The sequence below is a fragment of the Muntiacus reevesi genome, chromosome 14, assembly GCF_963930625.1.
Source record: "Muntiacus reevesi chromosome 14, mMunRee1.1, whole genome shotgun sequence".
Taxonomy (NCBI): domain Eukaryota; kingdom Metazoa; phylum Chordata; class Mammalia; order Artiodactyla; family Cervidae; genus Muntiacus; species Muntiacus reevesi.
Window position 1 is genome coordinate 58,026,006 of NC_089262.1, and position 52,758 is coordinate 58,078,763.

General features: G+C 42.4%; 1 protein-coding gene and 1 non-coding gene across 4 annotated transcripts; one reads left to right on the forward strand and one right to left on the reverse strand.

The window, feature by feature from the left end:
* Nucleotides 1-2,302: 2,302 nt before the first annotated feature.
* On the forward strand, nucleotides 2,303-52,440 carry OCLN (occludin). 3 transcript variants are annotated; one of them, XM_065905490.1, is made up of 9 exons: nucleotides 2,303-2,440; nucleotides 11,478-11,594; nucleotides 14,837-15,512; nucleotides 19,013-19,174; nucleotides 37,058-37,203; nucleotides 43,717-43,932; nucleotides 45,574-45,745; nucleotides 48,156-48,197; nucleotides 49,644-52,440. In XM_065905490.1, exons 2-9 carry the CDS (start codon nucleotides 11,545-11,547, stop codon nucleotides 49,743-49,745), a joined length of 1,566 nt encoding a protein of 521 aa, XP_065761562.1. In that variant the 5' UTR covers nucleotides 2,303-2,440; nucleotides 11,478-11,544; the 3' UTR covers nucleotides 49,746-52,440. The 3 variants fall into 3 exon arrangements, with proteins under 3 accessions (XP_065761562.1, XP_065761563.1, XP_065761564.1); XM_065905491.1 differs by lacking the exon at nucleotides 2,303-2,440 and adding an exon at nucleotides 2,554-2,648; XM_065905492.1 differs by lacking the exon at nucleotides 2,303-2,440 and adding an exon at nucleotides 2,603-2,691.
* LOC136146775 (U6 spliceosomal RNA) lies at nucleotides 32,568-32,674 on the reverse strand. Its single transcript, XR_010659063.1, has one exon. It is a non-coding gene; the product is annotated as a U6 spliceosomal RNA (small nuclear RNA).
* Nucleotides 52,441-52,758: the final 318 nt, after the last annotated feature.

Sequence of the window (52,758 nt, forward strand, 5' to 3'; positions counted from 1 at the left end):
AAATTTACCTAAATTGAACAAAAATTTTACACAATATTCCAATAGAAATTTAGTTTAGTATTAAGTTAAGCCACATTAAGTTGCTTTTGTAGTTTAAAATGATCAACTATTACCAGTTTCATACAGCTGCAGTTAAAAAAAAAATCGTGCTATTCCATATGCCTGAATGCAGAAGCAACTAGAGTGTAATCTACCTGAAGACAGCGATTTGGGAGTTTTGTTTACTATTGTTAGCATGGGAAGCACTTAGAAAATAGGTGTTGAATGAATGAATTAGGAAAGCAAGCAAAACATAGTAACTAATCTTCTATCCTAACATGTCTTTGGGTTTAGGTTTAAAATGGGAATAAGAAAAATAACAGGTATCTTAAGTTAGTCTCTTGAAATGATAAAAAGTTTAAATAGTTAATTTACATGTGAAATGAAGACATGTTCACATGAAAACTTGAAGGTTTATAGCAGTATTATTTAAAATAATCAAAAAGTGGAAATAACTGAAATATCCATCAACTGATGAAGGTTTAAATAAAATGTGGTACATCCATGCAATGGAAAATTTATTGAGTCATAAAAAGGAATGATATACCGGTAGGAACTACAACAGGAATAAAACTTGAAAACATTATGCTGAGTGAAAGAATTCAGATAGAAAAGGTCACATATTATACTAACAGTTCATATAAAATGTCCAGAATGGGCAAATCAAGAGAGACAGAAAGTATCAATAGATCAGTGGATGCCAGGGTTTAGAGACAAGAGGAAATGAAAAGTGATAGACTCAGGTTTCTTTTTGGGTGATGAAAATGTTCTGGAACCAGTGGTGATAATTGTACAACATTACAAATATACTGAATCCACCGAATTGTCTATATGCGTTAAAATTTAAGGGTGAATTTTACAGTATGTAAAATGCATTTTAATTTTTTAAAAGTGGGGGGAAAATCTCTTAAGTTCTTCTCTTCAGAACATGTCAAAAGTACACTATAAAATAATCGACATGTGTTTATAAATGTAAGAGTATTAGGAAATGTTCCCTTGTTTAATTATAAACCAAGTGGAATGTTCGAGATTTCAGTAATCTGACAGGGAACCTTAAGAGGATTAACCTGACTTCCCGTGTTAACAATACTAATTTAAACTGCATCATTCAAAAACTACCTAGTCACACAGTAGTAATTGTACCAATGACTTCCACAAAAAACACCAATTAGATTAATTACTCATTAAGGCTGTCATTTTTTAATACCTTATATTTATATAACCCTTTTACTTCCTTAAGATTTACTGCCTTAAGATTTAATATATGGGAGAGTCACATCTCTAACCATTTAATTAGAGGCAGGGAAGTGGGTGGAATCGGACTGAAATTTATTAGCAATGCTGACATTCCAGGTTGGAACACAAAGTGAAGCAGGACTTAAGAAACCTAAATTCTAGCCTTCTATACGAACTCAAATAGCAAGAACTGAAACTGCCCCATTCAGCAGTGCATTAAAAAAAGAGTGAAATACAACATATAGGTAAGTGTACACGTCGTTAAGTGTAGACTCTGAGTTTTCCTAAATTAAACACTCCTTTGGGAACAGCCCCCGGAAGAAATGGAACAGAGACACAGAACTAGGGCTTTTTTTCTTTTAAACCCTTAAACCTAAGAGAATATTCAAATCGTTTAAAACCCCTGAAGAGCAGACTCTCAGTCCTGCCATGGTTAAACGTAGGGAGGAAGGGCAGAGGAGCCTGAAATGGTAATAATGTAAATCGTAGCATACCCTTATTTTGATGGCGAATTTACCATCAGCAGTATCTACAATACTTCCAACCACACTGCACCACTCTTGAGTGATGGTCTTTTTCGGGATCCAGAGATTTAGAAGCAGTTCCTAGATTTACGCAGAACTTGTGAAAATCTCCCACATCTAGCTGCTTCTTCCCAACAAAAGTTTAATCAAATCTCTGAAGCAGGAAACTTTTGTGTCAGGTCGTGTCTTTCCTGCCGAAGTGCTGAGCACCCTGGAACACTTCAGGAGGAACAGTCTCTCCAGATTCCACCCTCCAAACATTCCGCAGCCGTACCCGAAGAGCTCCGAGAGCTCTCCGGGGTGGTCCGGGACCCCCACACCAGCCGGGAGCCCGAGCCCCCAGCCCCCGCCACCCTCTGCTATCCGTCCCCGCCCACTCGGACCGAAACGCCGCGCTGTTCCTTTAAGGCCAGACGCCGCAAGGGTGTGCGGAGAAGGGCCGGTTCTTCCCGCCTCCTTCGGCACCGCTCCCTTCCCCCTCCCGTCGGAGTTTCAGGTGAATGGGTCACGGAGGGTGGAGGCCGCCATACCACTCCTCCTCCCTGGCGTCCGCCTCCCCCTTTCTGCTTCTTCAGGCGGAGGCGGCGGGACTCGGGGGAGAGCTAGCCGGAACGCCGAGGAGCCCGCGCGGGGAGCCGCAGGTGGGGCTCGCGGGCGCCGGGCCGCGGACTTTCCGCCCCGGGCCGGGAGTTGGTGCGCATGCCCGGGGGGCAGGGGGGCAGGGGGACGGGGGGGCAGGGGGGCAGGGGGGCGGGGGGAGGAGGGGGAGCGGAGGAGGAGGAGGCTCAGTCCCCGGCGGAGTCCCGGCTGCGCGCTGCCTCTCTGCGAGGCGGCAGGTGCGCCCTCCAGGTAAGCGCGCGCTTGGGCTCCCGCCGGCTTGCTTTGCTGAGAGGTGAGAGCTGGGCGCGGCGCCGGGGGCCCCAAGGCCCCTCCGTGCACTGTAAAGTAGGGGAGGCGCGGGGAGAGGACGCCCCGCGGTGGTTTCGGTGGCGGTTTCGCTGCAGGCTTGGGACTCGCGGCAGCCGGAGAGGCGCGGGACGGCGAAGAGAGCCGCGCCCGGTCAACTCGGAGCCTGCCTCCTGGGTCGAGGGGCTGCTTGGAGCCGCCCATCTGTTCCTTCCGCTGAAACGACTCAAGCCACCACTAGTGTTTGGCGGCGTGGGCAACTTTTCGCTTCCTGAGGGGCCGGCGGGAGATTGGTGACCAGCGAGAATCCTGCGATTCTCTAGGCTGCAGTTTGGGTTTTTTTTGGGGGGGGGGGCGCTGAGGAGGGAGCCTGAGCTTGAGGGCTGAAACTAGGGGTGCCGCTTGCTGGCCCGGGCGGGGCGGCTCGGACTCCGGGAGGAATCTGTTGTTATCCGCCCCCATTTCACCCCTCTGGGTATCCCAGGTGGAGAAGGGGTGGCCGGGTTTAATCCGTGCAATATTCCTGGAGTCCTGGGGTGGGCCGATCGGCTGTTTTCAACCCCCTTGGTGGGAGTTGTAGGAGCCCGCGTCGATTTAAGCTGCTGGGGCGGGGACTTAATTTCGAATGAAGCTGTACTTCCAGGAAAGCCACTCAAGCTTGGGGTTCCCACCCTTGACCTAAAGGCCGCCGCCAGGTGGGCGGACCAGCCTCGGGCCGTGCCTGCTCACCCAGCTAGGGCGCGTCTGCCCCGGCTGCTCCTGGACACCGGCACGTGCTCCTAGCCCGAGCGCCGGACCCCGGGTCTTGCGACCCCAGGCAGGGCCGGCCCCGCGCGCCGCCGCCACGTTGCCTCCGTTGGAGCAATTGTGCCGGGCAGGTGGGATGAGGGCTCAAGATGCCCCTTGCAGTTGGGAGAGCAGCCCCGAGCCCCTCGTCTCGTGTCCCAAGTGAAGCGATGGAGTCGGGGGAGAGGGGCGGCATCTTGGAGCTGGCCGGGCAAACTGCCCGCCTGGGAAATAACCTGGGACGGGGAGGAGGCAGTCTTCCAGGTTAGTGTGTGGCCCTCACGCATAACAGGTGTATTATTGAGATCCCGGGAAAAGAGAAACCCTTCCCCGTTAAGGGACTGGTCCCTTTTTTGTGATTGAAAACTAGTTCTTCCCAGACGGAGGTCGGTTTCTCAAACTTTTTATGTATTCCCTAGTGTAGCACCGTTTCTTTTGCACTGTACACATTTAATATTTTCTCTCCCTGGTGTTTTAAAATAGGCATTTTAAAAGGTGGCGCCACAGTAATTGCTCTCCGCAGACAAAGCAGCAGCACTGTTGTTTTTTGTCGTTTTTCATTTATTTGGTTACTCGGCTCCTCTTTTGTTAGAGTGTGGAGGCGAGGAGAGGGAGATTTCCACAACTTCTAAGAAATTTAGGAAAGTGATGAGCATCGCCTCCTGTGTGTAAGGCACTGTGAAAGCCTTTTGTACTTTATGCCGTTTAATCATCCCAGCATCTCTAAAAGCTAGGTCTTGTTAGAACTCCATTTTAAAAGTGAGTAAACACCAGGGAAAGTAAATATATATATTTATTTATTTGGCTGCACTGGTCCTTAGTTGTGGCAAGCATCTAGTTCCCTGCCCAGGGATGGAACCCAGGAAGGGTTAGCCCCTGGACCACCAGGTCCATACCGTCTGGGACGGTATGTTATTAAAGGGACAGTTCTTGATACTCCAGTGGAGAACCAGATTTGGGGAGTTTTTCTGGAATTCTCTACTTTTGACTAGTCCCTATGGCCTCATATAAGTGTTCCCCATCTTGCTTGATGTAAAACCTGTTTTCTTCTAAAGATAATGCTGTAATTTCTTATCTTTGAAAATGATGGAAGATTGCTTTCAACTGCGTAAAGTAACTGATCCTATGTCCTTCACCTTCCCAAGGAGGGACCTCCCAGAAGAAAGTTTTCTTTAGCTGCATTTCAAGGCTTGTGATTAGAATATTTATTGGACTTTTTCATCCACATTACTATTTATAGAACTAATGGAGTAAAAAGACCAGGGTCACACCTTTTAAAAAAATTTGCCCCCAGGGTTGCAGCTGTTCTGTAACTTAGTGCTTTCCAATCTTGAATGTGGTGTGAATCACATTGAGGATCTTATGAAAATACAGGTTCTGATTTATAGGTCAAAAGTGGAGCCTGGAATTTTACCTTTCCAACAAGTCCCCGGGTGATGTCTGTACAGTTTTTTCTCCCTTTCCCTCACGCTGTAAGCACTTAGCTGCTTTTGTGGAACTTAAGGATTGTATTTGAAGGATTATATTTCCTGGGTGTTAGGTACATGAGGAACTTCAGGCATTCACTGCTGGATTGAAATCCCAGCTCTAATATGGGCTATTGTTTTCTAAATCAAATATTGATTGCACATCTCTGTACCAGGGACTAGATCTAGGGATCAGGAATAAGAGTGAAGATCAAGACAGACATTTAAGTTTTGGGGAAGGTGGTATTCCTTTTGGACTGGAGAAGATTGTAGTTTTTAAAAAAGAAAAAAAAATAATTAAAGGGGAAATTTGCTCTGAAAATAAATTGGTGGATGGGGTGAGATATGGGAGGACATCTCTGAGGAGATGAAATTTGAGGCAAGAGCTGATACAGGAAACCCTCAAGATCAAGGCCCTCCTTGAGTTGACACCTTTATTCTAGGTAGTGATTTTCAAAATGTATTGTGTGGTTAAAAAATCATCTAGAGAGCTTATTTAAAATGTGGTTTCTGACACAGAGCTAGTCTGTTTCAAAATCTAACTCAAAATTTTAGATCCTTTACTAACGATATGCCTATAACCTAAATAGACTCATTTAATATCAACTTAATTTTTTTATTTTATTTTTTTTTTAATAATATCAACTTTAAAAACACCTTAAATGCAGATTCATGAAAGGGATGTGATCAAAAAGGAACAGACTGCCCTTAAATACAATGTTTATTTATTTTTACTTATTGACAGTTTGCTTTAAAGAGTAATTTTGAAGCACAGCATTTTCAGGTCTTTTTATCTTAGCTCAGTAATCTACTAAGATTATTTTGGCCAGTAAACATTTTATTTTATTTTTTTATTCCGATCTCTTTATTTCATAGACAAGGAAACTAAAGCCCAGGGGGATACATTTTCCAGGTCACACAGAAGTCTTCACAGTTGTGTTTTCCTTCCAAACTTTATCTTCTAAAAGTTGAGGGTTCTACTGGCAGGTATCCTTTTGAAGGCTGGGTCTCATGAACTGAAACAACAGAGATACTTAATAGATCACGCGCATGGCCAGTAAACATTTTAAAAGAGAGAACTTTTTACTTTATTTTTTCTTACCATCAACTGGCTTTAAGTTTAACATACTCAGTAAGGGTCAACTCCAAATTGGCCCTGACTCCGTCCAATTCAACTGTTTGCCAGAGCCTGTGGCTTTCCACTTCTCATTTTACTTTTTCCTTCGCTCAGCATACACTTATTGTCCAGATGCTGTTAATGTTGCTGTGCTGGGCATTGGGCAACATCCTTGGACCTCTTTTTCCTATTGTCATGGCCTTAGAACTTAGTCACAGGCTGCCTTGAAAGAGCCCTTAGAAGTCTTGCAGTCCAGGGTCCTGCCTCTCTGCTCTCCAAATACCAAACAAGCTTTGCATAAACAGCATGAGGTCAAATTGTTATTTGTTGTTTTGGGAGGGTGTGTGGAGAAACTTCCTAACATTGAAATGAAAGCTGACCCTCTGGAGTTTTTTTTTTTTTTTCCTTCTTAAGGAACTCTTTCTAGGGCTACAAAGACAGCTCTTCAGCTCTTTGAAGGCTACCGTAGTGGACCTAATGTTGAGTGCTCCAGGCCAAACATTTCCTGTTTTTTCAGTCATTTGTCCTAAAACGTGGTTTTTCTAGATCTTTAACAATCCTAGTATACCTCCTGAAGAGCTACCCAGTTGGAACAAGATGTTCAAATTTCAAGGTTCTACAGGGGTTTGTTTCTTTTTAATAACTGTATCATTCCTAGATCTAAGCACTAACTGTAAATAATGCCTGAGATTGGAATAACTTGTTAGCTTTGTTGAAATTCTGATCAAGGAAATGCACTTGTTTCCTGCAGGGAGTCTTAGTTGCTGTATGTGGGTTGAAGTTCCCTGACCAGAGATCTGACCCCAGCCAGCTGTCTGCTTTGGGCATACAGAGTCCTAACCACTAGACTGCTAGGGGAAAAAAGTGAAAGTGGATCAGTCGTGTGCAACTCTTTGTGACCCCATGGGCATTGCAGGCGAATTCTTTACCGTCTGAGCCACCAGGAGAGCCCAGACTGCCAGGGAAGACCCAAGGAAACGCACTTTTAAAAATGAACAGTTACTAAGCCAGATTTCCCTTATCTAGTACTCATACTATTTTTTTAAATTGAGTTTTATATTTTTAAAATGATTCATTCCTGCCACCAATATTTGAAAATGAATACAGTACACATAAGTGCCTAAACACTGGAATTTCTCACTTTCAGAATAATCATCTTGCTGAAAATGCTTTTTGCTCATCTTCTTTAATACATTATCTTACCTACTACCCCATCTTCTTTAATACATTATCTTACCTACTAACCCATCCCAAAGAGGATCATCTCCCTCTTTGACTCAGGGAGTTAGCGATGTTCACATAAGAGAAGACGGATTTGTCCTCTCAGGTTGTGAACCTTTTGAAACCACTTGGTTTGTTTTAGTCCATTATTCCAGCCTTACGGAGACCGTGGTCAGTGTTGATGTACTTGTAGCCAATGAGTTACTTATCCTTTCCAGTGTCTTGTCAACTGCAAATTTGGATACACTTGTCCATGTTGTCTGGGGTCATGACTAGATACCTCCCTGCAGATGGACGCAAGTGGTGCATTCATTCCTCCTAATTAGGCTCCATTACTCAGCCCACTAGGAATCTGCCCACCCACCTTCTGTACCAGGGGATGTGTCCAAGAGTCTCAGGATTCTCTCTGCATTCCCCTCATCTACCAATCTGGTAACCTTCTCAAAAAAGGAAATGAGGTTAATGTGCCATGACTTCTTCTTAATGAACTTTCTGAAAGTATTCACTTCACAATTTGAAATCTCCATTCTTAGGGGAGACTAGACAGCTATGCTCTGAATCCAGGCAATGGTTTGGATAGCAAATTTGTCTGGATTTTTGGTGAAGCTTAAAACTGCATCCTGAGTCTGCATTTGGAATTTTCAAAAGCTACCGTTGAGCCTGGAATTTTTGGCATAAACTTGACTGAGGGGCACCTAGCTATAGAAGAGGTAAGACTCCTCTGAGGTCAGTGTGCTAGTGTTTGATGCTCAGCTTCAGAAACAGGGTGCCATATTTAATAGTGTTTAAATTCAGTTTTCCTTAGTTCTTTTTCTAAGCATCAATTAGGAAGACAGTAAATCTGGACTTTTTCTCTTTCATAGCACTGTCATATTTTGGCCTAAATTGTTGTCTGTGTGTGTGTGTTTGGGTGTTAGTTACAGAGCCGTATACACATGGTTTGTGTATTTTTCTCTATGTTATACGTCAACAAAGCAGTGTTTAGAAATAAAAGAATGTGAAGAAGTTGTCTTCTCTCACTGTATTTGGAAAATTATGTTAATCATGTTGGTGTTACTAACATTTAATATACTTCATCTTTGAGGTTTTACCGAAGTATATTTGGGCAATATTTTATTGAGAAATTTGTGATTGACTGTTCTTAAGGGTGTGGAGGATATTTGCTGTTGATTTTAAAGACCAAGTTTAAAGAGTTTGAACTGATTTACTATTCTTAATGTAATATATGATTACACAACCCTTTTGTTTGAAAAAGAGAAAATATTAAAGACTTTCCTCACGTAATAGATCTTGCTCATGTCCTTCCTCCCGTCCGCCCCCAGGCCTCTCATTCTTTCTTGCTAAGTCTTCCCTGTGATCTCCACACTGCACTTCATTGGGCAACCCTAAATAATGCCTGCTGCAGATGCTGTTTTCTTGGTGCGTTACCTTTGGGAGAACTTGGCCTCATCTTAACTTCCACAGGCGGCTGTGGTGCTGTGGAGGTACTTAATAAACACTTGTTGATTAGGTGAAATTGCCTCTCAGATGTTCAGGGATTTTTGCTTTGAGGGATTTTAGAACAAAATTGTTCTACTTTTCTCTTAGTGAACAGGACTCTTTCATACAGTGTGTGTTTGATGTTTTTTCTTTGTTGAAAATTATATTCCATTTTGAAGACTAGGAAAAGGAGATAGGGGGAAAATGTCCACAATCCTAGCATTCTTAGATGCTTTTGTAACCCTTTTAAATGACAGAAGAAGCATACTTTTAAACCAGACTATGCTTTAGTTTGAGCATTCTTTGGGATTGCCTTTCTTTGGGATTGGAATGAAAACTGGCCTTTTCTAGTCCTGTGGCCCTTGCTGAGTTTTCCAAATTTGCTGGCATACTAAGTGCAGCACTTTCACAGCATCATCTTTCAGGATTTGAAATAGCTCAGCTGGAATTCCGTCACCTACACTAGCTTTGTTTGTAGTGATGCTTTCTAAGATTCACTTCACTTCACCTTCCAGGATGTCTGGCTCTAGGTGAGTGATCATCTGGGTGATAATCTCGTGATTATCTGGGTCATAAAGATCTTTTTTGTATTGTTCTTCTGTGTATTCTTGGCCACCTCTTCTTAGTATCTTCTGCTTCTGTTAGGTCCATACCATTTCTGTCCTTTATCAAACCCATCTTTGCATGAAATGTTCCCTTGGTATCTCTAATTTTCTTGGAGAGATCTCTGGTCTTTCCCATTCTGTTGTTTTCCTCTATTTCTTTGCATTGATCTCTGAGGAAGGCTTTCTTATCTCTCCTTGCTATTCTTTGGAACTCTGTATTCAAATGGGAATATCTTTCCTTTTCCCCTTTGCTTTCCGCTTCTTTTCTTTTCACAGCTATTTGTAAGGCCTCTTCAGATAGCCATTTTGCTTTTTTGCATTTCCTTTCCATGGGGATGGTCTTAATCCATCCCCCTGTAATGCTCAAAATTCTCCAAGCCAGGCTTCAGCAATACGTGAACCGTGAACTTCCAGATGTTCAAGCTGGCTTTAGAAAAGGCAGAGGAACCAGAGATCAAATTGCCAACATCTGTTGGATCATAGAAAAAGCAAGAGAGTTCCAAAAAAACATCTATTTCCGCTTTATTGACTGTGCCAAAGCCTTTGACTGTGTGGATCACAATACTCTGTGGAAAATCCTGAAAGACATGGGAATACCAGACCACCTGACCTGCCTCTTGAGAAACCCATATGCAGCTCAGGAAGCAACAGTTAAAATTGAACATGGAACAACAGACTGGTTCCAAATAGGAAAAGGAGTATGTCAAGGCTGTATATTGTCACCCTGCTTATTTAACTTCTATGCAGAGTACATCTTGAGAAACGCTGGGGTGGAAGAAGCACAAGCTGGAATCAAGGTTGCCAGGAGAAATATCAATAACCTCAGATATGCAGATGACACCACCCTTGTGGCAGAAAGTGAAGAGGAACTAAAAAGCCTCTTGATGAAAGTGAAAGAGGAGAGTGAAAAAGTTGACTTAAAGCTCAACATTCAGAAAACTAAGATCATGGCATCTGGTCCCATCACTTCATGGCAAATAGATGGGGAAACAGTGGAAACAGTGTCAGCCTTTATTTTTTGGGGGCTCCAAAATCACCACAGATGGTGATTGCAGCCATGAAATTAAAAGATGCTTACTCCTTGGAAGGAAAGTTATGACCAACCTAGGCAGCATATTAAAAAGCAGAGACATTACTTTGCCAACAAAGATCCATCTAGTCAAGGCTGTGGTTATTCCAGTTGTCATGTATGGATGTGAGAGTTGGACTGTGAAGAAAGCTGAGCTCCGAAGAATTGATGCTTTTGAACTATGGTGTTGGAGAAGACTCTTGAGAGTCCCTTGGACTGCAAGGAGATCCAACCAGTCCATCATAAAGGAGATCAGTCCTGGGTGTTCATTGAAAGGACTGATGCTGAAGCTGAAACTCCAATACTTTGGCCACCTCCTGGGAAGAGTTGACTCATTGGAAAAGACCCTGATGCTGGGAGGGATTGGAGGCAGGAGGAGAAGGGGACGACAGAGAATGAGATGTCTGGATGGCATCACTGACTCGATGGACATGAGTTTGAGTAATCTCCGGAAGTTGGTGATGGACAGGGAGGCCTGACGTGCTGCGGTTCATGGGGTCGCAAAGAGTCGGACATGACTGAGCTGAACTAAACTGATGTTTTAGTTAACATTGAAGGGCTAGAATATGCTAGACACAACTGTATTTGTATTTTCATATGCATTCTCATTTTCTATGAACTTTGAAAAGTATTGAGATGGAATAAATGACTTTTAAGAAATTTATACATCTTTATGTGTGTTCTTCAATGACTATTTTTAAAAATACCATTTTTACCTATTACTGTCAACAGTTTTGTGAAACTTTCATTGCTGCAACTTATAATCAAGTTTAAAGTATATTCGTATGCCAGTGATGTGCAGAGCATAATGTTAGGTGCTCCGAGGACTACCAGGCCAAATGATTCCTACCCTCAATGATTTCTTATGCTCAAAGAATTAATGGGCTAATGTGCAAAAATGACAATGGGAAGGACAAGAGAAATAACCATGGAGTGAGACGTCATTTGAGATTGCTATCATTAGTTTTCTTAGTGATGCAAGGAAATCGAGTGCAGTAGTAATGTCATTACCCTACTTCTATTGCTTAGATTGGCCTATCTCAGGAGGTTCCCGGCAGTGCTCATCCTGAAGATCAAGTGACCACCGACACCAGCCATGTCATCCAGGCCTTTTGAAAGTCCACCTCCTTATAGACCTGATGAATTGTAAGTAAATATGTAATGCTTTTTTTTTTTTTTTTTTAGGCCTTGCTTGTGAGATTTTATTAATCGTTTCCCAACCAGGAATTGAACTCGGGCCCTTGGCAGGAAGTGAGAGCGCAGTCCTAATTGCTGAACAGCCAGGGAGTTCCTCCTTTTTCTTTTTTAAAAGTCTATTACATGTTAAAAAAAAAAAAAAAAAGTGTGTCGTTGAAACTTTCATCTGTTATGTGTTTGCTTTAAAAATAAAATGACGTGCATTTGTAAAATCAAATTGAACCAAAGGGTATGCAGTGAAGCGTGAGCTCCCCTCTTACCTTCAGCTTCCAAGATGACAGTTTTTTTCTGCAGTGGGAGCTGTTGTCACTTGTTTTCTCATTGTTGCTACACTGTAGTCTGAGCTTATATTTGTGTGTATGTTTGTTTTTAAAAAATGGTGTGAAGCTTCCATAGTAATGCCTTCCTTATTTTTGTCTTTGCTGGGTCTTCACTGCTGAGAGGGCTTTTCTCCAGCGGCCGCATGCAGGGGCTGCTCTCTAGTTGGGGCGAGCAGGCTCCTCACTGTGGTGGTTGCTCTTGCTGCGGAGCGTGAGCTCTAGGGTGTGTGGGTTTCAGTGGTTGTGGCTCCCAGGCTCCAGAGCACAGGCTCAGTAGCTGTGCATAGGCTTAGTTGCCACTTGCTGTGTGGGATCTTCCCAGATCAGCAATTTTACCCATGTCTCCTGCATTGGCAGGTGAATTCTTGACCACTGAACCACCAGGGAAGTCCTTCAGTGCCTTATTTAGGTGACTGTTGGCAATAGTTCTTCAAAGAGCATGTTTATTGAGAGATAATTCACCCACTATACAGTTCACCCATTTAGAATGGGCAGTTCATTGATTTTAGTGTATCCCTTCACCACTGTCAGTTTTAGCATGTTTTCGTCATCCCCTTCCCAAAGAAACCCCTCTGTCCAGTAGCACTCTCTGGTTCCCCCCGGTACTAGGCAACCACCAAGTCCACTTTGTTTCTGGATATGTCCATTCTGGACATTTCATATAGATGGCATCTTACAATGTTTGGTCTTTTGTGACGGAAATCTTTCACTTGGTATGTTTTCCATGTCATCATAATCTTTGTTTTTTAGAGCAGTTCTGGGTTCACAGCAAAATTGAGAGGAAGGCATAGAGATTTCCCTGCCCCCACACATGCTCAGCCTTCCCCATCATTAACATTTCCCACCAGAGTGGTATGTTTGTTACAGTGATGAACCTGCATTGACGCGTCACCTGAAGTACATCGTCGATACTAGGGTTTTCTCCTGCTGATGTTAGATTCTTCCTGGGATGAGCACTTTGTGCTTTGCCCTTTACACCACGTCTCAGTTTGGACCAGCCGCCTTTCAGGTGTTCCATCGGTCTGTTGGGCTAGTGGCTGCCGTGTTAGCATAGCTCTGCAGCATTCCATTGTGAGGCTCTATCACCGTCATCCATGGCACTGCGCGTAGATATTTGGAGTGTTTCCAATTTGAGATGATCAGAAGCAATGTTTCTGTGAATGTTACACTGTTAATGGAATTATAAGTGATACAGTCATTTTGGAAAACAGTTTGACATTGTCTAGAAGAGCTGAGAATTTTAAAAGTTTGACCCAGAAATTCTGCTCCTGAGTATATACCCTAAAAAAAGTGCCATTGTGTGCCAGGATATAAGTTGGAGATTGTGTTAGAGCTATGCTGTTCATGACAGCCCCAAAAGGAAGCAACCCAAATATCCCTGTAGAATGTGCCACAGAATTTTCTTCCTTCACATTTTCAGTGTTCTCGTTTCTCCATTTCCTTTTCATTCTCATATACTCAAGTAATTAACCTAATTCTCATGGTTAGCAGGCTCCAGTAGGAAGATATCTCCTTTGGCTTGAGGAAGGTGGTTTGTGGAAATAAGGGCCAAAACAAAAGGGGCTTTAGTCATTTTAGGAATTGAATTTTACCTCCCCAGGGCCCACAGTTTTTAGATTCAGTTGTCTACACGTTAGTGTGTCTGTTACACGCTGTGTGTTTATAGTTAAATTACTGGAGTTTGCAGGGTATTTTTATAAAAAAGATTCAAGATCTCATTAGCCATCATCTTAATGAGCCCTCATTAACGTTTCATCTACTTTGTAGGTCTCGCCTTAACTGGCAGTAGCTCATGTAGTGATGTGTTTAATGTCTCACTGCCCTGCCAATGAGGGGCAGGGCAGTGAGACATAAAGTTGGCGAGGGGCACTCTGAGGGGCCTGGACTGAGGCTGTCCTATCTGTCCTTGTGTTCCCAGCGCCTGGCACAGAGCCCAGAATGTGTCAGCCTGGTGGCTGCAGTAGACAGCTGCTAAAATGAATAAGTGAGTAAATGTGCTTTCTCAAGTAAGAGAGCTAGGCAGCCAGAAGTTGCACCAGTATAGCCCAGTGCAGGTGCCATGTCTGAAGGAACTGGTCTCCATTCACAAAGGAAAAGGATTGATGCCATTGTCCTTAACTGCCTAGGTCCCATCCCCAGCGATTATGGTTTAACTGGTCTGGAGTGCTCTGTCTGGGGATTTTACACACTCCCTGGGTGATTCTAACATGCTGCAGAACTTGAGAACCTCTGCTCCATAGAAATTAAGCAGTCATTCTCAATGTATGGTTCCCCAGCTGCAGCATCAGCAGCTTCTGGAAACTTCTACTCCAGACCTGCAGACTGAGCAACTCTAGGGATGAGGGCCAACAAACCCTCCAGGTGAAGCTGATGTGTCTGCACGGATTCCTTTACTGTTCAGTGGGTGTCTGAGTCTGCTGGGGTTATCTGTAGTAGAGTATCATAGATTGGGTGGCAACAGAAATTTATTCTCACAGTTCAGAGGCTGGAAGTCCAAGATAGGTGCTGGTGGAGGCCCTCTTCCAGATTGCAGACTGCCAACTTCTTGAATCCTCACATTGTTGAAGGGGTGAGAGGGCTCTCTAGGGCCCTTTTTATAAGGGCACTAATCCCATTCATGAGAGCTCCACCTTCATGACCTCACTACTTCCCAAAGACCCTACCTCCTAATACCATTACAATGAGTGTTGGGATTTTGATACTTGATTTGGGAAGGGCGGGGAGACACAAATTGTCCCATTGCAGTGGGGCAGTACAAATAATAGTTTCCTTTGCCAGTGGTTTGTTTAAATTATTCCAGGTACTTTTATATGTTCTTTCTGCTTACCACTAAAAAGTGCTAACTTAAAATTGTTTTCGTGTGCATTTCAGCAAACCTAATCACTACACACCAAGCAATGACATATATAGTGGAGAGATGCATGTTCGACCAATGCTGTCTCAGCCAGCATATTCTTTCTACCCGGAAGATGAAATTCTCCACTTCTACAAATGGACCTCTCCTCCCGGAGTAATTCGGATCCTGTCTATGCTTGTTATCGTGATGTGCATTGCCATTTTTGCCTGTGTTGCCTCCACTCTTGCCTGGGACAGAGGCTACGGAACCTTGATGGGAGGTAGTGTTAACTACCCTTATGGAAGTGCCTTTGGTAGCTACGGAAGTGGCTATGGCTATGGCTACGGCTACGGTTATGGCTATGGAACAGGCTATACAGATCCGAGAGCGGCAAAGGGATTCCTGCTGGCCATGGCTGCCTTTTGTTTCATTGCCGCGTTGGTCATCTTTGTTACCAGTGTCGTAAGGTCAGGCATATCTAGAACAAGAAGATATTACTTGACTGTGATAATAGTGAACGCCGTCCTGGGCATCATGATGTTTATTGCCACAATTGTCTACATAATGGGAGTCAATCCAACTGCCCAGGCCTCTGGGTCTCTCTACAGTTCACAGATATATGCCCTCTGCAACCAGTTTTATACACCTGCAGCAACTGGACTCTATGTGGATCAGTATTTATATCACTACTGTGTGGTGGACCCCCAGGAGGTAGGAATAGTTTTGTTTTTCTCCTCCCCTCTTTCCTTGGGTCAGAGGTTCTCATCTTGGGATGCTTAATAGATTCACTTGGGAATGTTTTTAAAAAAATAGTGATGCCATGGCCCCACTGCTATTTAAAGCAGAATCTGAGAGAAGGGCTGTGTGTCCTTATTAAGGTATAGTTAGGATACCATCTAGTTCTTCCACTTAAAGTACAGTTTGTTTGTTTTTAGTGTATTCACAGACTTGTGTGACTGTCACCACAATTCACCTTAGAACATTTTCACTACCCTAGAAAGAGACCCCATCCTCATCAGCAGGCACTCCTCATTTCCCTAACCGTCCCCAGATCAAGAAACCACTAGTCCTCTTCTAGAGATTTGCCTATTCTGGATATTTCATATAAGCAGAATCATACAGTATGTGTTTTCTTTTTTTTGTCACTGGCTTCTTTCACTCAGCAATAATGTTCTAAGGTTCATCCATATTATAGTATATACCAGTGCTTCATTCCTTTTTACTGCTGAATGCTATTCCATTGTGTGCATATACCACATTTTCTTTGTTGTTGGCTAATAGACATTTGGCTGTATTTCGGCTGCTATGAATATTGCTCTGAACTTTTGTGTGAAACCTGTTTTAATGTGACTTGAGTTTAGTATATACTTAGGGGCAGAATTGATGGGTCTTCTGGAGACTCTTCATTTAAACTTTTGAGAAACTATCACATTCTTCTCCAAAGAGGTTGCATGATTACACATTTACCAGAAATGTATGGGGAAAAAAAGAAATGTATGACGATTCCAGTTTCTCCACAACCTCAGCAGCATTGTTTTCCTGTTTGATTCTAACCATGCTCACCCTCCCAGCATCAGGGTCTTTTCCAATGAGTTAGTTCTTTGGGCACCTAATGTGAAGAACTAACTCATTGGAAGAGACCCTGATGCTGAGAAAGATTGAAGGCAAGAGGAGAAGGGGCCAACAGAGGATGAGATGGTTGGATGGCATCACCGACTTGATGAACATGAGTTTGAGCTGGGAGTTGGTGATGGGCAGGGAAGCCTGGCGTGCTGCAGCCCATGGGGTCATAAACAGACACAACTGAGCAACTGAACTGAACTGATGCTAATGAGTGTGAAGTATTACGGGTTTTGATTTGCATTTCTTTGATGGCTAATGATATTTTCTTGGGCTTATTGGCCATTAGTATATCTTCTTTGGAGAAATGATAGTTCAGAATCTTTGTCCATTTTTTATTGGGGCTATTTGGATTTTTATTATTGAGTTGTGAGAAATTTTATTTGGTTACAAATAAATATAATTTTTTATTTCCATTTTACATCTAGATGATGCTCTTTGCACAAAAGTTTTTAATTTTGATGAGATCTGATTTTTCTTTGTTGCTTGTGCTTTTGGTGTTGTCTAAAAACACTTTGCCTAATTCAAGGTCACAAAGATTTACTGTGATGTTTTCTTCTAAAAGTTTTATAATTTGAGTTAACATCATATCGTAAGGAAGGGGTCCAGCATTTCTTGCATATGAATATCCAGTTGTCGTAGTATTATTTATTGAAATAACTCTCCATTGAGTTATTTTCATGCCTTTGTCAAAAATGAATTGACCATAAATGTGATGATTTATTTGTAGACTCTCAACTTGTTGCCATTAACCTGTGTCTCTGTTCAGTACCATACTCCTTGATTGCTACAACTTTGTCATCAATTTTGAAACTGGGGAGTGGTGATCCTTCAAATTTGTTCTTATTTTTCATGATTTTGTGGTTTAGATTCTAGGTCTGTTGCATTTTCATATGTGTTTTAGGATCACCCTGCCAATTTTTGCAAAAAAAGCCAGCTAGGATTTTGAAAGATTGCTTTGAATTTGTAGATCAACGCAATTCTTCAAAATCCTAGCTGGGAGAGGAATTGTCATCTTTATAATGTCTTCTGCTTCTTGAACATATAGGGTGTCTTTCCATTTACTTGGGTCTTCTTTAATTTCTTTTAAAACTGTTTGCCAATTTTCGTTGTGTCAGTCAGTATTTCAAAAAGCTGTTAGGTGATTCAAAGGCCCAGGTGCGGTTGCGAAGCCTGCCTTCTATAACCGTGCGTCATTCTAATTAAAGTGTTTCTAAGTTACTAATCTTTTTTTCTTTGTTTTCTCCTTACACTGACCCAGGAGTTTTCGTCCTTTTACCTGAATGAGTCACTTCTGGGGGTTAGACCTTCTCCAATAGCTACCATTATTTTGAAGACTGAAATGTAGGTTTCAGAGTATTTGTTGTCAACATTTGGTAAATGGGGCTGAGGGTTGGTACTCCTGTCTTACCACCCTGTCATCCTTCTTAGCCCTCTGACTACCTGAAACCTCTATTCCTTGAAAAAGGTTATGACTGTTAGACCAGCTACAAAGAGAGCTTCCTCTTAGCAGACATTCAGGCCAGAGTTCTGGTACCTGTTCAGCTCCCAAGTGCCTCCAGGCCAGTGTGCCATGTAACATACCTGTCAGGGGTAGGGGTTCCTTGTCACAGGCCCTTCTAGTACGTACACAAAAGACACCTAAAACAGAGGAAACTAACAGGCTAAGTGAATTGTCAGCCCATTTTCTTTCATTTATAGCTTGGTTAGATTATGTCTGCATAATTTATGGTAAGGCAGATTCTTTTTGGACTGAAATTTACATTCAACTGTAAAAAGTTGAGCCAAGAATGTGTTATGAAAAAGACTATATATAAGCATGATTGGATATTTGAAACAACTTCTGTGAATAGCATTTTTCAAAACCCTTTAGAAGGATACCAGGGATTGAGTTAATTTATTGGCTGTTATCCTCTATTTATGAAAATATGGCCTCTAGTTCTCAGACTTTAGAACTAGTTTTCTATAATTCTAAAACCGGGATGCATATTCCGAGGACTGACTCATGGTGGAGGTGTGTGTATGTGTGTCTCTGTGTGTTTTGGTAGCCTGTAACCCATGTGGCTTGGGCTACATTTTGCAGTCTTACAGTGTAACCGTTTGTATCAGTTTTAGAGCAGTTAAGCTAGTTAGTGGGGCCTTAGGTATTTGTAGAGTGTGGATTGGAATAAAGTAAACAATTAAAATTGATGCTGTTGAACTGTTGATGCTGTTGAAGACTCTTGAGAGTCCCTTGAATTGCAAGGAGATCCAACCAGTCCATCCTAAAGGAGATCAGTCCTAGGTGTTCATTGGAAGGACTGATGCTGAAGCTGAAACTCCAGTACTTTGGCCACCTCATGCGAAGAGTTGACTCATTGGAAAAGACCCTGATGCTGGGAGGGATTGGGGGCAGGAGGAGAAGGGGACAACAGAGGATGAGATGGCTGGATGGTGTCACCGACTCGATGGGCATGAGTTTGAGTAAACTCTGAGAGCTGGTGATGGACAGGAAGGCCTGGAGTGCTGTGATTCATGGGGTTGCATGAGCGACTGAACTGAACTGAAACAATTAAAAACTAAATATCTTCATATCTTTCATCTCTTTTTAGGCCATTGCCATTGTACTGGGGTTCATGGTTATTGTGGCTTTTGCTCTAACAATTTTCTTTGCTGTGAAAACTCGAAGAAAGATGAACCGGTATGACAAGTCAAATATTTTGTGGGACAAGGAACGTATTTATGATGAGCAGCCTCCCAATGTTGAAGAGTGGGTAAGTGTTTTATGAACGTCAGTATACATCCAGTTTGGCTTTGTTTTGTTTTTCTGTAAACACCCCAGAACTGTCTTTAAATTTGATCTGATGTGCTTTGTGAAACTTTATTCTTAGAGTTATTGTCTTTGTATATTGCAAAAGTTGAGGCCTCAGGTTTTACTTTGAACCTTAATAAAGTGGGGTGAGTGGACCTAGATTTACTCCGAGGTAAAAAGCCAGATTTGTGTTTCTAAGAAGTGGATCTAGGCCCTGAGCAGAAATGTCTCTCTTAAAGGAATCATGAGGGACAAAAAAAGTAAGTGGCTTTGAAGAACAAAAACAACTCCTCTCCCCTTCACTTTTATTTTCCTGCTAATCGTTTTGGAGGGAAGCACTGTCTTGGGTCAAGATCCACAAGGGTGTTTTTAGGGTGGTGGCAGGTGGGAGATCTTTAAACCTTTTACATGGAGAACAGCCTGGTGACTCACAAGCACTAACATAGATATATGAAATACTTCAGTGAAGGCAGAGATTAGGGCAGGTTCTTTTTTTTTTTTTTTTTTTGCGTATACTGTTAATGCTACCAGTAGGTGGCTTCCTCAATGATGTGAAAGTGTAGAAAGTCCCTCTTAGCAAAAATACCTCCCAAATGCGTGTTACTGATGAGATAAACTGGGACCTGGAGCCCTTTGCTGCAGTGCTACAATGCTTGCACCTGGACACACCTCTCCTGGAGCGAATTATCTGGGACTAAAAATAACTGCATGCATGCACAGTTGGGGCAGATTCTGGACAAAGGATACAAAGAGACCAAAAATCCCGACTGCTATTTTTGAAGAGCCTGGAGCAAAAGCAGAGAGTTGGGAGCAAAGGCAGGGTATTGCACAGGCCCTTGCACACAGCACCACCTAAGCGGTGGGCAAACCGCCTCGGCAACGCCTCTGACCCGACCCTGGGATTCACGCTACCCTCACTCCATCTGAAGACTAAGCCCGCCACCCCCTCAAGAATCAGGCAAGCAGGGGAACCAGTTGTTTGTTCTTGCTCCCCCTGCTGTAGCAGGGGCCCAAGGAAAGCCTTGCCTGAATTTGTTGTCTGGCCTGTGATCATTTTTTTAAGTTAAGGAGGCCAAGACCCCGGTCGGTAACACTGATAGCTAACTAACCTGTTTTTAGGGATGTTCCAAGCTTTGTTTCTTGGAAATGCAGTGTTGTGATGTTCTTGAGAGGGCAGCCTCAGAAACTGCCTTCCTCGGTTTCTTTGAGCAGACTGGTTTCTTGCCATGAAGGTTAGTTGAGACTCCTGGATTCTGGTTCCAGGATAGGTTGGTTTTGGCCAGTGGGAGCAGAGCGGAGCGGGTTGAGGGTGCGTCCTGCTGTTCAGGTCGGGGTGGAGATACTGATCATCTGGAAGGCTCCTAGCTCTTGCATGCTGTGACCTCATATTTGAAGAAATTTAGGAATGTAGATGAAATTTTCCTAGTAGAAGTACCAAGACCAAGCAGACAAAGCAGTCAGGAAAACCAGAAGGTATGGTATGTGGGTGCCTGCGTTCCTGACCTCTCCTGGAAGCCTGCTGCTTGTTTTTCTCATTTTTCCCCCCATGACATGTGAGGGTGTTGCGGATTGTTTTCTTTTGACCTTTAGCTCCAGGCAAAGCCACCTGTAGAGGTAATAGGACAGTCTGTTGTGAACTGTTCAGGCAAGGTTTCGCTGAGAGTTTCTGGGTGTGTCAGTTTTCACTGGCTGCTGGATTTGTTTACTTAAGGTTTCGAGAGCCTAAAACGTGACTCAGGAGAGACCAGGGCCAGAGATATTACAGTCCCAGGGAACTTTGACTTCTCATCTGACTTTACTATCGTGAAAGTTTAATCAGTTCTAGGTGCTTTTGATAATTTGACAGAAGATAGCCATAGCAACTTAGGGAGGTGGTGATGATGATGAAGTGAAGGGACTTTTAATTTTTAAAAAGGCATTATTTTTATAATGCTTCCTCACTGAATCTCTAGAAATTTGATAGCTAGCCTATAGATTGTTTCACGTGAACGTCATAGTTTGTCTATAGTAATAAATGTTTTGTCATATAAAAGTAGATAATCATCTATTGAATAGCAGACATGAGACTTTGAACACACTAATGTTTCATGCAAAACTTAATCACTTAAATTCCTCATTTCCTTTTCCCTTGTTTTCCCAGCTGAAGTGCCTAAGAAAGGCTATTTGAAATAAGCTCTTGGTTTAAGCTACAGATAATGTGTTTTTCCTTCCATTTTTCTCTCTCCCCTTACCTGCTCAGGTGTGCTTTGCTGAACTCAATCTCTCATTTTCATTTTTGCCTGAGTTTACTGCCACAACCAGATGCAGACTGTTACTCTCTTTTCTCCACTCTTATGCAATAATTCTGCTCCAGTGGGTTTCGCTCCGATAACATAGCTGCCCAAGTGAAAATGTTTGATGCTGCATCTAAAGTACTTGACAGTGGGGTGGATTAGTATTTTTTCTTTTTGGCTATTAAAAATTAATGTCATAAAAATAACCTCCACTTGAAATAATAGAAGAGAATCTAGAATTAATTACTTGTACTAAGTGAGAATTAAAATTTGAATTCTAATTATGGATAAGTAAGACATATATAAGGGCTTCTCAGGTGGTGCAGTGGTAAAGAATTCACCTACCAATGCAGGAGTTGTAAGAAACATGAGCTTGATCCCTGGGTCAGGAAGATCCCATGGAGAAGGAAATGGCAACCCATTCCAGTATTCTTGCCTGGGAAATCCCATGGACCGAGGAGCCTGGCAGGCTATCGTCCATTGGATCACAAAGAGCTGGACACAGTTCATCACAGCACAGCATGTATATAATCCTAATAATGGGCTGTTTGGGGTAGGGATGGGCTTCCCTGGTGGCTCAGATGGTAAAGCGTCTGCCTACAACGAAGGAGACCCGGGTTCAATCCCTGGGTCGGGCAGATCTCCTGGAGAAGGAAATGGCAACCCACTCTAGTACTCGGGCCTGGAAAATCCCAGGGGTGGAGGAGCCTGTTAGGCTACAGTCCATGGGGTCGTAAAGAGTCGGACACGACTGAGCGACTTCACTGGTGGGTATCTTACTAAACTTACTGAAGGACCAGTTACCTACTGAATATTTATTTACTCCTTCTCTACACATCGAGGTATGTCTGGACATCCCTTATTAAATCTTACTGCTTTTCTTAGATTTTTAAAATCTTTAGGTGAAGAGAGCAAAGTCTCAGCTCAACAAGCTGAGCCTTCAGAGTTTGTTTAAGCAGGTTTCAACCCATTTGTATTATCTGTGAGAAAACCTTCAGCTTTCTAATTTACTGTCTCTCAGTCTCCACCACAGTAGTTTTTCTGCCTTCTTAACAATCTTAGGGTTGTTTTTTTTCCCCTCCCCTTTCTGGATATCTTGTACTTTGTAAAAATAAACAGGCGTGTTTGCACACTGGATGTTTTGTAGTCAGTTAAGTCTGTACCAACATTGTTGTATTTTTAAATGCTTAAAGGCTCTGTTAAACTTCTAAATCTTAATTTTTTTCTCTTATGTCCTCAAACCCCAGATTGTTACTTTTTCTGAATTAAAAAGTATATATATGATTATTTATCTGACTGGTAACTGTGAATAATTTTTCAAATACTGTGAAGTATGAAGAAAATTCTGTCATCCAGAGTTATCTTTTTGGTGTATTTTCTTTAATCCTTTTCCTCTCCTATTGCTTATTCTCATTCAGAAGTATGATTATAGTCCTTATCAGTGTCAAATTCTACCTTTTTAAACTTGCTGTTAGAGGCTTTTTTATCACATCATTAAATATTCCTCAAAAAAATTTTTTTTTTTTTTTTTTATGTAGACCATGTTTAAAGTCTTTATTGATTTTGTTACAATATTGCTTCTGTTTTGATTTTTTGGCCCCGAGGCATGTGGATCTTAGCTCCCTGACTAGGGTTCGAACCCCACCCCTTGCCTTGGAAGGTGAAGTCTTAACCGCTGTACTGCCAGGGAAGTCCCCTCCCCAAAAACAGTTTTGATACTGTTAAAAACATTTACTGAAGTGTAACAGGTGTATCCACATACACACAGAATAAAGGACGTTAAGTACACTAGACTTCATTGTATGGCTTGGTGAAGCTGAACACATATAAGCCCGTTTGTAAGCAGCACCGAAATCAAGATACAGCACATTCCAGTGTCCGGGGTTTCCTTGTGCCTCTTAGTCAGTGTCCCCTAGGGGTGATGACTCGTATCAGTTAGATTCGCCTATTCCTAAACTTCACATAAATGGAATTAGGTACTGTGTGCTTTTGTGTCCACTCAACATAATGCTATGAGATTCATTTATGTTGTTGCATTGGTCGGTGTGATACTTTTTATTTTTGTGTGTTTTGGCAAGATAAAAGCTTTCTAATGACTCCTTTTTTTAAAAAAAAATCCACGGCCAGAATTATAATTTTTCAAAAAAAACAAGAAGAGAAAACCACGCAATAGGGCAGTCTCCCTCCCATCCTTGCGTTTCCGTTTGTCTGTTTCCGGGGGTCTTTCCCACCCTCTCCCACACTCCTGGGTGCGCTTCTTAGTTTCCTATAATTCCTTTCAGTGCTTTGTTTCCTGAAAATAAAATCAAAGAAAAATACCCTCCCTGCTTTTTTATGCAGAAGTTAACGCCCTGATCACACCATTCTGTCTGTAGCTCACCCTTTTGCTCTACAGTATGTCTTTCTAAAAAAAATAAAGTATTTATTCAGCTGTGCTGGGTCTTCATTGAGCCACGAGGACTCTGGGTGTGGTGTGTGGGCTTGGTTGCCCTGCAGCACATGGGACCTTAGTTCTCTGACCAGGGATCAAGCCCGAGTCCCCTGTATTGCACGGCAGATTCTTAACCACTGGACCACCAGGGAGGTCCCAACAGGGTCTTGTTTTGTGAAGTCATTTTATTTGCTTATTCATTTATTTTCGGCTGCGCTGGGTCTCTGTTGCTGCTCTCGGCCTTCCTCTGCTCGCAGCAGGCAGGCTCAGTAGCTGTGGCAGGTGGGCCTTGTTGCCACACAGCGTGTGGGATCCTCCCGGATCAGGGATCAGACCCGTGTGCCCTGCATTGGATGGCGGATTCTTAACCCCTGGGCCATTAGGAAAGTCCTACAGTGCGTCTCGGTGATCCTTCCTCACCACTTGATTCCGTGGTTTCTGTAATCATTCTCACTGGTGGGTGCGTTTGTTGTTTGATGTTAACAGACAATGCTAGGATTTAAAAAGAAAAGAAAACTTGGTATGCCTTGTAAACCTGTTTGTCCATGTATATACTTCTGTAGGCTGACTTTCCTATAGTATTACTGAGCTAAGGGGTATATATATATACACACACACATCTGTAACTTTGATAGATAGTGAGAAATTGCTGTTCAAAGGAGATGTACCAATTTATACAGCCATCGGCAATGTGTGAAATTCTGGTCCTACACACCTTTTCTAGTAACATTCCACTGGAGAGATGTATTTGACCAATCTGTATTGTGGTGTATTAGGTTTTTACCAATTTTTGACCAGAATAATTATGTAGTAATCAAGTCATTTTGTTACAGTAAGTATGTGTAATGTTTTTTAAAAGTGGAGAAAATTGATGTTGAGGGTAACTCTGCTATTATATAAACAGAAAGCATTTTTTTTTTAATTTGTTTTTAATTGGAGGACAGTTGTTCTATAGTATTGTGCTGGCTCCTGCCTCGCATCAACATGAATCAGCCATAGGCGCACACACACACCTCCTCCCTCCGGAACCTCCCGTCTAGCTCGTCACAGAGCAGTCCGTGTCTCTGGGCTCCCTGAGTCATGCGGCAGATTCCCATGGGCCATCCGTATGTTTCAGTGTCACTCTCTCCATTCATCCCACCTTCTCCTTCCCCCACTATGTGCCTGGGCTCACATAATGTGACAAAACCAGGGCTGGAGCCCCCGTTGAGCATTTCCATGCCAAAGTGCTTTTAGGGAAAGCTTTAATGATTATATATCTTCTCTCTTTAATTGGACTCGAGTGCACAGAAATTGATTTTTCCCCATTCTTTGTTCGTGACCTTGTTGTCTTTGGTCCATTCATAACCTTCTTGTTGTCTTGTTGATTTGGTTCATCACAAACACCCATCATCCTGCCATACATCCTACATTACTAGGTCTGGGTTACATTAGCCCGTGTTTTTCATTCTCCCACCCACCTGCTTCTGCCTGCTCACAGAGGTGATGTGTCCTGGAGTGCCTCCCCTGCTTTCATTAGAAAAGTGCGCGATATGTTCCTTTCCACTTCTGCTGTCTTGCTCGCATGGCTGAAGTGCTTCTCGTTGCTAGGAATGGAACTCGTGGTTCCACTGTGATCAGAGTAGACACGCTCAGATGTTCCCACACTGAGCAGACTTCCTCGCCGGTTCCCTAAGCATACTCAGCAGCTCTGCTGAGGACTCCTTTTGCTTAGTGTCGGGGAACAGCCTGCGGGGCTGGTAGTCTTCCCCTTCCCTCCACTCTTGCTGTGTGTGCTGGCTTCTCTACTTAGAAGCACTGTATCAGGGAGGTAGAATACCAGGGTGTGAATTCCAGATTCCCTGCTTTCGCTGTGACTCTTAAGATCAGTTCTGTTCTTTTTAACCTATGTGTACATCAGGGAAGCCTCGTTTGGAGAGGATTCCTGGTAGAGGGACAATGGTGGTCCCTAAAGCTCTGGGTTTGAGTCCTGATTCCAGCACTCGTTGGTAAACAGATTAACCCTTCTGATCCTCAGCTTTCTTATCTATGAAATTGGCTGTATTATTTGGTCTGCCTCTCAAGACGAATGTGAGATGCCTCTGGGAAAATGAAGAAGACCAGTAAAATATGTCTGTCTGCCTTACAGGGAGAGTGAAAAGAAAACAGCTGATTGTGCAGAAAAGAATTTTGCCTGAGTTGCACGAGTACCAGTTATAGTTGACAAAAATGGAGCTTAATTTAGGAGAGATAAAAAGGAATTTATCTGCAACAATTCAGATGGTGATTTATGAAACCTAGAAAGAGTTGAAACAACTTAGCCACAGAGGCAAGGATGTGGCTGTGTATCAGGAACAGCTAGAGTCAGGACTTCACGGCCACTGGGATCTGCTTTCTCATCTGGACTCCCCCCTGTCTGGTGGGCTTCATTACTCGAGCAGGAAGCAGCTCCTTAGAACTCGTGAGTTTTTCATATTAGTGCTTCACCTAAGATTGACAGGAAGAGGGGGTGCTGATGGATGAGTAGGCCTGGGTCACGTGAAGCACTGTGCCCGGGACAGGGCCCTTTGCGCATCATCTGGCTTGTGGCAGTTGCCACAGTTACTGTGTGGAATGGGGAGATGGTTTCTACGGAAACCAGTCTGTAGATGATACTTACTACCTGACTATTTGCTACATGGATTTTTTTTTTTAAATATTTACTAATTTTATTTTTGTTTATTTATTTGATACGCTGGGTCTTAGCTGCAGCATGTGGGATCTTAGTGGGGCATGTGAACTCTTAGTTGTAGCATGTGGGATCTAGTTCTCTGACCAGGGATGGAACCCAGGCCCCCTGCATTGGGAGCTCGGAGTCTTAGCCACTAGCCCACCAGGGGAGCCTCTGCACTACATGGATTAATTGTAATTGCCCTTTTATTTTTTATGTCTGTGTCATCTGACCAGGTTTAAATGCAAAGTGCGACTTGAATAGCTTCAGATAAGTTTCTGAGAAGCTTGGAATGTGCCTGCTTCACCCCAGTGCCCCTTAGAACTCTGCTGGCTTCTGTCTCACCTCCCTACCCCTCAGTATTTGTTGGCTGCTCCTGGAGGGTGTCACACTGCTCAGATCCCTTCCTGTCCCTTCCAGCTTGCTCTCACACAAGGACAGGGGACTGTGGTCTCAGGAGCTGTGTTCTACCAGCACAGTGAGAATGCTGGTTCTCGGACTACTCAGCGATGGGTGCTGGAGCTGAGGTTGGAGGGGCTTGATACCCTTACACCCATGAATATGAGTGGTCCATGTTAATCTTTGTGTTAAAATTTCTCTTCCCCCACCTGCATTTTCAGAAGGTCATAAATATAAATATCAGTACATACCTCTTCATTTCCTGTAGAGTAAATTCTTAGAACTTGGAATCTGGCTTTGGAAAAGCACATACCTGTAGTAAATATTAAAGAACTGATTGTAAGATGTGTGTACTTCAAATTAGTTTTAGTTGATAGTTGATACCTGCGGTATTCTGGCGAAATAGTTAGAAGTTAAGCACTTCATTTTCAGGTGCTCCTGTGAATAACTTTTGGTTTGGCTTTGGTAAAGTAAAAGAAAACAGAATCTAAGAGCAGCCTGGGACCGTAGGTCATCCAGTCTGCCTCGGTGAACTTACACAAAGGAAGCTGAAGGCCTGCGAGGTGGACACAGCAGTAGATGGAGACTTGGTGCTGACTCGACGCGTGGGGGCCAGCGGTTCAGACTCTGCTTTCTCAGCACTCCTCTCAGGTCAGTGCATCAGGCTGATTGCGGAATGAGTGCCACTGTCTTAATTTTGGCAACAAAGTTTTAAAAAAAGTCACCGTAGCTACTGCCCTGGAGATCCAGTGGCTAGGACTCCGAGCTCCCACTGGGTTCAGTCACTGGTTGGGAAACTAAGATCCCAAGCATGCTGCATGGTACAGCCAAAATTTTTTTTTAAAAAGTCATAGTAAAAGAAAGGTAGGAACCACCATTTCCTAAATAGCCAATATAGGTGCAGCCACTCTGTACATTATTCTTATAATCCTAAGTGCAGTCTTTACAGTGTGGATACGCTTCTTACACGAGGGGACACTGAGGTTTGCAGACGGCTTCACTAATTTGTCTCAAGCCTGACATACTTACCAGCAGGATAAGTCTTACATTTGCCTTTATAACTTGTGTTTTTTGGCGTGTTTGCCTCTCAGATCTCCAAGCCTCCGTTTTCTTTGCCAGTAGAATTGGGGGGAGTAGTTCAGTTAATAGCACGAACATTAAAATGAGGTACTGTGTGTGTCAAGTGCTTGTCTCTAGCACAAATCAGCGTGCCAGTTTTCAGGCAGTGTTTTCTGCCTGTCTCCTAAGTTGCTCATTTTCTTGTTATGCCACATGATTTATGTCAGAGGCAAGAGCAGACGATGTTTGGAGAGAACATCCCATAAACTGTTTCTCCATTGTCACCGAGTAGTAAATGAAGGTTGTCAAACACGAGCCTATTTTTAAGTAGGAAATGCTTAGAACTAAAAGTTAACAAGTGTGATAGTTAGCCTTATTTCTAGAAGTTTCCAAGGCTTTGACATTGTGATGCAGGGCTGTTATAATGTTGTTCCCAACACTTACCTGTTAAGGTAGGAGCTAGTGAGGAGGATCTGGCTGGGTGTAGGGAAGAGGCAGGGTCCTGAACACTGTCCTTTGCGGTCAGCCCTGGCCGGTTCTTTGTTTCCTTGGACTCCGATGAAGATAATCACTTTGCCTGTTCATTTAGTAGGTTCTTCTGTGTACATCAGGAAAATAGAAGTTCCGTCTATAGAATATGCTGGTCCTGTAACAATTACAGGGCTTAGGTGAGGGCCAACACATAATTTATTAATTCCCAATCAATTTTAGATAGAGGAATAATTGTGTTAGTACTTGCACTGATGGCGTGGAATAAAGGAGCTTGGGTGAGAATACCCAAAATATTCATGGTTGGTTGCAGTTAACTGTTATTCTTCCTCTTACTTGAAAGGTTGCTATCAGATAAGAACAGATGTTTTTCTGAAAGGTGTAGGCAGGCTCTGCATGTCATCTCCTTCCACCCAGGTGGAGCAGGTGCCTAGAATGGGGCAGTGGCAGTAGTCAGAGTTAGATAGTTGAAGAAACTCGAATAGCTTTTTTATTTTTAACCAGTAAGTCCAAGCATTCTTTAACGAGAAAGCAGTTCTGTGGGCCGCCGACAATGGGTATACTGGGCTGTCCCCCGGCAAAGGTTTTGCTGTTATCTGTGGCTTCGGGTGGGGTGAAATGGAACGAGAGTGCAAGTGTCTCTTGCAGTATCTCGGGACTGACCTTCAGAACCCAGCGGCGGGGTCGACAGAGGCCCTGTCTGTCCAGGGCATCCTGGGGAGCTGGCGTAGACAGCTGTGATGGAAGGTGAGCAGTGCTGGAGCTGCTGAGTGTCTTTGGGGCTCTGAAAGCAGGGATTCCTGGATTTCCAGCACTCAATCATTGAGTCAATTCTAAGTATGGGTATAATGGTCTAAACAGGGCAGTTGTCTGTGACATAGGGGAACCCCCCACCCCCTGCCATCAGTGGTTCTCAGACCTCCCCCCACCCACCCGTTTCTCATGCAGCAGATCTGAAATGGGGCCTGAAAACTTGCATCTCTGCCTTCCTAGGTGACGTTGATGCTGCTGGTCTGGGGACCACACTGTGCGAATTCTCCACACTGTTCCATGGAGCCAGGCTGCAGCCCCAATCCTGCCAGCCCAGGGGGTTTTGAGTTAAGGGCAAACTTAGAAAATGCTAAGGTTGTAGGGAGTGCTGTGGTAAGCTGAAGGGGATTGGAAGGCCAGGTGGTGACTCGCATCGGCTCAGAGAACTGAGGTGTGCCGTGCCTGTGACACAGCTGCTGGGGAGGCCGGCGCAAGACGCACGGGTGTGAAAATGCAGTCTGCTCCACGGTTTCCCTTTCTAGAGCCAGGGGCCTCGAAGGGGATCACTCACTGGGTGTAAGCTTCTCCACCTCACCCCTGCAAAGCTCTAGCAATTCACTGACTGTTTAAGACCTTCAGAATTCCCCTTTGCTGGGGTATGTCACCTATGGGCAGCCTGCGTTTGGATGGGGAGCGTTGTGTTTGCTAAATCCCTTGGGCCAACTGATCAACGTAAATCAATCAGACTCTCAAGCCTGGTCCATGATCTCTTCCTTTGTGGGATTAGTGTATTTGGGAGCGTTTGCCTTCAAGCCACTGAGTGTGGCGAAAAGTCTGAGGAAACTTTCCAGAGGCAGAGGCTTCCCAGAGGCTCTTGTTGGGGGAGCATCTGTGAAGGTAAAATATCAGAGAACAGGAAAAACGAGTTGGACCACTTCATGTTTTGAAAACTTGTAGTGCCAGGGCTCAGGGCCGGGAAGGTGGACCTCACATTGTAAACCTGGAGTACAAAAGCCTCAGGTTGTAAAACTGGAGCTGAAGGCGTGCCTCCCGCTGACATCAGGTCTATTTCTCTACCTTAATTACTAAGCAGGAAAAGCCCCCCAGTTTCCATTTTTGAGGGTGGTGTTCCTACACTGACTAAACGAAGGTAAGATGACTGGTGCACACATTCATAGTAATTCTGTGTCCAAAGCTGCTCTCAGAGCCAGAGTCTGGCAGGCAGATAAGACTCTTCAAAATGAATTCCCATCGTATCTCATTCGGTTGTGGTGAGGAGGTAAGGCTGTGAGGATGGTTCCTGTTCTTCCAGGGAATAGTCCATGCCCAGATGAGATGGGTACCTCATGCCATATTTAAATTACTGAGGTATCATTTGTTATGCCAGAAATAGCTGAGCTTGGGAGGCAGGCGGACCGGGTTTACATCCCCCTTCTGCCGTGTCATCTTCTGCGTGACCTAGAGGAAGTTAACTGAACCTTAGAGACTGAATTTTCCCCATCTGAGTGTGAAGATAATTGTGTCTTACCGGGCAGAGGTGAGGAGCAAATGCGGTCAGGCTTTGCCTGGCCTGTGAACTGTCCTCTCCTTAGAGGTGGATGACTTCTATCAGATGGCTGCACCAGTGAGGTTGCAGGTCCAGTCTGACTCTTCCTGTGTTGTGTGAGCAGCTTGCAATGTAGATGGGATGAAGAGCAAAATGGGGCATGGCTTTTGTTGGTCCTTTCTGCTTGTACTAATTCTAGATGATTTGTGTGGAGAGAAAGGTTTTCTCCCAACTTTCTTTTATAGGAGAGAATTGATCTAAAACACTCTTGACCTTTTTTTTTTTCCCTTGACCGTTTGAATTAATTCCATCCCTGACTTCAAGGTGGAGAGGCTTGCTTGTGCACCAGTAATGTTGATCTGCCCGCTTTGGCGGCTCCATCCTCATCCCGGGGAGGAAGGCTCAGTGCTGACAGCTGCTGGGAGGAGAGTTGCGCTCAGCCGCCCTGTTTGTGGCCCCCCTTGGCACCCCACAGGGATGTGGGATGTTTTCATTAATTCTCCAAGGCCTGTTAGATGTTACATGTTACAAAGATTTTTTTTTTCCCCCCACAAGTGGCATAGACCACTTCTAATGAGTATAATTAAATTCTGAACAAAATGTTGTCCTCGATATAACTGCCTCCTGTGAAGGTCTTTTGAAACTGTTTCACTTGAATTTATTTCATTTTGACATTTTAGAAATGTCTTTCTTGATTGGAGTCTGACTCGTAGTAAAACTTGCTGTCATTAATAACTCTTATTCCTAAACGTGGTCGGTGAGAGTGTTTGTCCTTTTGGAATTTAGCCTCTATAAGTCTGCCTGTTTGGGACTCTGGTTGGGGATGTTTTTCCTCCTCAGCCTCAGCCTATCTGAGTGTCTTCTGCTGTCTTGTCTTTCCCTTTTATGTGAAAAAAGTCTGTCTGTGGGGTAGGGGTGCCGCTTGGACCAGGAGCTCTCCAGGCAGACCCTAGTGAAGAGCGGCCGGCTGGGCGCCGCCTGTGAGTTTCTGGGCCGGCATCATCGCCCTTTCCCCTCGCCGCCCCACCTTCCCAGAGAGCCTGGGGGTGGGTCACCCTCAGGCCCAAGGCTCCTCTTAGCCTCACAGCAGCAAATTCCGGTGTTTGCTTGACTCTCAAACTTTTCTTTCCCCTCAGTGCTTAGTAGAAGACAAATCTTGCAGAATTTTGTTTTTCACCCTGCCTTCTTTTGCCCCTAATTTCTTAGCACTACTCTGAAGTTCCTTGAGGAAGACTTCACCATTTGCTGTTTAGAATTAAGGCAAATTTTTCTCAGGTTCTAAATCTTTATAAAAACTTACTGTAGTTATGAAAATGATAGGGTTGTTTTGTTCTTTGTTTAAAGAACTTTAGCCACCTCTTGTGGGCATTGTGGGCTGGCTTGGATCCTATCAATAATAACAGTGAGTCTCGGAAATCCCTGTTCTCACCATAGGAAACACAGGTTGAGGACTCATATAATGACTGATACTAATGGCTTCCCCTCCTCCTCCTCCCACTGTCCTTTGAAAGCAGCAGGTTTATACTCACTTTGCATTGGTACTGTGAGAAAAAGTCATATTTTAGCTTCTTTGGGGAAATGTGAAGCATAAAAAGGAAAGAAAAAATGACCTTACTCCTTGTTTTACAAACGCATTTTGCCTTTGCCTCTAGACACTTAACTCTTTTCAAGGACATGGTACTTCTTATTCATCTTTAAGTCTGGCTGGGCATTTTTGTCAGAAATACTTATCACATCACATGTTTGCATGTCATCCTTGCCCAGGGGCCATGCTGATAATCTCTGTATTGTTCTAATTTTAGTGTAAGTAAGTAAGTGTTAGTCACTCAATCTTGTCTCTTTTCGACCCTGTGGACTGTGGCCCACAAGACCCTTCTGTCCATGGGATTCTCCAGGCAAGAATACTGGGGTGGGTCACCATTCCCTTTTCCAGGGGACCTTCCTGACCCAGGGATCAAATCTGGGTCTCTTGCATTGCAGCTCCCGGAGTATTGCTCCACCAAAGCGTGCACAGCCTTGAAATTTTTTGTGCATGTGTATGAAAAAGGTTGAAGTAACAAGACTTGTGCTGGAGGGTAAAGTCAGTGGTCAGGCTCTGCAGTTCTGCTGACTCTGCTGCTGCTGCTGCCAAGTCGCTTCAGTCGTGTCTGACTCTGTGCGACCCCTTAGACGGCAGCCCACCAGGCTCCCCTGTCCCTGGGATTCTCCAGGCAAGAACACTGGAGTGGGTTGCCATTTCCATCTCCAATGCATGAAAAGTGAAGTCGCTCAGTCGCGCCTGACTCTTAGCGACCCCATGGGCTGCAGCCTACCAGGCTACTCCGTTCACGGGGTTTTCTAGGCGAGAGTACTGGAGTGCGGTGCCATTGCCTTCTCCATCTGCTGACTCTAGTAGGAGATAAAAGAATTCAGCCCAGAACAGCTCATCTGATAAGGCAGTAGAGCAGAGGTAACCTTTATGCAGCAGACTCCAGGCTCGGGCTTGTTGCCAGGTCCTGGGCTGGGCTTTGGAGATCCAAAGAGGAAGGCGGGCAGACAGCTGTCCAGGGAGAGGCAGTGGATTGCAGCTGAGGCTTTCAAGTGTTTAAATCCCACTTTTCCATTTACTAGGTGTAGGTCCTTGGGGAAGTTGTCGTGGCACCCTGAGCCCTTGCTTCCTCCTTCAGGGAGTACTTAGTATTGTTACCTGAAAAGTGGGTTCACCTCTTGTTGGGTGCTGAGCTAATAGACACAACTAAGCCATCAATTGGGAGAAGGAAGAATTTACTGCTACTTGCAGCGAGTAAGCAGAACACTGGGGATCTTTCCCGAAGCAGCATTTTTCAGAACAGCGAAATTGAGGAAGTTTTAAGAAGTTTTAAGCGAAGGGTATCTCTGCATTTGCAAAGGGGCTTGAGCAGAGGAGAATTCAGCATGGAATATGGGGCAGAGGTTGACAGAGTCCACGCTTTAGTTGGTTGAAGTCAGGAGTGTCGACATCCTTCCATCCTCCACCTGGCTGGGAGCCTTAGTTCATGCGAACCTCAAAGATATGTTGCGTATCCTTTGAGGAGGAACTAGAGCAAACTCAGAGATATGTTGTGTATCCCTTGAGGAGGAACTAGAACCCTGCTTTATCACTGCACTGTTGTTTGAGTGTCTTTTTTCTGTTCCTGCATGCCTTGGTTCCCTCAAGATGGTTAATTACTGAGATCCGAGCAAGGGTGAGCATTGTGGCCACGCTTAGATCTCAAAATGGCCTCTCTTACGTCAGGAAAACCAGTCCTGGTTCTTTTCCTCCAGGGATCCCCTCACTTGCTTGCAGGTAGAGTGTTAGATAAAGATGACTTTACAGGTAGAGGGACCCCCTCACTTTACCTGTATAGGTGTACCTACTGAATGACCCCTCAGTTCAGTATGTGGCATGCTGTGAGCAAGCAGAGACGATGGTGGCTTACAGAACGGTCCACTGCCTGCTGAAACTAGACACGTGTGAGCAGCGGCACCCTGTGCGTAAACACTTCTGCCTTCATTACACGCGTGCTCTGGTGGGAGAGGTGCTGGCGGGACGGGAGGACAGGGAGGCACCTCTCCCCGAGGGGGGCATGTGGGGAAGGCCCCCGGGAGGTGGTGGCGTGACTGCTACTTGTTAGTGAGTCAGGACTAGAAGTCCAGTGTAAGGATTAGCTGGCAAAGAAAGGAGGAAGGACATTCCCTCCTGGGCAGTAAGAAGTCTCTGCAGAGACACCCAGACACCTCTTTGGGGAGGTTTTGGTTTCTGGTTTGCCACGATCGGTAGGAAATCCATGAGCTCTGCACCCTCTGCTAAATTTGTAGAGAGGAAAGAAACCTGGAGAAGAGTTAAATGGGCTTTTGAGAAAAGGAGGTCTTTTTATTTATTTTTTATTTTTGTTTTTCCATCTTCTTTTAAACTTTATTGAGATTGTCATTCAGATAGCACACAACTCACCTATTTAAAGTCTACAATTCAGTGGTTTTTTTAGTAGTCACAGAGATACACAGCCATCACTACAGTCGATTTTAGAACAGTTTTATCACCCACAAAAGAAGCCCCAACCCCTTAAATTGGTTCTTGTATTTCAAGGTTGTTTTGGCTATTCTGAGTCCCTTTAATTTCTGTGTAAATTTTAAGATCAACATGTCAATTTCTGCAAAGAAGCCAGCTGAAATTGTAAAGATTGTCTGAATCTGTGGATCAGTCTGGAGAATGTTGCCATTCCAATAGTGAACCTTTCAATCCATGAATTTAAGATGTCTTTCTGAAGGAAGTCTTTTTAAACCTAATATGCCTTTGGCTTGGCCGGGCCTCTGCCTGTGAAGCTTGGTGATGCTGTTGAGTCTTAAAGAATTCAGTGGGCGCCAGGAATGGTTCCCACCCGACCCCCTGTGGTGGGATCTGAGGACACTCCCTGGTAATCCACCCACTGGTTTTCTAGTTGCTGCCAAACTCCACTTTAAGAAGGAAATGATTCCATTCCTCTCTGACTCATGGGAATACTAAACAATCAAGAATAAATACCTCTATGTACTTCAAGGGGTGGATAAATAAATATCTTGTGACAGGTGATACAGCAGACATAGGAAAGAAGCAGGTCAGGTTTTAATGCTGTGTGTGCTTTATGGACAGCAAGATGTAAAGTGTGTGTGGGTAAAAGGGAACTATACTATGTTGATGCTGAATCTCATTGCAAAAACTTACATAGCAAAATAACCCATTAAAAGTTTGTTGTCCCCTTCAAATACTTGTAAAAATTCTTTGTTCAGTTCCAACAGCTTTGATTCCAGAAACCAGCATCTCCTGAGTTTTTATTGTGGTCACAAAGGCACCATGCTGTGATACCTTGTCATCTCATTTAATTGTCAGAACAACTTTCTGAAGCAGGTAGCTTCCCCATGTCTTGCAGATGAAGTGATTGAAGCTTTCTAGACCTTGTAGTCAGCAAACCTGGAGTGAACCGAGGTATTATAATTGGATGCCGCTGTTCTCATCACCAAGCTAAAAGAGTCCCACCAGCCCTATTTTTGAAAATACTTGAAATACTTTTTCATGGAAATAATTTTTTTAGTTATCCCCTCCTGCCGCCTTAGTTTTATTCCCTTACTTTGAAACAACTCTGACTTGTCTGGGCTTAGCAGTTATTTTTTATAGCAGAGTAATTAATATGTTAAGATTTTTTAGGTGAAATTTAAAGTCTTAGATCTACTGCATGAAATGTAATAGACAATGTTAAAACTCTAATTGGTTATGATTATTATATATGGATTTTCTCCCAAAGGTTCTCTGGGAAACCTTTCATGTTAACAAGGCATAATCTCCAATGTGTATTAGTTCTTAGGACAGATTCACTCACGTGTCAGCAGGGAATAGGAAGGAAGGTAGAGAAGGCAGTGATGCTCTGGCTATACTGTATAGGCTATGAGTGATAGAGCCATTGAAAATGTAGAAGAAGAATAAACAGATCTTTTATGAATAAATCAGAAACCAGTTTGGGCTTCTTTTTTTACATTTTTATTTGTTTTCGTTTGTGCTGGGTCTTTGTTGCTTCTGAGCTTTTCTCTCATTGTGGAGAGCGGGGGCTGCTCGCTAGTTCTCTCTCTTGTGAAGCGGGGGCTCGGCGGTGTGGCACACGGGCTTCTTCGCTCTGGAGCATGCGGGATCTTCTCAGATCAGGGACCAAACCCAGGTCTCCTGCACTGGCAGGCGCTGAGCCACCAGGAAAGCTCCTGGGCTTCCTAAGTGGTTTTAAAATGCCATCTTTGGGGTGAATGGATTAAGAAGAACCAATATTCTTTGCCCTGCATAAGTGGTTTTCCAAGAGTGGTGCTCAGACAGCAGCATCAGCATTACTTAGAACTTGCTAGAAACGAAAATTCTCACTGTAACTCTAGGGCCAGATAAAATGAGATTAGTCTTCCTAAGATGGGGTGGATAATTATTCCGCCTAATCACATCAGGATGAGAATCAGATAATTAGGATTCTTTTTCTTCTTTGTAATTGATTCTAGATGTGTTAAACTAACAATAGCACCATTTCTGTGCTGATTTGACTATTAACGCTATATAATAACAAGGTCATCAAATAGGTTAATAGTATTTAATGAGCCAATAAACATTAGATAATTTTATATATGATATTTTTCTTCCATTTCTTTCCCCCTTTAAGTTACAGGCTAAGTAATAACTGAGTCTCTTGGAACTGTTTCTTTAGGTTAAAAACGTTTCTGCAGGTGCACAAGACATGCCTCCTCCCCTCTCAGACTATGTGGAGAGAGTGGACAGTCCGATGGCCTACTCCTCCAATGGGAAAGTGAACGAGAAGCGACCATATCCAGAGTCTTCCTATAAATCAACCCCGTAAGTAATGTCTTCCTTCTTTTGCTGGAATGAGTCTGAAAAAATGAGGTTTGCCTGTATTTATAGAATCAGTTGCTATTTTGTGCCATTCAGCTTGAAGAAAAAAAAAAACATCCAACAGTTTTCACAAAGGCTGAAGACTGATCTCTGCCTTGCAGGTGCAGAAAATTATTTCTTATTTCTGATTTTGAAGTTTAGATAAGGGTGGAAGGGTGTTGTGGATTGATAGCAGAGCTAAATGTGGTTCTCAGTCTCTTTTCTTGTCTGTAATTATTATATCTCTTTAATAGAAGGAAGAGATTACTCATTGGTCAACACTATCCACATACATTTTTATTATTATTATTATTTTTTTTTTTTTTTCATTTTTATTAAATTAGAACGCTTCATTTGCATTCCAGAATTCTGAGACTCCTTTGCTCTGGTGTGGTGATGGTGGTTTAATTGCTAATTTGTGTCCAACTCTTGCAACCCTATGGGCTGTAGCCCACCAGGATCTTCTGTCCATGGGATTCCCCAGGCAAGAATACTGGAGTGGGCTGCCATTTCCTTCTCCAGGAGATTCTCCTGACTCAGGGATGAATCCGGGTTCCCTGCATTGCAGGCAGATTCTTTACTGACTGTGTCACCAGGGAAGCCCTTTGCTGTGCTAGATCCTTTATCTTGCTGGAGGACGTGAGGCTGGTAAAGCCCCTAGATTTTGTTTTACATGTTAAAACAAAGAAAGCCTCACAGTGAGTTTCTGGCCTAGAGGGGCTGCCTTTCAGGTTATTGAAATAGTATCCCTGTTGTGGTTCTAGGTTACCCTGAAGCTGAATTCTAATTTACTTTAATGATAAGAGAGAGAGATTGAGGATGTTGTTAAGGACTTGAATGTAGTTTTTGCCTAAGGATGATAAACTAGTGTTCCTGTATATAACTCTAGAACCCCAAGTTCCTTCATAGACCAAAAAAATTAAATCTTCCCTTTAGCTAATTGGGTGCTTCTCCATTAAAGGTTTATCTGCTAGTGTTCAGAGTTTTATCTCCAGCCCCCAGTTAGTGGGCCAAGTTTGTTGAGATTCACTCTGAGTGTACGACAGTTTGGGTGCCTGGAACCCAATGGGATGACACTAGCAGCTGAGTTAAGTCTGGAATCAGTTTGAGGAGGCTTTACTATTACCCTGGAATGGAATTTGGAAGTAGACTGGCTTTCTGCCTCACCCTCCAGATGCTTTGTTTGGTTCTTCAGATTCTACCTTGCTTTTGATTTCAGTTGTGAATGATTTGGAGGAAGAACATTTTCTCCGTTCTCCTCCTTCTCTTTGGATTTTGACAAGAACCAAATCACGTGAGGCTGTGAGAAGAGGTGCGCAGTAGAGATGCAGTCCTTGTAAAAGTTTCAAGCTATGACTTGCATGACTTCCATGCATACAAAATAAATATCTCTAATGCATCTTGTGAACAGCCGTGCCTCCCAATTAATTGTAAGGCTTGCAGGGCTCCACAACATTCCCACATGCTGTCCTTTTTCATGAGAATGAAGATATTGTCACAGATTCATTTGGAGCAATTTAAATATCTTGCTTAAGGACTTCCCTGATGGGCCAGTGGTTGAGAATCCGCCTGATAATGCAGGGGACACAAGTTCGATCCCACACACCTCAGAGCAACTAAGCCTGGGTCCCACGAGCCTAGGAACTGCAACAAGAGAAGCCACTTCAAAGAGAAGCCCATGCACCCCAATGAAAAGTAGCTCCCACTCTCTGCAACTAAAGAAAACCCTTACGCAGCCATGAAGACCCAGCACAACCAAAAATAAAATAAATTTTAAATAAATAAGTGTCTTACCTATTCTTAAATAAATCAGCACATTCATGATATAAAATTTAAGAAGAACAAAAGGGGATCCCTTTGTCCCCGGCTATCTAGTGCCTCTCCCCAGGAATGGCTAGTGTTACCAGTTTCTTTTGTGTCCTTCCAGAGGTTGTTTAAATGAATATGCTGGCCAAGTACCTATATCGGTTATTTTTTCCTTTTAAAAAGTAATAACATATTAAATGCACTGCTAGCAGTGTATCTTAGTGACTGTGCATTTCAGTATACAGAGTTTGCTTGTCTGTTTTATGTCAGCTTAATACTGTATTATATGGGTAGACTAAGACCTGTTTTATTAATCCCACATTGATACACACTTTCCCCCAATGTTTTGTTATTACAAACCTCAGCAGAGAATAAACTTGCACATTGTACCTTTATCAGTTTGCAAGTCTGTGGATATATCTGGAGGAAAAATATTAAAAGCAGAATTGCTAGATTAAAGGAAATTGCATATATGATTTTGATGGGTGTAGTCAAACTGTACTCCACAAGGGTTGTACCAGTACCAGTTGGTACTTCCAGCATACACCCCAGAACTTTTTTGAAGAACTGGAAAATGCAAATATGATGCTTAGTGTCAGAACCCTGCAGAAGGGCCGGATAGGGGTGGTGCTCAGGGATATGAATGCAACAGCGTGGAGTAGTGATGAACTTGCAGCCTCTGGGGGGTCATAGACATTGTTGACTGTTGTCCGTGGCAGAGCACTGAGCGCTGTGGAGGATTCAGTGTACATTTTCCTGACGACATAGGGGATGCACATTTAAGTCACAACCTGCCTTTCCTCTGGTGTTTCTTGAAAGTGTTTAGTAACCCACAGGCGCCTTTCCTCACTAGTATAGTGGATAGAGAAGGAATTAGAATTGGGAACATTGTCTGAGGTCCAGGTTAAGAATGAGGTACCTCAATACTAAGATATTTTCCCCCTGAAGTATAACATACATTCAGTAAAGAACACTAATCTTGATATAAGCTTAATGAGATTTCACTTGTGTGAACACTGAAGTAACTACCACTACAAGAGAGGCGTTTCAAGTGTTCTGAAATATTCTTTTCTTCCTGGCTACTCCCCTTCCCCCATCACCACTATTTTGATACCTGTCACCATATTGGAATTCTTATAAAATGGAATCATACAGTAATTACTTTAGCGTCTGGTTCTTCTTGCTCACCATAATGTCCTGACCTTAGAATTCTAAGACAGTTAGAATTAATCCTGGATTAGGAAACAGCAGAATGTAGCTGAAGATAGTTGCTTCTCTACCCTTTGTAAGTGGATTTGGGAGATAGTAGGTACACTCCCTGGAGAAGGCAATGGCACCCCACTCCAGTACTCTTGCCTGGAAAATCCCATGGAAATCCCATGGATGGAGGAGCCTGGTAGGCTGCCTTCCATGGGGTCGCTAAGAGTTGGACACGACTGAGCGACTTCACTTTCACTTCTCACTTTTCACACATTGGAGAAGGAAATGGCAACCCACTCCAGTGTTCTTGCCTGGAGAATCCCAGGGACGGGGGAGCCTGGTGGGCTGCCGTCTATGGGATCACACAGAGTCGGACACGACTGAAGTGACTTAACAGCAGCAGGTACACTCCCTATTATCCTGTTCACACCCAGGACAGGTATGTGTGTGCTAAGTCGATTCAGTCCTTTCAACTCTCTGCAACCCCATGGACTGTAGTCCACCAGATTCCTCTGTCTATGGGATTCTTCAGGCAGTAATACTGGAGTTGATATGCCTTCCCCCAGGGGATCTTCCTGACCCAGGGATCAAACCCAAGGTGAATTAACCTTTGTAAGTCAAAGAAGTAGAGTGTTGATGCAATGCAGAGATTTCAAGGCAGGCTGACATCTTAGAGTGCCAAATGAGATCATTGTCTGGTAGCACTATTTAGGCTGGTAGGATACTCAGTCCTGGGTGTTCATTGGAAGGACTGCTGTTGAAGCTGAAACTCCAAGACTTCAGCCACCTGATGAGAAGGGCTGACTCATTTGAAAAGACCCTGATGCTGGGAAAGAGTGAGGGTAGGAGAAGGGATCGACAGAGGATGAGATGGTTGGATGGCATCACCGACTCAATGGACATGAGTTTGGGTAGACTCCGGGAGTTGCTGATGGACACGAGGCCTGGCGTGCTGCAGTTCATGGGGTCGCAAAAAGTCAAACACAACTGAGTGACTGAACTGAACTGAGGATAATCTCTTAGGACATTTATGCAAGTTGTAGGAATTCGATGGTTCCCATGAGGCCCAGAGATGGTGCCAACTTGAGGCATAGCATGATTCAGGGACTCAAAAAATGTCAGGGCTCGTGTTGCTTTACTAGTTTTATTCTCAGTACAACTTCTTTTTTAGCAGGCTGGCCATGCACATCCCCAGGCTGCCCTGATCTTACGCCACTGGATTCAGAGTGAAATTTCCTTTCCCAAAACTGACACATCAAATCCTAGTGAAAACATTCTGATTGGCCCTTTTTGGGTCCAGGAAGATGGAGTTGTCTGGTTGACAAGGCTTGGCTAGTACCCTCAATGATACATGGTGGTTTTAAAATACCATATATATTGTGGACATCATTCCTACAGTCATGGCAATGATGCGGTCAAGCATTTTGTTTCTCTCTCTCCCGGATACTGGGTGTCCTCAGAAAAGAAGATTCTTGTGTATGTCTTTTCAATTTAGTAATTAGCTTGAACCTCTACCATATACTGGGCCAGGTACTCCTGGGAATATGGAGTTCGTGTTCCCATGGAGGTTGCAGTCTTAACGTGAGTGGAAAAAAGTGCACGATAACTACACTCTCGGGGTGAGATAGAGCAGGAAAGGCATGTGTGTGTGTGAGAGAGAGAATAAAACAAGTGTAAAAAAGAAGGAAGTAAAAAACTACAAAAGAGCAGATTTCCACACCAAGGGGACTGAGTCAGATACTAAGGAAAGTATACGGGCGTTTGTTTCCGGGTTGTGCAGATTTTTGACCTAATTGGACTTGTGTCTAAAAGTGGGTTTGTAGATGACTAAGTGTGCACCCATTCCCTAACTCTTAAATTTATATATACTACTTTTCTTGCCAGGCATTTTATGCTCTGTCAAGTTACTGTTTAGTGTTTGAAAGGGTGTAGGAAGAGTGGAGATGGAAGACTTCTAAGATGAAGATTTACAGTATCAATATCTAATATAAAATTATGGGAGGAGACCTGCCTTACAATTTTTTCTTTTTTTCCAATTTCTTTCGCCCTTTAGTGTCCCCCCACCCCCACTATCTCCCAACCCCTCAGACAAACCCACTGCATTCTAAAGGTTTTGTTTGCAACCTCAAAGCTAGAAGCATAGTAGCTGGCAGAGTGTCTAGGAACTCGTTAATCATTCACTCACAGAGAAAGTCACATTTTCCTTCCTTTAGAGGTAGTGTTAACAGAGCACTTAAAGCCATGTTAACCTTGGTAGAATTTAGAAAGAAAAACTCAATACCACGACCACCTCCAATTACCCCTTGACCCCCACCAAAGCTTTAGGCATCTACAGGAAATTAGTAAGTGAAGTCTTAAGACTTTGGCAACAGAACCAAGCAGTTTTGGATCACCTAGAAAACAGTCCACCTTGTGGATAAAACTCAAGATGACAGTTTCTGTAAGTTGACAGCAACAACAAAGAAAATCCTTCTTTTAACTAGTTGACTTGAATAGCAAGGCTGATGTTCGAAAGTCTCAGGTTCCTTGTTTCTCCTCTTGCCCTTCTCCAGCTCTGCTGCAGGGGAAAGTGCAGCTTTGCATTTCTGTGACTCAGAAGTGGTCGAGAGTTGCCACAGCTCTTGGTCTTTTATTCCATGTTAGGCTTTGTTTTTTGTACTTGTGGCAGAAATAGTTTATGCGATTAAAAATCTGATGCAATATTAAATAATTGGCATTAGAAAAAAAAGTGTAATGGTAACTCTTCCATTTCAATCATTCTTCAAGGCTTCAGTGCAAGCCTTCAAGGCTTAAATTGCTTAACAGTGCAATTTAAAGAGGTCTTGGCTGAGCCTCTTTGCTGTCCACTGGAAACTATCACATTGTTAATCAGCTATTTTCCAGTATGAAATAAAAAGTTAAAAAAAATAGGCGTTAATAAGTCCTTTCATTTATTACAATATAAAATGCTTTTTAGGTTCTTTGTTTGCTTTTAGTTTTTTTTAGTTTAAATTTTCAATTTGTTTCATTTTTCATCATTGCATCTTGAAAAGAGAAGTGATATAAAGGAGTCTAAAATTAGTATTACGGAGAGCTTATCTCTGGGAGTTGGGCCTCAAGGGGGATACGGATGTGCATCCCTCTCTGCACTCAGCATTCCATGGAACTGGAAGAACCTGTAGAAAAGAGACTCGACTGTTACCTTCCTAACAGCCTTTTGTGGAGCATGTCCTGGGCACAGGTCAGGTCAACGCCTCTTCCAGATCTGTGGGAATTTCCTAAAGTGAAATCTTACATCTGTTTTACACAGAAGGTTGACTAACAGCTCCCCTTATGTGGGAGCCTTACAGGGGCTCGTGGGGATTAGAGGAGCCGCGCTAAGCTGGGGCTGGGCTGGGCGCTGGGCGGGCAAGGCTCGAGCGCGGGTCTGTGGTCGCGGTGCTCTGACAGAGGGCGGAAGCGCTCACGGACGGATGATCCCTGTTTCCGTAGGGTGCCGGAAGTGGCTCAGGAGCTGCCATTGACTTCACCTGTGGAGGACTTCCGGCAGCCTTACTACGGCAGCAGTGGTAACTTGGAGACGCTTTCAAAAAGGGCTCCCGTGAAGGGCAGAGCAGGGAAGTCAAGGCGGGCAGAGCAAGACCACTATGAAACGGACTACACGACGGGAGGCGAGTCCTGCGATGAGCTGGAGGACGACTGGGTCAGGTACCCGAGCATCTCTCGCTGGAACCCCCTGCACGATCCCATGGTTTTGGTGGTGGTGCCTCCTTGCCTAGGGTGGATGGTGTAACCTCATTTTTTGCCAACCAGGGCTGGAGACAGGTTTTTGTTACATTTTTTCCCCTTTAGTACCCTTTTGTAGTAAAGATTGACCTGGAGGGAATATGTTTATCTTTAAAACACTTGGCATGCTCCCCCGCAAAATGACAAACTTGGCCAGTGTTGTATACTTTTATTAACAGCCATCCAAGAAAGGTTTGTCTAAGTAAAATACACATATAGGGGAGCTTTGTTTTATTAATTAGAAAATTCCAGAGCAATGTTATGGCTCTTTCTTTTGACGTTTACTTTTAAGTTAAGCTTTCATGATGAGACCAGAGATTCTTTTAGAAGTTTAATCCAAGGGACTTTGGCAAACAGATTTGTAAACAATTGAGTTAACAATTTAGTGTTGTGGTTAAGTTACTTTTTGTGTCAGTGGTTTGGTAATAATCCAGCATTGATCGCCAGTTGTACTTGGGTATGACCTATAGCCTTTTGGCCCAAGTATTCTGAAGACTGGGACACAAATCAGAAATGTTTGCTTTGTGAATTGTGGTGAATCAAAACATTGCTTCTCAAGCTGTTAGGAGGGATGGGTAGGGCAAATAGAGCTAGAAATCCCTTACTTACTGGTGGCTCTCATATTTCATCCTACCTTGCCCCTCCAGAGTTTTGGTCTCATTTAGCCACCTGTCTATAAAATGTTTGCCTATCTTGTATCGTGCAAGATTTAAATGCAAACTTTCAGAAATTCTGAATACTTGTTTCCCTTCTGAGCAAATCATTTAATTTCTCCCCTCTTTAAAATGAAGATACTTAGACTGTCTTAGATAGAACATTTAAAATTCCATATTGCTATGAAGCTCCTTAGTCTTGTGGAACAACTCGGAATATTTCCTCAGTAGATTATGGGTGGTTAACAGCATCACCATCATATGTAAGGAATAGCCAGCATATTGAAAGATACAAGTGATAAGAATTTCAGGATTTTTTTCATAGTTTAACACATTGCCAGATTATTGTTACAGTGAGCATGCATTTTCACACATGTACCTTTTAATGTCTGCTTTTACAATTAAAACGATTTCCGTTAAGGAAAAACAAGACCTGTCCTCCCATTTTCCCACCAAAAAAATGCTCATAACCATCTGAAACCTACAGATGGTAGCAGAAAACAGCCACCTGCCCGTCAGCTGCTCTGCCACTGAAGTGATGAAAATATCCTTTGTGTTCCTAATTCCAGTTTTAACTTTAAATGTAAGTGTCTGTTCTCTTGTGGTGGTGTGTACTCAGAACAAATGAGTTCCTAAGACCACCCTGAAATTTCATAAATGATTTTCAACACTTATTTCTAAAAATCAATAAGCAGAGTTTAAAAAAAAACAACACATGAGCATCAGTGTAAGAAGCATAATCATTCTTAAAAGAACTTCTTTGTATCCCACCTTTCTCTACCCATAAGCAATAACAACAAAAAGAAAACCAAGAGAATGTTATCCTCCACATGCCACCAGCTTTATTATCTTTGTGGAACTTAAGTCTGCTAAGAATATATAAGAAATCATTTTCTCTCTGAATTTTTAGGGAATATCCACCTATCACTTCAGATCAACAAAGACAACTCTACAAGAGAAGTTTTGACACTGGCTTGCAGGAATACAAGAGCCTACAAGCAGAACTTGATGAGGTCAATAAAGAACTCTCTCGTCTGGATAAAGAACTGGATGACTATAGAGAAGAAAGTGAAGAGTACATGGTAAATTCAAACCTGATAATTAGATATTACACAGAATTTTATTCTAGTCCATGGAGCTACATTATCCTTTATACTAGTATCGATACAGATTTTGCTAGTAATTACCAAACTAATTTCATTGAATAGTAATTGAAATCAAGTCTTCAAGTCTTTTTGAAATGGAAGAGTGTACTAATGTAGTTAAGATTTATAAAAAAATAATCTGTACATATATCCCTTCCTGTTTAAAAGAAAATAGCTATCTTACTTTTTCTATTTATAAACAGAAAAGAGTTTAGTCTTTCTGTAAAGAAAGAGTTCACTCTTTCTGTAAAAAAAAAATTTCAAATAATACAGAATGGTATACAGAAAAATAGATTGCCTTAAATTTTTTCAACCAAAATATTAGTTGTTAAAATGTCCCCTCCATACAGAAGTGTACCTAGAAGTTATCTTTGATAAAGAATCATAAGTTTTACTTGTATCCTTCCTGCTTTTCTTTTTTTTTTTTTTTTTCACTCAGCAGTAGTTTGTGGCTCGTCTTTATGTTTCCCTTTGATCACCTGTCTGGGGTAGTGTTTGTTCATGTAAGGTTACCCTACTTCTTAAGCCTCCGCTCTGTGTTATCCTCTTTGGAAGGAAGTCACTCTGCATAGATCACACTTAAGAAGTCAGGGAATTATGCTCCATCTCTTTAAAGGCAGTATACCTACACAAGTTATTTGGAATTTGTCTGCACAGGAAATTTGTCACTTACATTTATTTAATCATTTATATCAGTGTAGACGCGGGGATATCTGTTCTGAACTTTAGCTTACAATCCAGCATTGCTTAATTTTGTTGCTCGAGTTACTTTAGCGAGGACCACTGGGAACTCTTTCAGTCGCCTCTGGTGTTTCTTTGACCTACTCTCATCGTTGTGAAGGTTTCTCTTTTTAAATATTTTCTGACATTGCTTATATTCTGCTGTTTTATTCAACAGCAGTTTATGATTATCAACAGCAGTTTATGGAACACAATGGAAATCTGAAAAGCATTAATGTGCTTAATTTTTTTAAATTAGTCTTTATCGATAATAAAGATGTACTTGCTGAGAAAATATTTTTATGTGTTAAAAAATAACTTTGTTATTTTCAATTTCGTGATTGCACCATAATGTACTTAATAGTCATTCTCTATGAATAGACTTTTAGGTATGTCTCCCTCCCCATTCCCCCCACCTGCCCCTGCTCGTGAACCTACACTGGTGAGCCTCTTCAGCCTTGTGCACTTAGCTGCTTATCTGCTGGGACGAATTCCAGTATGTGGAATTGCTGAGTGAGAGGTTATGTACCTGTAAACTTTTGTTGCAAAACTACCCTCCAGCAAGATTGTATCAACTGTATTCCCCCCTAGTAGTGCTCTAGAGGGTTCTGTGACTCATATCTCACTAACATTTTATGCCTGAAAAATGACTGCCTTGTGTCTTAGATACCAGTATTTAAACTTTTCTTTTTAAATCACATCATGTACTTATTGGAACTTCATAGTCCTTTTATGAAATACTTTTTGCCGTTTTTAATTGTGGTGATCTGCTTTCTGGTTTTGAAGTATTTGCTTTTTATGTAGTTCATTTATTGCTTTCTTTTATGTCTTATCTATGGTACTGTAAACCTTCCTCAATCCACTTAATGCTTATTCACTGTTATGTGTGCTTGATGTAGAACTGCTGAGGTTAGAAAGGTAAATCATGTTTCTACCCTCAAAGAGCTCATGTTAAAAAAAGAGAAACTGACACCTAACAAGTTAAACAGTGGTACTAATGTCATATTTACAGTATGTATAGACATTACTGTAACTAAGTGCTCCAAGAAGGAATAAAGTCTGCTGAAAGCCTGGAGAGTTGAGGGTAGGCTTCACTGAGAGGTAACTCTGGCAGATTCTCCATACAGCAGGGGAGGTACATGAGAACCTCATGAGTACAGCTATAAGGGGAACACAATGGAAATCTGAAAGCATTAATGTGCTTAATTTTCTTTTAAGGAATTACAAGTGAGGGGCACTGGAATGATAGGAGACTAGATCAGTAGAGAATTTAACGGGGTGCTTATATCAATTTTATTATGGTAATGGGATCAGAGCTGTGCTTTATGGGGTCCACGTGGTACCTGGACTGGCATGGGGAGAGATGAGAGTCACACAACAGGGAGTTACCTGCTGGTGTGAATGCAATGTGAGAAGCATCTTAATGTCATAAATTTCCCGTAACTGGATTCCTTCAGGCCCTCCCACTGACCATAAGGGTTTTGAGAACTTTTAAGACTTCTTTATTTTAACTCCTTATATTCTTGTCATAAGCTGATAGTTTTTGCTCCAAAGTATAACATCGGGAGTGTTACTTTTGAAAGAGAAAATGCCCCACTAAACACATTCCTTTGTTTCTTATTAATAGGCTGCTGCTGACGAGTACAATAGACTGAAACAAGTTAAGGCAGTAAGTATCCTAGATTGTAAGATTCTTTTAGGAAGACCTTTTCTAGTATGTGTCTTTCATTTAACCTTTAGAATGACTCTGGATACCTTTAGAGAACTTTAGATACTCTGATACCTTGTCACACATACGACAATCGTAGACTAAAGGCCCTATAATTGCAAGATGAAAACTATAAGAAGTTGGAACTTAAAAAAATAAAACAAACAAGTAAAAAAGGAAGTTGGAACTTGAATTTCAGTTTGCAGCTACAAGCAACACTGATTGAAAAAAATTTTTTTTTAGGTTGAAGTGTACATACATAAAAGTACACAGATCATAAGTATACAGCTTGGCAAACCTTCACAAAGCAGCCACACACCTTTGTACTGGCACCCCCTTGAAATACATTTCCTGGTACCCTCTGGATGCTCATCCAATTTACACTTACCTCAGAGGGAACCACCATCCTAATTTATAACATCATGGATTAGTATTGCCTATTTTGAACTTTGCATAAATGGAATCATAGAGTGTGTAACTTGTGTGTGATTTTTAAAAGTATCTATGCACATGGGCACACATTTGCTAGGTATATATATAGGCATGAAATTGGAGGATCATTGAGCAATGGGGATCCAGCCTTGTCAGCAGTGTCCCTGGTTTGTACCAGTTTATAGATTCCTGTTGCTCTATATTCTTGTCAACACTTGGCATCATCAGTCTTTTTTTTTTTTTTGATCACACTACACGGCCTGTGGGATCTTAGTTCCCCAACCAGGGGTTGAACCTGGGTCCTCAGCAGTAAAAGCGCAGAGTCCTAACCTCTAGACGACTAGGGAATTCCTAGAAATTCATGAATTTAAATTTAATACTTCAGGGACTTCCCTGGTGGTCCAGTGGCCAAGTTTCTGAGCTTACAATGCAGGGGGCCCAGGTTCAATCCCTAGTCAGGGAACTAGATCCCACATGCCACAACTAAGAGTTCACTTGCCTCAACTAAAACTTGCACATGCCACAACTGAGACCTGATGCAGCTAGATAATGTTTTTTTAATTCAAGAGTTAAAAGTGTATATAGTAACATTTCCTGTCTCATTTCCCGTTTATCCAGCTTCCTTATTCTAAATCAATCCATATAACCAGTCTCTTGCTTTACTGATTTTTTTTTCCAAAATCATGTGTTAGCCAAAAAGGCCAATACATTTTCTTGATGACTTTCCAAATCATTAGAAATGAGTGTATCCTTTGTAAAACTCGTGTTAGAAGATATGATTGAGCAGAGAGAATCAGCTGCTCATGTGGTTAGAGATGCTGCCAGATGCCTTGTTCATTTAACACTCCTTGCAATTTTGTATGACTAATATTCCCTTTTTGTTGTTGTTGTTCACCATGCCTTCCCAGCTGCTAATACATAACTCATTTTTATTGTATTAAACTTACTCGATTCTTTTCCCCCCCTTTTTTTTAGTCAGCAGATTACAAAAGTAAGAGGAATTACTGTAAACAGTTGAAGAGCAAATTGTCACACATTAAGAAGATGGTCGGAGATTATGATCGACGGAAAACATAGACAGCAGACGCCACATTGTTGGAGAGGTTAAGAAGTATCTGACTGACATCTCTGCAATGTTGTCAGGAGTCAAAATGACTTTGGGCTCTAACCCGGGAGGCCAAATCTCTGTGATCATTACAGAGTTTTGGTAGCTTTAATATCATCAGTATTGAAGCAGTTTATAAATAGCTTTTGATAATCAACTGGGCTGAACACTCCAACTAAGGATTTTACGCTTCAAACATTGGTTCTTGTGTTAAGAACTGCTATTTGAGGTTTTTAAACTTTTCAGGAAGGTCCTGGAGTGGACTGTGCTGTGAACTTTCACATCCTGGGCAATCAGGTCTTAATACCTAAGTGTGTGCTCACTGGGTCTTGTAGGGGGTAGTTTAATCCTCCCTGAATTCTCCCTTCAGGTAACTGTTACTTACAAACAAATAATCATTCATTTTCAGATAAGGAGATGGGCCCTTGCAATAAAATCTGAAGTGAAACTGCTTGTTGGCTAGCTTGCAGTTTTGGTTAAGTCTATTTTATGACTCTGTTGATAAAGTCCCCAACCTTTTCCTGTTTTAGCTACTATGAATACGGAATTCTACCAACCTCTCTATTGATTTTTTTTCCCCTGTGTATAAATGCTTAAGAACTTTTTATTTCATGTTATCCTGGTAATAAAGATCATGTAAATGTAACAACTGTATGAAATTTGAAGATTATTCAATTTTTATTTTTTATGTTTACTTTTGGAAAATCAAAGTTTAAACCTACTGGTTAGAATTTTGTTGTGTATTTTTAAATGCTTTTTATCTTTTATGGTTTACATACTTTTTTAAAGCCAACTAGGTGTTTCCTTTTTATCAAAGCATCCAATTACATTTATAATTCAATTCTGACTCGAACTGTATCTTTTGGGAATGTTCAAGTTTGTACATATTTTATAATTATTAAACCTGGTGTTTTCTTTCCATAATATACCTTTTTGACATCATTAGTGCTGTTAATATTAAGTTGTGGAAAATTATACTCGGAAGTTGTATCTGTTGTTGTTTTAAATTATTTTGGGTGCTGTGCTGGTTGGTAGTATCCTAAATCCTTTGGCAAACAGAAGGCTGACTTGTCTGGAAGTGGAATCCAATATCATAAAGCACCAAATTATTTCAAATGGTGCCCTTTAATTCTCAGCATTTTTTTAAATTAAGAATTTTCCTGGTAAAGTAAAATTAGCTGATAATACTGGATATATAGCTAACCAAATTGACTGTGATTATCCCCTCAGTTTAGAACTCTCATTTAAATATATTGTTTTTAATATATTAGTCTGAATCATTTTCCAAAGATAAACTTTTAAAGTTTCCATTGTAACACTGACTCAGTTCTTCAAGTTGAAAAAATTCTTAATTTTCTGTGTATTGCACATGCTTACTACGGAAGGTAATAATTTGTTTTTCATGCCTTTTGGAGTCATGCCAAATAGTAAGGACTCTCTTGAGCAACGTAATAGATTTTTTGTGTGTGTGTTAAAATTTAAACTCTTTATTCTAGGAAGTCAGCATATTTAGTTTATGAAGGCACGTTTAGCCAGTGTTGTGGTGAAACAAAACTATTCAGCTGAATGCAGAAAAATCAAGTAGCATGAGTTTGTGTTATAAAATTGTGCCATAAAATTGGACTTTGAAAGTTTAAAAAATCGTTTTTCAAATATGGTACTTACACTGTTGACCACTGCAGGAGTCAGGATCAGGATGGAGGGGAGTGTTGGCTTTCCCCACCAAGGGTAGAACCTGTGCCCCCTGCAGTGGAAGTGCGTAGTCCTAACCAGTGGTGGTGGTGGTGGTTTAGTTGTTAAGTCGTGTCCAAGTCTTTTCGACTCTGTGGACTGTAGCCTGCCAGGTTCCTCAGTCCATGGGATTTCCCAGGCAAGAATATGGAAGTGGGTTGCCATGCCCTTCTCCAGGGCATCTTCCCGATCCAGGGATTGAACCCAGGTTTCCTGCATTGCAGGTGGATTCTTTACCAACTGAGCCTCCAGGGAAGCTCTCCTAACCACAGGACTGTCAGGGAATTCCCCTGGGGGGTTGGCATTATCCAGTGGAATATAATTTTGAAAAACTACTCAGGCAGTTTTCTAGTCTGAAAGATGGAGGTTTAGATTAGAGTTCAGAGATCTCTTCCATCTCTGATCTTCTGTGGTTATGTTTGCATTCTGCTTTCTGCTATAAACCACTGTTCCAAAGATTTTGTTGAAAAAACACATGGTTTATCTGATGAGAATTCACACTCTCATTGGTGATTCCCTTACATGTGTGATTCTGGACTACAAGTAGATAAGATCAATGTTTTAATTTCTTTTTATTTTGAAAAATCTAAAGAAACCCAGAAAACTATGAACATTTAAACCCACCACCCAGAAATAACAAGTGTTAATATTTTGTCATATGTGCTTTGTATTTTTTGAATAAAACTATAAGTATTTGTAGTAACAGTTGCATAGTATACACATATATGGAATCTAATTTAATCTTTATGATAGCCTTCTGACATAACCATTTCTCATTCTCATTTTACAGATAAGGAAACTAATGATTTGGTAGGTTAATTGGTCCATTGTCTCATTAGCAAGTGACTAAACTAGGATTGGGACGATCTGTTGGAATATTACCTTCTATATTCCCATTCTAGGTTGACTTTGTTAATAAATCAGTGGGTTGGATAAGTTTGGATTGTTTTGTCTGTTGTTATTAACCCTGTTATAAATTTGAGTGCATTTTATACTTGACCCTTGAACAACTTGGGTTTGAACTGCGTGGGTCCATTTATGTGTGGATTTTTTTTTTCATTGAACACATACTATATGATCCAAGAATGCAGAGGGCCAACTGTAAGGTTATATGTGGATTTTTGACTGCTTGAAGGATCAGCACCCCCAGCTCCCTCGTTGTTCAACAGTTATCTGTACTTTTAATTAGCATAAGGTGCTTCGTGTAGAAGATCTGCAGTATCTGTGAATGTCTGAATGGATATGCCTGTGTAA

Excerpts from the sequence above, each read along its gene's own strand:
- OCLN (XM_065905490.1), top strand. The coding sequence starts at position 11,545 with ATGTCATCCAGGCCTTTTGAAAGTCCACCTCCTTATAGACCTGATGAA. Across the intron at positions 11,595-14,836 it reads CCTTATAGACCTGATGAATT|CAAACCTAATCACTACACAC; the intron begins GTAAGTAAATAT and ends TGTGCATTTCAG. Across the intron at positions 19,175-37,057 it reads CTCCCAATGTTGAAGAGTGG|GTTAAAAACGTTTCTGCAGG; the intron begins GTAAGTGTTTTA and ends CTGTTTCTTTAG.